The sequence below is a fragment of the Ranitomeya imitator genome, chromosome 2, assembly GCF_032444005.1.
Source record: "Ranitomeya imitator isolate aRanImi1 chromosome 2, aRanImi1.pri, whole genome shotgun sequence".
Taxonomy (NCBI): domain Eukaryota; kingdom Metazoa; phylum Chordata; class Amphibia; order Anura; family Dendrobatidae; genus Ranitomeya; species Ranitomeya imitator.
Window position 1 is genome coordinate 338,190,275 of NC_091283.1, and position 64,346 is coordinate 338,254,620.

General features: G+C 43.5%; 1 protein-coding gene across 2 annotated transcripts; it reads left to right on the forward strand.

Moving 5' to 3' along the window:
• The first annotated feature begins 20,996 nt into the window (after positions 1-20,996).
• On the forward strand, positions 20,997-55,056 carry LOC138663643 (oocyte zinc finger protein XlCOF22-like). Of its 2 annotated transcripts, none has more exons than XM_069749919.1 (7): positions 20,997-21,065; positions 22,444-22,593; positions 22,723-22,902; positions 22,985-23,108; positions 23,192-23,289; positions 23,489-23,579; positions 53,129-55,056. In XM_069749919.1, the coding sequence occupies exons 2-7, from the start codon at positions 22,516-22,518 to the stop codon at positions 54,565-54,567; spliced, it is 2,010 nt and encodes a 669-aa protein (XP_069606020.1). In that variant the 5' UTR covers positions 20,997-21,065; positions 22,444-22,515; the 3' UTR covers positions 54,568-55,056. The 2 variants fall into 2 exon arrangements, with proteins under 2 accessions (XP_069606020.1, XP_069606021.1); XM_069749920.1 differs by having other exon boundaries at positions 21,022-21,454.
• Positions 55,057-64,346: the final 9,290 nt, after the last annotated feature.

Below are 64,346 nucleotides of genomic sequence, written 5' to 3' on the forward strand. Positions count from 1 at the left end.
GTTAGGGATGGGGCTAAAGTTAGGGATAGGGTTTGGATTACATTTGCGGTTGGGATTAGGGTTAGGGGGTTATCAGGGTTAGGTGTGTGGTTAGGGTTATGGTTGGGATCAGGGTTAGGGGTGTGTTGTAGTAGGGGTGTGGTTGGGATTAGGGTTTGAGGTGTGTTGGGGTTAGGGGAATGGTTGGGATTAGGCGTGTGTTCGGGTTAGGGTGTGGTTAGGGTTATGGTTAGGGTTAGGAATAGGGTTAGGGGTGTGTTTGGGTTAGGGTTTCAGTTAGAATTGGGAGGTTTCCACTGTTTAGCCACATCAGGGGCTCCCCAAACACGACATGGCGTCTTATCTCAATTCCAGTCAATTTTGCATTGAAAAGTCAAATGGCGCTCCTTCACTTCCGAGCTCTGCCATGCACCCAAACAGTGATTTACCCCTACATATGGGATATCAGCGTACTCAGGACAGATTGGACAACAATGTTGGGGTCCAATTTCTGCTTTTACCCTTGGTAAAATACAAAACTGGGGGATAAAAAATAATTTGTGGAAAAAAAATATTTTTATATTCACGGCTCTGTGTTATAGACTGTAGTGAAACACTTGGAGGTTCAAAGTTCTCACAGCACATCTAGATAAGTTCCTTAGGGGGTCTTCTTTCCAAAATGGTGTCACTTGTGGGGGGTTTCAATGTTTTGGCACATCAGGGGCTCTCCAAAGGCGACATGCTGTCCTATCTCAATTCCAGTCAATTTTGCATTGAAAAGTCAAACGGCGCTCCTTCACTTCCGAGCTCTGCCATGCACCCAAACAGTGGTTTACCCCCACATATTGGATATCGGCGTACTCAGGACAAATTGGAAACAACTTGTGGGGTCCAATTTCTCCTGTTACCTGTTGTGAGTTCTGTTTTTGGGCTCCCTCTGGTGGTTACTGATGGTACTGGGTGACTTGTCTTTCCTGGGTCTCTGGGTTCCACCTGTTCCATCAGGATATGGGAGTTTCCTATTTAACCTGGCTTTGCTGGCATTTCCTCGCCGGTTATCAATGTATCCAGTGTGTCTTGTTACCTCTGCTCCCTGCTCCTAGAATCTTCTGGTCAAGCTAAGTTTGGATTTTCCTGTTTTGGTGTTTTGCTTTATTTGGTTTTTAGTCCAGCCTGCAGATATGTGATTATTGCTGCTGGTTGCTCTAGTGGGCTGAAATTGCTCCTCATGTACCATGAGTTGGCACATGAGTTCAAGTAATTTCAGGATGGTTTTTTGAAGGGTTTTTCGCTGACCGCGCAGTTCCCTTTTGTATCCTCTGCTATCTAGCTTTAGCGGGCCTCATTTTGCTGAAACTGTTTTCATACTGCGTATGTGTTTTCCTCTCATTTCACCGTCATTATATGTGGGGGGCTGCTATTTCTGTGGGGGATTTCTCTGGAGGCAAGAGAGGTCTGTGTTTCTTCTAATAGGGGAAGTTAGATCTTCGGCTGGAGCGAGACGTCTAGGATCATCGTAGGCACGTTCCCCGGCTACTTTTATTTGTGTGTTAGGTTCAGGGTCGCGGTCAGCTCAGGTTCCATCGCCCTAGAGCTTGTTTGTATCTGTGCTTGTCCTTTAGTGATCCCCTGCCATTGGGATCATGACAGTATAACCGGCCCACAAAGTGTTAATTGTATTGGCTGAAGTAGGAGGATAAGTAGTCTGAGGAAGTTTTTTTTTTTTTTTTTTTTTCCCCTCAGAGTTTGCTGCCTAGCCTTATTGCAGCCTGGCTACTTCCTCCTCCTCTTAATCTTTGAATGGCTCTGATCCCAGCTGTTTATCATGGACGTCCAGAGTTTGGCTTCCAGCCTGAATAATCTTGCCGCTAAGGTTCAAAATATACAGGATTTTGTTGTACATGCTCCTATGTCTGAACCTAGAATTCCTGTCCCAGAATTTTTTTCTGGAGATAGATCTCGTTTTCTGAATTTTAGGAACAATTGCAAGTTGTTTCTTTCTTTGAAATCTCGCTCCTCTGGAGACCCTGCTCAGCAAGTCAAGATTATTATATCTTTCCTGCGGGGTGACCCTCAGGATTGGGCATTTGCATTGGCACCAGGGGACCCTGCGTTGCTTAATGCGGATGCGTTTTTTCTGGCATTGGGTTTGCTCTATGAGGAACCTAACCAAGAGATTCAGGCTGAAAAAGCTTTGTTGGCCCTCTCTCAGGGGCAAGATGAAGCAGAAATTTATTGTCAAAAATTTCGGAAGTGGTCGGTGCTTACTCAGTGGAATGAGTGCGCCCTGGCTGCAAGGTTCAGAGATGGCCTTTCTGAGGCCATTAAAGATGTTATGGTTGGGTTCCCTGCGCCTACTGGTCTGAATGAGTCTATGACTATGGCTATTCAGATTGATCGGCGTTTACGGGAGCGCAAACCTGTGCACCATTTGGCGGTGTCGTCTGAACCGTCACCTGAGATAATGCAATGTGATAAAATTCAGTCCAGAAGTGAACGGCAAAATTATAGGCGGAAAAGAAAGGTTGTGCTTTTATTGTGGTGATTCAGCTCATGTTATATCAGCATGCTCTAAACGCACAAAAAAGGTTGATAAGTCTGTTGCCATTAGTACTTTACAGTCTAAGTTCATTCTGTCTGTGACTCTGATTTGTTCATTATCAGCCATTTCCGTCGATGCCTATGTGGATTCAGGCGCTGCCCTGAGTCTTATGGATTGGTCATTTGCCAATCGCTGTGGGTTTAGTCTGGAGCCTCTGGAAGTCCCTATTCCTTTGAAGGGAATTGACTCTACACCTTTGGCTATGAATAAACCTCAGTACTGGACACAAGTGACCATGCGTATGACTCCTGTTCATCAGGAGGTGATTCGCTTCCTGGTACTGTATAATTTGCATGATGTCCTAGTGCTTGGTCTGCCATGGTTACAAACTCATAATCCAGTCCTTGACTGGAAATCGATGTCTGTGTTAAGCTGGGGTTGTCAGGGGGTTCATGATGATGCACCTCCGATTTCTATCGCTTCATCTACTCCTTCTGAGATTCCTGTGTTTTTGTCTGACTATCGGGATGTTTTTGAGGAGCCTAAGCTCAGTTCGCTTCCTCCTCACAGGGATTGCGATTGTGCTATAAATTTAATTCCAGGCAGTAAATTTCCTAAAGGTCGTTTGTTCAATCTGTCAGTGCCAGAGCATACTGCTATGCGGGATTATGTTAAGGAGTCCTTGGAAAAGGGACATATCCGTCCATCTTTGTCCTCTTTGGGAGCAGGTTTTTTTTTCGTGGCCAAAAAAGATGGTTCCTTGAGGCCTTGTATAGATTATCGTCTTTTGAATAAGATTACCGTAAAATATCAGTATCCTTTGCCATTGTTGACTGATTTGTTTGCTCGCATTAAGGGGGCTAAATGGTTCACTAAGATTGATCTTCGGGGTGCGTATAATCTTATACGAATAAAGCAAGGTGATGAGTGGAAAACCGCATTTAATACGCCTGAGGGCCATTTTGAGTATTTGGTAATGCCTTTTGGACTTTCTAATGCTCCTTCAGTCTTCCAGTCCTTTATGCACGATATTTTCCGTGAATATCTGGATAAATTTATGATTGTGTATTTGGATGATATTTTGGTTTTTTCTGATGACTGGGAGTCTCATGTTCAGCAGGTCAGGAAGGTGTTTCAGGTCCTGCGGGCCAATTCCTTGTTTGTAAAAGGCTCAAAGTGTCTCTTTGGAGTCCAGAAGATTTCTTTCTTGGGGTATATTTTTTCCCCTTCTACTATTGAGATGGATCCCGTCAAGGTTCAGGCTATTTGTGACTGGACGCAGCCTACATCTCTTAAGAGTCTACAGAAGTTCTTGGGCTTTGCTAATTTCTATCGTCGTTTTATAACTAATTTTTCTAGTGTTGTTAAGCCTTTGACGGATTTGACTAAGAAGGGTGCTGATGTTGCTAATTGGTCTCCTGCGGCTGTGGAGGCCTTTCAGGATCTTCTGCTCCTGTGTTGCGTCAGCCAGATGTTTCGCTCCCTTTTCAGGTTGAGGTTGATGCTTCCGAGATTGGAGCGGGGGCGGTTTTGTCACAGAGAAGCTCCGATGGCTCAGTGATGAAGCCATGCGCGTTTTTTTCTAGAAAGTTTTCGCCGGCTGAGCGGAATTATGATGTTGGTAATCGGGAACTTTTGGCCATGAAGTGGGCATTTGAGGAGTGGCGTCATTGGCTAGAGGGTGCTAGACATCGTGTGGTGGTCTTGACTGATCACAAAAATTTGATTTACCTTGAGTCTGCCAGGCGTCTGAATCCTAGACAGGCTCGTTGGTCACTGTTTTTCTCTCGTTTCAATTTTGTGGTTTCATACCTGCCAGGTTCAAAGAATGTGAAGGCGGATGCTCTTTCTAGGAGTTTTGTGCCTGACTCCCTTGGAAATTCTGAGCCCTCTGGTATCCTTAGGGATGGGGTGATTTTGTCTGTTGTCTCCCCAGACTTGCGACGTGCTTTGCAGGAGTTTCAGGCGGGTAAACCTGATCGTTGTCCGCCTGAGAGACTGTTTGTTCCGGATAATTGGACCAGTAGAGTCATCTCCGAGGTCCATTCTTCTGCGTTGGCAGGTCATCCTGGAATATTTGGTACAAGAGACTTGGTGGCCAGGTCTTTTTGGTGGCCTTCCTTGTCGAGGGATGTGCGTTCTTTTGTGCAGTCTTGTGAGGTTTGTGCTCGGGCTAAGCCTTGCTGTTCTCGGGCCAGTGGATTGTTGTCACCTTTGCCTATCCCGAAGAGGCCTTGGACGCACATTTCCATGGACTTTATTTCGGATCTCCCTGTCTCTCAAAAAATGTCCGTCATCTGGGTTGTGTGTGATCGCTTTTCTAAAATGGTTCATCTGGTACCCTTGCCTAAGTTACCTTCCTCCTCTGAGTTGGTCCCTCTGTTTTTTCAGAATGTGGTTCGTTTGCATGGGATTCCTGAGAACATCGTTTCTGACAGGGGATCCCAGTTTGTGTCTAGATTTTGGCGGACGTTCTGTGCTAAGATGGGCATTGATTTGTCCTTTTCGTCTGCATTCCATCCTCAGACGAATGGCCAGACTGAACGAACTAATCAGACCTTGGAAACTTATTTAAGGTGTTTTGTTTCTGCTGATCAGGATGACTGGGTTACCTTTTTGCCGCTGGCCGAGTTTGCCCTTAATAATCGGGCTAGTTCTGCTACCTTGGTTTCTCCTTTCTTTTGTAATTCGGGGTTTCATCCTCGTTTTTCCTCTGGTCAGGTGGAACCTTCTGATTGTCCTGGAGTGGACATGGTGGTGGATAGGTTGCATCGGATTTGGAGTCATGTGGTGGACAATTTGAAGTTGTCCCAGGAGAAGGCTCAGCAGTTTGCTAATCGCCGTCGCCGCGTGGGTCCTCGACTTCTTGTTGGGGACTTGGTGTGGTTGTCTTCTCGTTTTGTTCCTATGAAGGTCTCTTCTCCTAAGTTCAAGCCTCGGTTCATCGGTCCCTATAGGATCTTGGAAATTCTTAACCCTGTGTCGTTTCGTTTGGATCTCCCGGCATCGTTTGCTATTCATAATGTATTCCATCGGTCGTTGTTGCGGAAGTATGAGGTACCTGTTGTTCCTTCGCTTGAGCCTCCTGCTCCAGTGCTGGTGGAGGGAGAATTGGAGTATGTTGTGGAGAAGATCTTGGATTCTCGTGTTTCCAGACGGAAACTCCAGTATTTGGTCAAGTGGAAGGGTTATGGTCAGGAGGATAATTCTTGGGTGGTTGCCTCGGATGTTCATGCTGATGATTTGGTTCGCGCTTTTCATAGGGCTCATCCTGGTCGCCCTGGTGGTTCTCGTGAGGGTCCGGTGACCCCTCCTCAAGGGGGGGGTACTGTTGTGAGTTCTGTTTTTGGGCTCCCTCTGGTGGTTACTGATGGTACTGGGTGACTTGTCTTTCCTGGGTCTCTGGGTTCCACCTGTTCCATCAGGATATGGGAGTTTCCTATTTAACCTGGCTTTGCTGGCATTTCCTCGCCGGTTATCAATGTATCCAGTGTGTCTTGTTACCTCTGCTCCCTGCTCCTAGAATCTTCTGGTCAAGCTAAGTTTGGATTTTCCTGTTTTGGTGTTTTGCTTTATTTGGTTTTTAGTCCAGCCTGCAGATATGTGATTATTGCTGCTGGTTGCTCTAGTGGGCTGAAATTGCTCCTCATGTACCATGAGTTGGCACATGAGTTCAAGTAATTTCAGGATGGTTTTTTGAAGGGTTTTTCGCTGACCGCGCAGTTCCCTTTTGTATCCTCTGCTATCTAGCTTTAGCGGGCCTCATTTTGCTGAAACTGTTTTCATACTGCGTATGTGCTTTCCTCTCATTTCACCGTCATTATATGTGGGGGGCTGCTATTTCTGTGGGGTATTTCTCTGGAGGCAAGAGAGGTCTGTGTTTCTTCTAATAGGGGAAGTTAGATCTTCGGCTGGAGCGAGACGTCTAGGATCATCGTAGACACGTTCCCCGGCTACTTTTATTTGTGTGTTAGGTTCAGGGTCGCGGTCAGCTCAGGTTCCATCGCCCTAGAGCTTGTTTGTATCTGTGCTTGTCCTTTAGTGATCCCCTGCCATTGGGATCATGACAGTTACCCTTGGGAAAATTCAAAACTGGGGGATAAAATATAATTTTTGTGTAATTTTTTTTTTTTTTTTATAATCACGGCTGTGCGTTATAAACTGTAGTGAAACACTTGGAGGTTCAAAGTTCTCACAACTACGATGGCATGGCTGGGGGTGTGACCGGATGCTGAATGTGACCGACGCCTAGTCGCTGAGGGTTCCAACCCACGAGGCTGTCAGCAGCTCATGCCGGCTTCATAGAGTTTCTCAGCCGCAAGGACCTTTTATTATAGCTGCTTCCCGTTTCTAAAGCTGCTTTGGGAAGTACTATAAGCTGCTTCTCCCTTCACAGAGCTGTACTGAACGCTAGTTGATCCTGTCAGAGGAATCTGAGTACTGTTTATCATCTACAATTACATGATGACCCAAGGGTAGAGTAAACAAACATCACCTCCTGGACTGCCGGACTTCTATCCAGGAGGCCAGACGGTACATGCGAGGGGAAAGGTAATCGCAGCAACTCCACCTAAAGAACCACACTCCCCACAGGGGAGAAATGGGAGAAGCATTGCACCATCCCAGCACAATGAGAGCAGCAGTCGCAGTAGCAGCAGCTCAGCCCCACTTACAAAAGGGGATATGAATGAGTTTATAGCTACAGTGCGGGCATCACTAAAAGAAGATTTGTATGAAATGCTAAATGAAATGAGGAAAGATGTGGATTCTCTGGGAGACAGAACAGCTCATATAGAGTCTAAAATGGGGGAATACACAACAACTATTAATGCCCTTGTGGACGAAAATGAGTCTCTAAAAAGTGAGCTGTCTAAGGTGCATGACAAATTAAATGATTTAGAAGACAAGTCCAGAAGGCAGAATATTAGAGTTCGAGGTATCTCGGAGGACATAATAGATAAACAGTTGGCCCCTTTTATGTTAAGATTTTTGGCTGTGGTACTACCTGACTCTTCGCCTACAGAACTGGTTATTGAAAGGGTTCACAGGATTCCAAGACCAAGACACCTGGACTCTACATATCCTAGAGACACTTTGGTCAGACTGTTGCGGTTTCCCACCAAGGAAGCATTTATACAACAAACAAGAAAGCCCCTTATACTTCCTACGGAATTTCAAGGGTTATAGGTGTATTCAGACTTATCTGCAGCAACATTGGCAAAGCGCAGAGAGTATGCACATGTATGCGCAGCCTTGAGAGACGCTAACATTAGATATAAATGGGGGTTTAATCCTGTGAAACTCCATATAATAGATGAAGGTAATATAGTGGCCGGCGGCTCACCTAAATCAGCTGAGGAGAAACTAGCGGTGTGGAAAATCACATGTGCCCCTGCTAGAGTGGAAAAAAGGAAGAAAGTAGTAAAAGACTGGAATAAAGTTTAAAGTCTAAAGTGGCGAGAATGTAGGCCTCGTGGCTGGTCCTCGCGACATTAACTGGAGACAAATTTTGTTTTCCAGACCCCAACAAGGCAGATGTTTTTTTTTTCTGCCCGCTGCCCGAGGTACAGGGCCTCCCCTATGGTACTTGTGATCAACCATAGGGCTTTGATTGTATGTCGTTTTTTTTTTTGTTTGTTTTTTTTTTTTTGGGTTTCCCTTTTTTTTTTGTTTGTTGTTTTTTTGCAGTTTGGGTCTGTAGTTTGTTTTATAGCGTTGGATATTACAGATATTAGTGTATTTCATAGGATTGGTTCAGAGGGGAAGGATGAGGAGGATTTTATAGCAGAAGATATATATATATGTTGTAATGAGTATAAAAATAATGTCATTAAATGTTAAAGGCATGAATTCCCCTAGTAAAAGGAGCATGATCTGGTCAGAGGTGTTAAAATCACAAGCAGAAATAATTTGTTTGCAGGAGACACATCTGCTTGAAATAGATAATAGGAGATTTCACCATGATCAGTTTCCATACATTTTTTTTTCTAATAATACGGTTAAAAAATGTGGGGTCTGTATTATAATGAAACATACAGTGGCATGTGAAGTGTTACAGACATATGTAGACTCAGAAGGGAGATTTTTGATTTTGTCCTGTACTTTAAATGGGATAATTCATACATTAGCGACTATATATGCTCCGAATAGGGGCCAAGGAAAATTTATTAGAAAGGTATTTAAAAAAATACAGGCAGTTGGAAAAGGAGGTAAAGTAGTCTTTGGGGATTTTAATCTTCCTCTGAGTAGAGAGATGGATAGTTCTCGAGGGGGTGAGCGGAGTCGAGGGGAGTTGAGATCACTAGCACTCGAATTTCATTATCATGATTATTGGAGATATGTTCAAGCATCAGAAAGAGATTATACTTTTTTCTCCTACCGACACCACACATACAGCAGAATAGATTATTTTCTGGTGGATGATAACATTTTATTAAGGAGTATGGAAGCAAAGATTGGTTTGATAACATGGTCGGCTCATGCTCCAATATATCTTAAGATCTCATTATCTCACCATCAAGCGCCAATATTTAGGTGGCGCATGAATGAGGAAATGCTCCTGAATGAAAGGGTATCTTCGATAATAGGTTCTGCAGTAAGGGAATATTTTGACCAAAATGATAATGGGGAGATCAATGATGAAACATTGTGGATGGCACATAAAGCGGTCATAAGGGGGGTGTTATTACAACAAGCTTCTATTCTGAAACAAGGAAAGGAGAAGGAGAAAAGAGAACTTCTGGGCAGATTGCAAACCTTAGAATCTATTAATAAGAAGGCGGTCACTCCTTCAATCACTGCTGAAATATTTTCAATTAGATTTAAATTACGAGATTCAATGCTGTCTGCGTATGCACATAACTTGCGTAAATTAAAAATGAAATGGCATTCTGCTGGGGATAAAGGGGGGGGGGTCCTCCTTGCTCGAAGAATAAAAAAAGAGAGATAAAAAATAGGATTGAATATATTGTGAAGTCAGATGGGTCTTATGTGAGAAACCCTATGGGAATAGCTGAAGAATTTGTTAAATATTATATAGAGCTGTATAATCTGGGGAGTGACCCGGGGATCCCACAACCCTCGATGCCGGGAATAAAAAATTATCTTGGATCTGTGAATCTCCCTAAGATCTCAGATGAGCAATTGAGCTATTTGAATGCTCCCTTTACAAGAGAAGAAATTATTTCGATCATAAAACAATCTAATAGGGCTAGCGCTCCTGGGCCGGATGGATTTTCTAACTATTATTACCAAATTTTTCAGGAGGAGTTGGTTCCTTTTATGTTGAGAATATTTTCGAGGTGGAGGGATGAGGGGTCAATCGAGAAAGTTAATTTGGAGGCTACTATTATTACTTTACCGAAACCCGGCAAAACACCCACAACCCCAGAAAATTTTAGACCTATAGCTCTCTTGAACACCGATATAAAAATTTTTACTAAAATGTTAGCCTCACGTTTAAATCAGATCATTCCAGATCTGGTCTCATCAGACCAGGTAGAGTTTGTGAGGGGTAGAGAGGCAAAAGATGGAATACGCCGAATGATAGACCTAGTTCGGATTGCGGAGCTGTCTGGCTTCCCCAGTGCATTCCTGTCATTGGACGCAGAGAAGGCCTTTGACAGGGTGCACTGGGGTTATGTCCGGGCAGTTCTGGAAAAATTTGGGTTGGGAGGATCAATTCTCGAAGCTATTTTAGCTATATATTCAGCCCCTTCGGCGAGAGTGTGGACAGCGGGCGCTCTGTCGGGACCTTTTTATATAACAAACGGGACGCGACAGGGCTGCCCCCTGTCCCCAATAATTTTTGTCCTATGTATGGAACCACTGGCGGAAAGGATTAGGATTTCGCCTTTAATTTCAGGGGTAATGGTAGGAAAGGAGGCTCATAAAATAAGTCTTTATGCGGATGATATTATTATTTCTTGTGTGAACATCAAACAGTCCTTATCGACAGTCTTAGAGGAGCTGAAGGAATTCAGTGAGATATCGTTCTATAAATTAAACCTGAATAAATCATCAATCCTTCCGGTGGCAATATCAATAGAGTCCATACAAGATATGAAGAAATTATTTTCATTCCAGTGGTTGAAAGAAGGAATTCCGTACTTAGGGATAATGTTGACAACTACAGATCAGATAATAAAAGTATATTTTACAAATTAAAATTTTACTAGAAGATATGCATAAAATCACTACTTCTTGGATAGCCCGTATTAATGCTTTTAAAATGATAGCCTTACCAAAGATCTTGTATTATTTCAGAACCCTTCCCCTAAATATACCAAAAAAATATATTTATGACCTACAATTATTAGTTAGTAAATATATATGGGCATATAAGAAACCACGCGTAGCAAAGGCGTTACTATATCTACCTATGGAAGAAGGGGGGATGGGAGTTCCGGATCTAATGGCATATCATAGAGCCTCAATATTAGTGGGTTTAAAAGAATGGTGGCAGATGACTGGAAACCACAGATGGATGCAGATAGAAAAATTCTACTCTAGACGGGGTTCCACACGTCTGGCGTTAGAGACAGAGTTAATTCAAATCGGACCCACCTCCCCCTTATTGCCAACAATGCAGGCGGCAATCCGGTTATGGAGACTGTTATTGCCCTCGCTGCTAGGGATACCATGTGAAACATTATCAATATATGCTATTGAGCCCCATATTCCATATTTAAACCTCCAACAATGGCGAGGGGCAGGTATACAAACTTTAGCAGATATAATGGAAAGCACTGGAGTTATCCCTTTTGATCAATTGGCTAATAAATATATTGGAATACGAAAATATTTTTATCAGTATTTAAAAATTAGGAATTTTTTAAATAAAATTGTAATAGCGAGACACTCCGGTATTACGGGAGAGGGAAAGATGGGAAAACTTATAATAACAGTAGGTCCAATTATAAAAGGAGTATCTGTGTTTTATAGAGCTTTAATTAATCCAGTGGAAGAGATTAAACTGCCCTATATGAAAAAATGGGAATTAGTATTAGGGGAGGTATTAGAATTGAAACTATGGGGAAATAGCATAAAGGAGGTTAAGAGAGTGTCAGCCTGTATAAATCACGTGGAACAATTAAAGAAAACTCAAATGAGATGGTATCTATGCCCAGAGAGAATTGCAAAATTTAATCCGCAATCCTCCCATTTATGTTGGCGAGGATGTGGACTAGTAGGCAACCAGAGACATATCTGGTACTTGTGCCCGAAGCTTTTATCCTTCTGGGGTGATGTGTTGAAATTGATTATGGAGATTACGGGGGTAATGGTACAAATTACTCCACCAATGGCGATTTTACACATCGGTTTGGAAATATTTCCTAAACAAATTAGAGGGTTGATATCACATATATTGATAGCGGCTCGGATACTGTTGGCTAGAAAATAGAAGGAGACCTCTCCTCCAACCCTAAAAGAGCTGACCGAAAAGCTGAATGTGAACTGTAAATATGAATTAAAGTTGTCTCAGTCTCGTACTAGGAGAAAAAAGGTAGCAAAGATTTGGCAAACCTGGACTGTGAGTAAATATTATCTGTCTTAACATAGTTGATAAGGAGAGGGGAGGGAAAAGAAGAAAGAAGGGAAAAGGGGAATTTTTTTTTCTCTCCTTTTGTGATGTAATTATAATTTGTAATGGAAATAATTTATGTTTTTGTTGTTATATGTCACTTTGTGAAAATAAAATAAATATTAAAAATGAAAAAAAACAAAAACAAAGTTTTTGCATGTGGTGAAAAAAACGCTGCGTTTTGACGCGTTTACATGCGTTTTTTCATGCGTTTGCGTTTTTTAAACGCATGCTGAGAAATGTGTGACAGCTGCCAATCATCAAAATAAAGTAAAAAACCCACTATAAACAGAAATAGTTAGGGTTAGGGGTAAGGTTAGGGGTAGGGATCATAACCCTAACCCTAAAGGGATCCTAACCCGAACCCTACCGCTAACCCTAACCCTACAGGGATCCTAACCCTAACCCTACCCCTACCTCTAACCCTAAGGGATCCTAACCCTACCCCTAACCCTAAAGGGATTAGGGTTAGGGGTAAGGGTAGGGGTAGGGTTAGGATCCCTTAGGGTTAGGGGTAGGGTTAGGGGTAGGGTTATGGTTAGGCTCCCTTAGGGTTAGGGGTAGGGTTAGGGGTTAGGTTAGGGTTAGGATCCCTTAGGGTTAGGGGTAGGGTTAGGATCCCTTAGGGTTAGGGGTAGGGTTAGGGTTAGGATCCTTTCATCACCTTTATGTTGGGGGGTGGCATATCAGTGTGTTTTCTGGTTTTTTAATATAAAAACGCATGCGTTTTTTACGCAAAAAAACGCATGCACAAAAAAACGCATGCGTCCCCATTGACTCCAATGTATTTTTTGACCCCAAAAAAACGCATGAAAACGCATGCGGTTTTTTTGGTCCAAAAAACGCCTCTCAAAAATACTACAAGTTGCATTTCTGAAAATGAACGCATGCAGTAAAAAACCGCATGCGTTGCAAAACGCGACCAAACGCGTACAAACAAAAACGCATGTGTTTTCAATATTAAATATAGGGAAAAAAAGCATGCGTTTTTTTGAAAAAAAACAAAAAACGCTGCAGACAAAAACGCAAGTGTGAAACCACCCTTACATGGAGTATACAAAATAAGAGGTTGGAGAAAGAAATTACATCACAATTCTTTTTTATCTTTTTTTAAATAATAGATCTTTATTTAGGTTACAAAAACGCATACAAATCCGCATGAAAAACCCGCATCAAATCTGCATCAAAAACGCGCTGATTTTTACCTGCGTTCAAGAGGAGCAGATTCTGTGCAGAAAATACTGCAGGCATATCTGCAATGTGTGCACATACCCTAAAGGTGTGGAGTAATGTGCCAACCACCACCACAACAGTGAACCAGCAGGATAGGTACCTGTGCCCCACAGCACCTATGCTGCAAGGCTGGAGACTTTTCAGAAAATATTCTGAAAAGTTCCCAGGCTCGAGTTCATATGAGGACATCCAGCAGAGGGCGCATTACCGCAACTCGAGGTAACTACAGGTCATTCACCTATATTCCATTCATTTGCTGGGTTTTTACAAGCAGGGGCGGCTGCATTAGCAGGCTTCTGCTTGTAAAATTAGTTAACCCTTTCAGATGGATTTACAGCGTGGGACGAGACGGATCGTTGGAAGGTATGGAATATTTTTGTTTGTTTTTTTACATTTGTTCCAGGTGACAAGGTGTTCAGGTTGATTACCAGTATAATAAAATATTACAACAACCTGTGTATTTATTTCATTAAAATACTTTGTAATAATGTGTGTTTATTTAACCATTTCATACTGTTGGATTAATAATGGATAGGTGTCATAATTGACGCCTCTCCATTATTAATCTGGCTTAATGTCACCTTACAATAGCAAGGTGACATTAACCCGTCATTACCCCATATCCCACCGCTACATAGGAATGGGAAGAGAGTGGCCAAGTGCCAGAATAGGCGCATCTTCCAGATGTGCCTTTTCTGGGGTGGCTGGGGGCAGATGTTTTCAGGCGGGGGGGGGGGGGGCAATACCCATGGACGCTCTCCAGGCTATTAGTATCTGCCCTAGGTCACTGGCTTTACCATTCGGGAGGAGAAAATTGTGCGGGAGCCCACGCCAATTTTTCCCTTGATTTAACCCTTTAACCCCTTCCCGACCCATGACGCCACGTAGGCGTCATGAAAGTCGGTGCCAATCCGACCCATGACGCCTATGTGGCGTCATGGAAAGATCGCGTCCCTGCAGATCGGGTGAAAGGGTTAACTCCCATTTCACCCGATCTGCAGGGACAGGGGGAGTGGTAGTTTAGGCCAGGGGGGGTGGCTTCACCCCCCCCCCCCCCGTGGCTACGATCGCTCTGATTGGCTGTTGAAAGTGAAACTGCCAATCAGAGCGATTTTGTAATATTTCACCTATTATAACTGGTGAAATATTACAATCCAGCCATGGCCGATGCTGCAATATCATCGGCCATGGCTGGAAACACTAATGTGCCCCCACCCCACCCCACCGATCGCCCCCCCAAGCCACCGATCTGTCCGGTACACTGCTCCGGCTCCCCTCCGCCCTGTGCTCCGCTCCCCCCGTGCTCTTGTCTGCTCCCCCCGTGCTCCAATCACCCTCCCCGTGCTCCAATCACCCTCCCTGCACTCCGTTCCACCCCCCGTGCTCCGTTCCACCCCCCGTGCTCCGTTCCACCCCCCGTGCTCCGTTCCACCCCTCCCGCACTCCGATCCACCCTCCCATGCTCCGATCCCCCCCCCGTGCTCCCCCCCACCCCATCATACTTACCGATCCTGCCGGGGTCCGTCCGTCTTCTCCCTGGGCGCCGCCATCTTCCAAAATGGCGGACGCATGCGCAGTGCACCCGCCGAATCTGCTGGCCGGCAGATTCGTTCCAAAGTGCATTTTGATCACTGAGATAGATTATATCTCAGTGATCAAAATAAAAAAAATAATAAATGACCCCCCCCTCCTTTGTCACCCCCATAGGTAGGGACAATAAAAAATAAAGAATTTTTTTTCCCACTAATGTTAGAATAGGGTTAGGGTTAGGGCTAGGGTTAGGGTTAGGGGTAGGGTTAGGGGTAGGGCTAGGGTTAGGGTTGGGGCTAGGGTTAGGGCTAGGGTTAGGGGTAGGGCTAGGGTTAGGGTTTCGGTATGTGCACACGTATTCTGGTCCTCTGTGGATTTTTCCGCTGCGGATTTGATAAATCCGCAGTGCTAAACCGCTGCGGATTTATGGTGGATTTACCGCAGTTTTCTGCGCATTTCACTGCGGTTTTACAACTGCGATTTTCTATTTGAGCAGTTGTAAAACCGCTGCGGAATCCGCACAAAGAAGTGACATGCTGCGGAATGTAAACCGCTGCGTTTCCGTGCAGTTTTTCCGCAGCATGTGTACAGCGATTTTTGTTTCCCATATGTTTACATTGAACTGTAAACTCATGGGAAACTGCTGCGGATCCGCAGCGTTTTCCACAGCGTGTGCACATACCTTTAGAATTAGGCCATGTGCACATGGTGCGGAATTGGCTGCGGATCCGCAGCGGATTGGCCGCTGCAGATTCGCAGCAGTGTTCCATCAGGTTTACAGTACCAAGTATACCTATGGAAAACCAAATCCGCTGTGCCCATGGTGCGGAAAATACAGCGCGGAAACGCTGCGTTGTATTTTCCGCAGCATGTCAATTCTTTGTGCGGATTCCGCAGCGTTTTACACCTGTTCATCAATAGGAATCCGCAGGTGAAATCCGCACAAAAAACACTGGAAATCCGCGGAAAATCCGCAGGTAAAACGCAGTGCCTTTTACCCGCGGATTTTTCAAAAATGATGCTGAAAAATCTCACACGAATCCGCAACGTGGGCACACAAGCCTTAGGGTTAAGGTTGGAATTAGGGTTGTGGTTAGGGGTGTGATTAGGGTTATGGCTACAGTTGGGATTAGAGTTAGGGGTGTGTTGGGGTTAGTGTTGGAGGTAGAATTGAGGGGTTACCACTGTTTAGGCACATCAGGGGTCTCCAAACGCAACATGGCGCCACCATTGATTCCAGCCAATCTTGTATTCAAAAAGTCAAATGGTGCTCCCTCAATTCCGAGCCCCGACGTGTGCCCAAACAGTGGTTTACCCCCACATATGGGATACCAGCATACTCAGGATAAACTGCGCAACAATTACTAGGGTCCAATTTCTCCTGTTACCCTTGTGAAAATAAAAAAATGCTTGCTAAAACATCATTTTTGAGGAAAGAAAAATGATTTTTTATTTTCACGGTTCTGCGTTGTAAACGTCTGTGAAGCACTTGGGGGTTCAAAGTGCTCACCACATATCTAGATAAGTTCCTTGGGGGGTCTAGTTTCTAAAATGGGGTCACTTGTGGGGGGTTTCTACTGTTTAGGCACACCAGGGGCTCTGCAAACGCAACGTGACGCCCGCAGACCATTCCATCAAAGTCTGCATTTCAAAAGTCACTACTTCCCTTCTGAGCCCCGACGTGTGCCCAAACAGTGGTTTACCTCCACACATGGGGTATCAGCGTACTCAGGAGAAACTGGACAACAACTATTGGGGTCCAATTTCTCCTGTAACCCTTGGGAAAATAAAAAATTCTGGGCTAAATAATTATTTTTGAGGAAAGAAAACGTATTTATTATTTTCAGGGCTCTGCATTATAAACTTCTATGAAGCACTTGGGGGTTCAAAGTGCTCACCACACATCTAGATAAGTTCCTTTCGGGGTCTAGTTTCCAAAATGGGGTCACTTGTGGGGGGTTTCTACTGTTTAGCCACATCAGGGGCTCTGCAAACGCAACGTGACGCCCGCAGAGCATTCCATCAAAGTCTGCATTTCAAAACGTCACTACTTCAATTCCGAGCCCCGGCATGTGCCCAAACAGTAGTTTACCCCCACATATGGGGTATCACCGTACTCAGGAGAAACTGGACAACAAATATTGGGGTCAAATTTCTCCTGTTACCCTTGGGAAAATTTAAAAAATTCTGGGCTAAATAATTATTTTTGAGGAAAGAAAACGTATTTATTATTTTCACGGCTCTGCATTATAAACTTCTGTGAAGCACTTGGGGGTTCAAAGTGCTCACCACACATCTAGATAAGTTCCTTTTGGGGTCTAGTTTCCAAAATGGGGTCACTTGTGGGGGGTTTCTACTGTTAAGCCACATCAGGGGCTCTGCAAACGCAACGTGACGCCCACAGAGCATTCCATCAAAGTCTGCATTTCAAAACGTCACTACTTCAATTCCGAGCCCCGGCATGTGCCCAAACAGTGGTTTACCTCCACATATGGGGTATCAGCGTACTCAGGAGAAACTGGACAACAACTTTTGGGGTCAAATTTCTCCTGTTACCGTTGGGAAAATAAAAAATTGCAGGCTAACAGATCATTTTTGAGAAAATAATTTTTTATTTTATTTTCATGGCTCTGCGTTATAAACTTCTGTGAAGCACTTGGAGGTTCAAAGTCCTCACCACACATGTAGATTAGTTCCTTTGGGGGTCTAGTTTCCAAAATTGGGTCATTTCTGGGGGATCTCCAATGTTTAGGCACACAGGGGCTCTCCAAACATGACATGGTGTCCGCTAATGATTGGAGCTAATTTTCCATTTAAAAAGCCAAATGGCGTGCCTTCCCTTCCGAGCCCTGCCGTGCGCCCAAACAGTGGTTTACCCCCACATATGGGGTAGCAGCGTACTCAGGACAAACTGGACAACAACATTTGGGGTCCAATTTCTCCTATTACCCTTGGCAAAATAGGAAATTCCAGGCTAAAAAATCATTTTTGAGGAAAGAAAAATTATTTTTTATTTTCATGGCTCTGCGTTATAAACTTCTGTGAAGCACCTGGGGGTTTAAAGTGCTCAATATGCATCTAGATAAGTTCCTTTTGGGGTCTAGTTTCCAAAATGGGGTCACTTGTGGGGGAGCTCCAATGTTTAGGCACACAGGGGCTCTCCAAACGCGACATGGTGTCCGCTAACAATTGGAGCTAATTTTCCATTCAAAAAGTCAAATGGCGCACCTTCCCTTCCGAGCCCTGCCGAGTGCCCAAACAGTGGTTTACCCCCACATATGAGGTATCGGCGTACTCGGGAGAAATTGCCCAACAAATTTTATGATCCATTTTATCCTATTGCCCATGTGAAAATGAAAAAATTGAAGCGAAAAGAATTTTTTGTGAAAAAAAAGTACTTTTTCATTTTTACAGATCAATTTGTGAAGCACCTGGGGGTTCAAAGTGCTCACTATGCATCTAGATAAGTTCCTTGGGGTGTCTAGTTTCCAAAATGGGCTCACTTGTGGGGGAGCTCCAATTTTTAGGCATACGGGGGCTCTCCAAACGTGACATGGTGTCCGCTAAAGAGTGGAGCCAATTTTTCATTCAAAAAGTCAAATGGCGCTCCTTCCCTTCCAAGCCCTGCCGTGCGCCCAAACAGTGGTTTACCCCCACATATGAGGTATCAGCGTACTCAGGACAAATTGGACAACAACGTTCATGGTTCAGTTTCTCCTTTTACCCTTGGGAAAATAAAAAAATTGTTGCTAAAAGATAATTTTTGTGACTAAAAAGTTAAATGTTCATTTTTTCCTTCCATGTTGCTTCTGCTGCTGTGAAGCACCTGAAGGGTTAATAAACTTCTTGAATGTGGTTTTGAGTACCTTGAGGGGTGCAGTTTTTAGAATGGTGTCACTTTTGGGTATTTTCAGCCATATAGACCCCTCAAACTGACTTCAAATGTGAGGTGGTCCCTAAAAAAAATGGTTTTGTAAATTTCGTTGTAAAAATGAGAAATCGCTGGTCAAATTTTAACCCTTATAACTTCCTAGCAAAAAAAAATTTTGTTTCCAAAATTGTGCTGATGTAAAGTATACATGTGGTAAATGTTATTTATTAACTATTTTGTGTCACATAACTCTCTGGTTTAACAGAATAAAAATTCAAAATGTGAAAATTGCGAAATTTTCAAAATTTTCGCCAAATTTCCATTTTTATCACAAATAAACGCAGAATTTATTGACCTAAATTTACCACTAACATGAAGCCCAATATGTCACGAAAAAACAATCTCAGAACTGCTAGGATCCGTTGAAGCGTTCCTGAGTTATTACCTCATAAAGGGACACTGGTCAGAATTGCAAAAAACGGCAAGGTCTTTAAGGTCAAAATAGGCTGGGTCATGAAGGGGTTAATTTAGCTAGAGCGCACAAATTTTGCACATACATACTACTAACATTAGTAGTGTGGAATATGCAAAAAAAGGGATATGAGATGGTTTACTGTATGTAAACCATGTCTCATATCATGTCGGGTTTGAGAAGGAGATAGCAAAAGCCGGCAATTGAATTACCGACTTTTAAGCTATCTAGCGCTGTATGATATATATATATATATATATATATATATATATTACGATTATTTGAGCCCATGGATCCATTTTATGTCCGTATGTCGGTTTTGCAAGCCTGCGAGAAAATCTCGCAGTACGGATGCCATACGGATTACATACGGAGGATGCCATGTGCAAAATACGCTGTCACACCCTGCCTACGGATGACATACGGATCACTATTTTGGGGACTTTTCTGCGTATTACGGCCGTAAATAACAGACCGTATTTTTATACGCCGAGTGTGATGCCGGCCTAAAGCGTACACAGAGGGGTCTGCGACCGAAGGTGGGGGTATATGGGCATATACAGCGTACACAGAGGGGTCTGCAACTGAAGCTGGGGGTATATTGGTGTATACAGCGTACAAAGAGGGGTCTGCGACCAAAGCTGGGGGTATACGGGTGTATACAGCCTACACAGAAGTGCCTGTGACTGAACCTGAGTGTATACATGTGTATACATGTGTATACGGTCTGCGACCGAACCTGGGGGTATGCGAATCTATACAACATACACAGAGAGGTCTGCGACCAAAGCTGGGGGTATATGGGTGTATACAGCGTACACAGGAGGGGCCTGTGACTGAACCTGAGGGTATACAGGCGGCTCAGCTCCGTACACCTCGTACACACCCGGCTCAGCTCCATACACCTCGTACACACCCGGCTCCTCTCCGTACACCTCGTACACACGCGGCTCAGCTCCGTACACCTCGTACACACGCGGCTCCGCTCCGTACACCTCGTACACACCTGGCTCCTCTCCGTACACCTCGTACACACACGTCTCTGCTCCATACATCTTGTACACACCTGGCTCTGCTCCGTACACCTCGTACACACGCGGCTCAGCTCCGTACACCTCGTACACACGCGGCTCAGCTCCGTACACCTCGTACACACGCGGCTCAGCTCCGTACATCTCGTACACACCCGGCTCAGCTCCGTACATCTCGTACACACCCGGCTCCGCTCCATACACCTTGTACACACCCGGCTCCTCTCCGTACAACTCGTACACACGCGGCTCAGCTCCGTACACCTCGTACACACGCGGCTCAGCTCCGTACACCTCGTACACACACGGCTCCGCTCCGTACATCTCGTACACACCCGGCTCCGCTCCATACACCTTGTACACACCCGGCTCCTCTCCGTACAACTCGTACACACACGGCTCCGCTCCGTACATCTCATACACACCCGGCTCCGCTCCATACACCTTGTACACACACGGCTCAGCTCCGTACATCTCGTACACACCCGGCTCAGCTCCGTACACCTCGTACACACACGGCTCCACTCTGTACACCTCGTCCACACACGGCTCCGCTCCGTACATCTCGTACACACAGGGCTCCGCTCCGTACACCTCGTACACACATGGCTCTGCGACATCCACAATGTAAACCCCTCCTGAGCCCACACATAAACTTCCCCTCATCCAGCACCATGAAAACCAGCACAGCAGAGTCCTGCATACACTGAGGCCCCTGATCATGTGACCCCTGACTCCTCCCCTCCTGTGACCTCATCACAGGTCCTGTGCAGTGTACACAGTGCAGCCAATCTATATATGTGGAGTGGGCTCTGTGAGTGGAGGTAGGTGCTGGGGAGTCTCCATTACTGAGTGTGGGGGATGTTCACCCCTTCAGTACAAGGCCGGCTCCAGGCCTTCATGGGCTCGGGGCCAAAGAGTGTCAGTGGCCCCTGTAACACATACCACAATTCATGATGCACAGATACGGCAGAGAACTATAGATATAGTACAATGACAACGATTTCACTTCTTACATTACATGATTGATATCAATAGCTCAGTAGCTGAACAGAATAGTCCTCCATACAGTATCATGGGCACCATATATTACTGCAAACATTAAAGAAATGAAATCCTCCCTTCTTCTCGCTGGCTGCAGGTCGCCGTCTACCGGCTCTCTGCGCTGTGACTGTTCAGAGCAGAAGACGCCGCAGCAAACGATCGGGGAGAGGTAAGTATTGCAAGTACTGGGGCCCTCAGCAAGCAGGATGGGGGGCACTCACGAGCACAGACACCAGGCCCCTTAGTGCGTCAGTGTCCCCAATAGTGAGTGAACGCCGGCCCTGACCAGTACAGAGACTCTTTGGGGGTTTTTGTTGCCACTTTATATGAATCATGGTTATGTTCCTTTTACATTGATACAAGCCAAATATGGAAGACGGGAACCAAGGAAAAGTGTATCACTCTCCTAGTACAGGGCCCCCACACAAATGTGAAAATGCTAAAACAAACCCCCCCCCCATCATATCCGGAGAAAAGAAACACTGTACATGGAGATATTGGCATCGGATATCTCCTGTCTTGTTGTTCAGTATTTTACATCAGTATTTGTAAGCCAAAACCAGGAGTGGAACAAATAGAGGAAAAGTATAATAGAAACATATGCACCACTTCTGTATTTATCACCCACTCCTGGTTTTGGCTTACAAATACTGATGTAAAATACTGACCAAATACTGCTAGTCTCTGAAACTTCTGTGTGTGAATCAGACCTGAGATCTAACGTGATAGAAGATTACAGTGCGGGGAAGACGGGAAACCTTCATATAGACGGCCGGTGGTGATGGAGTCAGTGATATATATTTCTAGAGCCGTAGTAGAAGATGAAGATGTCGTCCTCATCATGAAGTAGTTATTTCTCCTGTCACGTGTAATGAATATCTCCTGCAGTATTGCTAATGCCGATTCCAGTGTCGGTAAATGAGACGAGAATTAGCGTTATGGAAGATGAGTCTATGAGAAACGTATTCAGCTGCCGACTCCGAGGAAGAAACTGCTTGTTGTCTTTGACCTAAAATATATAGGTTTTATTAGTAGATGTAAAGAAGAAAACTAAATAATGTAAAATAATAAATCTCCTATGTTTCTCTTATTATCTCCAGTAATTGTATTATTACACAGGATTTTTATGATGTTACATCGGCTCATCTTCTCATTCAGGTCTCTACAATATCGGATCCTCTCAGAGAAGATCTTCTATACAAGAGAATTTTCCTGATTTACCCATCAAAGATGGATATGGACAGAGACAAGATGGCGGAGAGGATATTACACCTCACCCTAGAGATCCTCTTCCGGCTTACTGGAGAGGTGAGAGATTCTGATGACGTCACATTACATCATTCTTATCTATGGGAATAACAGATGGACAGAACTGGAGAGGTGAGGACTCTGGAAATGTCTGTAGTGAGATTTATTAATGTGTCTCTCCATAACCAGGATTACACAGTAGTGAAGAAGACCTCTAGTGAGCGCTGTCAGGACCCTGTGTCTGAGGGATGGGGAAGACTCCTGAGCCCAATCACGGGTCCTCTACCTCACCCCCTGATAAATGAGGACATCAATGACCAGAAGATCCTAGAACTCACCTACAAGATGATTGAGCTGCTGACTGGAGAGGTGACACTGCTGTGAATGCTGGGACATTATACAGCAATGCTATGAAGGGATCGGGGGATGACGGTATCATTGTATGTGTCAGGTTCCTATAAGGTGTCAGGATGTCGCTGTCTATTTCTCCATGGAGGAGTGGGAGTATTTACACGGACACAAAGATCTGTACAAGGACATCATGATGGAGGTTCCCCAGCCCCTCACATCACCAGGTAATAGACAGGACTAAATACACACGGCCTATAATTATCTGTATGTAAAGAATGAATTCAGTCCCTGTATGTGTTTTCTCCAGATCTATCCAGTAAGAGGACAACACCAGAGAGATGTTCCCGTCCTCTTCTTCCACCGGACTGTAAACAAGAAGATCCCAATATTCCTCAGGATCATCAGGTAGATGGAGAGAAGGTGTCATGAAATCTCCCCTACAATGTGTAGACGGCTGTGAAGGTCTTGTGCTCAGTCTTGTTTTATCCACCAGTATTATATGTTTTATACTTGTGTAATGAGAACGGTGGAGATGGCAGGATTAGAGCTGATCATAGATGTGACTTCTCCATCTGTCTGTGACTTTTAACAATATTTGTTTCAGGGTGAAGATCTGACCCATATTAATACTACAGAGACATATGTGAGGGGTGATGAGCGGTATAAAGAGGAGATTCCTACATATGACTACCCAGGTGAGTAGTGACCACTAAATGCAGAGAAGTCACATATTCTTCTCAATCACCGGCTGTGGCTGCTTTATCGGTGGTGTAGTCCGGCCATATCACAATCGTGCGATCACCATTTTGCAACTGGAGCACATCATTTTCTTTCACCCAAAACTGATCAAATGATTTTGGACAATGAAAGCCCTTTTCTGTAGAGCATACAGCCTGCAGGACCCTCCTACGTAAATTAGGAATCACTGACTCTTACCTGCCAAAATCTGTAAACTACAAAGTCAAATGACAGCGTATGTAAAATGTGCTGACAAGTTAGGAAATCTTTTGAAATAAACTTTTATGATCGGCCTCTAAGATAGAGATGAGAGAATATCTTCGAAAAACGATCGCCAAACATAAATCCAGCACAAATATGGCACATTCGGATTCGTGATCGGGACCAAAAGCAAATTTTAATAAAATCGGAAAAAAATCGGTAACATTTGTTAAAAAGTGCGGGAAAATATTTGTGTTGCCACTAAAGTATCTTGAACACTTTGACCAGGATAGTGGTGATGAATGATGAGTGTGGGGCACGTGTTTGACGTGTATGCTCATTGCGACAAGCCAATTTGACAAATATGCTCATTGCGACAAGCCAATCAGGGCGCAGGAAGCATCCACAATGTCCTGACACAATGTCTTGTGTAATTGACTACTGAAAGCACATGTCACTCTCTCTATAAATAGCGGACATCTTGTTTTAGCACCATTTTGCCACTATAACACCGCTGAGAAGTTGCTCCTGATGCTGGGCTCGGGTGCTCATGGATTTTAGCTAGATAGCTAGACAGTTGTTTCTAAGCCAGATAGTTTAAATAGCTAGTGTCCTGTGTGGCTGTGAAAGTGACCTTGCAGCAGATTTTTTTCTTGTGCTATTTCTGAGGTCCACAGACAAAGACAGCAGGGCACTTTTAATAGAAGTGTGTTGTGCACTGCTTCTATTGTGCTCCATGCACGAGTAGACCTTTCTAAATCTTATTTTTTCAGTTGCTAAACGTGATACAGCACGTGATATTCCTTGTTATTTAGTGGCGATGAAATTGTTCTGTGATTTGACTTGTAGCACAGTAAAAAAAAAAAAATTGGGGCAGTTTATAACGTGATTCAGCACGCCATATCTCGCCTTGTCATTTAGTGGTGGTGAAATTCATCTTTCTGCACAGCTGTTGCAGAGTAAAAAAAACTATTATTTTCTGTTGTTAAACGTGATTCAGCACATCATATTCCACCTTGTCATTTAGTGATGGTGAAATTCAGCTGTGTGCAAAGATAGTAACATATTTAGTAAGGCCGAAAAAAGACATATGTCCATCCAGTTCAGCCTATATTCCATCATAATAAATCCCCAGATCTACGTCCTTCTACAGAACCTAATAATTGTATGATACAATATTGTTCTGCTCCAGGAAGACATCCAGGCCTCTCATGCAGAGTAAAAGAAAAATATTGTTTTCTGTGCCAAATGTGACACAGCAGTCTAGATCTGAGTTTGAAATTGTTTTGAGCATATATTCTATTGTATACATGCCTCTTCCACAGTAAAAAAAAATATTTTCTTCTGTTAGTAATGTCATACAGCAGGCCAGATGTCAGTTTGACATTTTTGGGTGCTGATTTTGTTCCCCGTACTGGGGTACACATGAAATCAAAATTGGTTTTCTCACTATCCTAAAGCAGGCTACATTTCCTCTTCTTTCTTTGGTGCGCATATTGCTCTGCATACAGGGGTACACATGATAAAATATAAATTTGTTCTGTTAATACCATACTCCAAAAATTTGGCCTCATCAATCTATGTTTTTCTGTTACTACCATGCTACATAAAGCAGGCCACAATTTATCTTTTAATTATTGTGGGCTGGTATTGTGCTCCAGCCAGGAATCCACATTTCACAATATAAACTCTTTGTGCTAATAGCGTGGTCCTTAAACTATGCCACATTTAAAAATTGTACAGGGCTTGGAACAGTGTTTCTTGCTTAGGGCTCTTCTCCATTTGCGAGAAACACGTCCGTGTCTCGCATGTGAAAACCAAGCTCTGGCGCCGGCACTTGGGAGCGGAGCATGCAGCTCCATGTGTTGCTATGCAGCCGCACGCTCCGCTCTGGAGTGCCGGCGCCAGAGCTTGGTTTTCACATGCGAGACACGGACGTTTTTCTCGCAAATGGAAAAGAGCCCTTAGAGTTTGATCAGTAACTGGTGGATGAGCGACAGGTGTAGGCATGGTGCTCTGAGAGCTGTGCCAAATTCAGGCAACACAAATGAAGGAGACCCAACTTGGATACCAAACAGTTCCAAAAATTATGGACAGATAGAACTAAAAACTAAACAACCCTGAAACAGCTGTCTGTGGATGGATACCATGCTTAGCATAGGTGGTTTTCCTTTATTGGATGTTTTCCTTTATTGGATGCTGCCCTTCCCGTGGTTGTTCCTTCCCGTGGAAAGGCCTGGCTATTTATTGCTTGCGTTGAGAAACACATGATGGTGTCTTCGCAGCTTACTTTACATGCATTTGCATATTTCCCATAAGGGATGGGGCAGTGTTCTGGATCACTGCATTGAGAAACACGTGATGGTGTCTCCGCGGTGTTGGATGTTTTGGTCTCCACGAGGTCAATCATCTGTGCCTTTATGGACTTTCTACTAGGCACTGCTCCTAATAGCCAGTTTCCTACTCCACACTGATGGGCAAAAACCCCGAAACAGTTGTCTGTGGATGGATACCATGCTTGGCATAGGTGGTTTTCCTTTATTGGATGTTTTCCTTTATTGGATGTTGCCCTTCCCGTGGTTGTTCCTTCCCGGGGAAAGGCCTGGCTGTTTATTGCTTGCGTTGAGAAACGCGTGATGGTGTCTTCGCAGCTTACTTTACATGCATTTGCATATTTCCCATAAGGGATGGGGGCAGTGTTCTGGATCACTGCGTTGAGAAACACGTGATGGTGTCTCCGCGGTGTTGGATGTTTTGGTCTCCATGAGGTCAATCATCTGTGCCTTTACAGATAGAATTTGATGCTACTTTTAGTTCTATTTACCGTATTTTGTGGTTTATAAGACGCACACCAAATTTTGAGGAGAAAAATAGGAAAAAAAACTTTTTTAATAAAATGATGCTGCTTCTTACAATCCATGCATCTTATTGCTTACTGTGGGTGGTGGCTACGGTGAAGTGGAGTACCATGGTCGCTGCCGGCGAAGGCAGGAGTGGGGCGATACTACGGACTCCAGACTAGTAGAAAGGGGTGTTCAGATGTGCAACGCTGTGGGTGTTCGGTGGTGCGGGGGGCTCTGCTGAGATTTTGTGAAAGCCTGGAGCTCCCTTACTTTCATGGTTTACTTTGCGGTGGACTCTGGGAAAATTGCCGCCTGGGGCAGCGCATGCGCAGATGGAGATCTTAGTGCTGATATCACATCTCCCGAGATCTTGGTGCCGAGATCTCCATTTCTGCATGCGCTGCACCCGGCAGGCATTTTCCCAGAGTCCACCGCAATTTAAACCATGAAAGTGCGGGGATCCCGGGTTTTCACAAAATGTCAGCGGAGCCCCCACACCACCGAACACCCGCAGTGACACACCTCCAAACACCCCCTCATCCCAGCTTACAGCCTGCTGTAACGTGCCATTCTTGCCTTTTCCAGCAGCGGCCCTGGGACCCTGCTCCACCGCAGCCGGAAAGGTATATTCTAATTATAAGATGCACCCCCATTTTCCCAAAAACTTTTTTTTGGCAAAAAAGTGCATCTTATAATCCAGAAAATACCTTGTTTTTTTTTTTACTCACTTATATAGCGCCAGTAATTCCACAGCGCTTTACAGACATTAATGGCATTGTCCCCATTGGGTCTCACAATCTAAATTTCCTATCAGTATGTCTTTGGAGTGTGGAAAGAGAAATTAGTACTCGGAGGAAACCCTCGCAAACACGGCTAGAACATACAAACTTCTTGCAGATGCTGTCCTTGATGGGGTTGAAACACGACTCCAGCACTGCAAGGTTGCTAGTATTTTTGCATTGATGAGTCAATGTTCCCAGGATTGGAAGCCTACCACTGTGATACGCACTGTGTGCCTCACTGCTAAATGTGCAGAAGGGTGCAGAGGTCCTTCAACTGTGCCAATCCGCAAGTGTGAATTACACCGTGTCCGTACTGCGTTGTGCCAGGCTATGCAAAATGTCATACTGCACCAGGTCTTGGAGCTGATACCACAGTCGCTGCAACATGTGCAGAATTGAATTCCACTGTGTTGTCTCATCGCATATCAATTGGTTAACCGGTAAGCCAAAAGATCTTTATACCATCTTAAGTGGAATGGTGTAAGTGAGCACTCAGTGACAGTGGTTTCTGCAGCAGCGCATCCAGATAAGGACAATGGCGGAGGAATTGCGGTACCATCAAGTTCAGCATGCGAGCCATGCAAGGCACGTGTGTGAGGTTGCCGTGGCGTAGGGCCGCCACCAGGTTTGCACCATTATCGCACATGGACTTCCCTGGCTCCAGGTTCAGTGGAAAAATCCATTGCTCAGCACAGATAGCTGTCCACAACTCTTGATTGTATAACTGCAATCTCCAAGTCATATTCATTTAAAAACTGCCTGATTGCAGTGAGCCCTGGACGCACAGTACGGAGTTGGGGGGGAATTCTATTTGCAGTGTTGAAACGTGTCTCATTAAGGGAGGGGTTGAGGGCACAGGTGGAGTCCCTAGAGGAGGTGGAGCAGGCAGAAGCACTGGAGGAATTGTTAGAGGGCCTCCCTCTCGCTCAACTTTCCCCTCTCCAGTCCATCCTTAAAGGGAATCTGTCACCTCAAATTGGTGGGATATGTAAATGCCTTTTTTCCGGTCCGATGGGCGGCATTTCGTTTTCATTTCTCCACCCCATCCGTCCCTGTTGTCCGCAATATGTTCGAGAATTAGAGTACTTGTCCTCCATAGTTCGCGCGTGCGAAATGCAATCTTCGCTCGTTCACGGGCAGTATGCCTTGCCCAACTGCGGGCAAAGCTAAAAAGCATTACTGCGCATGCATCCACGCACTATATCCCAGAACACAGCGAAATACTTCCGGAACATAGTGCGCGGGCGCATGCGCAGTAATGCTTTTTGGCTTTGCCCGCAGTTGGGCAAAGCATACTGCGCGTGCGCGAGCGAAGATTGCATTGCGCACGCGCGTACTATGGAGGACAAGTACTCTAATTCTCGAACATATTGCGGACAACAGGGAAGGATGGGGTAGAGAAATGAAGACGAAACGCCGCCCATCGAACCGAAAAAAAGGCATTTACATATCACACCGATTTGAGGTGACAGGTTCCCTTTAATGCAGCAGCCAGGGTCATCTATGGCAAATCGCTACTTGGACGCTTACGCTCTGTGCTCTTACATTATAGGATATAGGATCCAATTTAAACTACTTGTTCTCACCCACAAAGCTCTCCACAGAGTGGCACCGCCCTACATCTACTCCCTCATTTCTGTTTTTCAGCCTACCTGCTTGATACGCTCAGTAAGCGACTTTCAACTAACATCCACCCTAATCCGTACCTTACACTCCCATCTCCAAGATTTCTCACGAGTTGCACTATTCCCCTGGAATGTTCTACCCCAAGAAATTAAGACTAACCACAACTTACACAGTTTTAGGCTCTCCCTAAAAACACATCTGTTTAGGGTGGCCTATCATGTTCCCTAATTGAAGTCCTTATATATAGAGTCCATTCTCTATTTATCTTATAATAATCATCCATCAAACGCCATGGCTTCCAAACTAACTACAAATATTGGCTAGTGACCAGCTCATGCAGCCTTTATCTACCCCCCATTTCCTCAAGATGGCTGGACCATCTTTGTAAATAAGCACCTGTACTTTGTCACCCCCACCTTATTGCAGATTGTGAGCTCTTACGGGCAGGGTCGTCATTATCTTTGCTGTCGCGATATAAATAAAGATTATTATTTTTATTATTATTAGATGCAGAAGTTTATCCTGCAGGCCCATGGGATTGCTTGACTTGGTGTCACCACTCTCTAATGTTTTAGTTCTCCATCCCCTGGTGTGTAATAGTTTAGTTCTCCAACCCTAGCTGTTTAATAGTTTAGTTCTCAATCTTATGGTATGTAATGCTTTAGTTAGCCAACTTTAGGTATTTAGTAGTGTATTTTAGTTTTCCTTCTTATTGTGTGTAGTGGTTTAGTTTTCCATCCCTAAGCGCCGTGCAAGACTTAGGGATTCAAAGACTTGTGGAGCAGCCCCTTCCCTGACTGCTCACACAGCCACCAGAGTTACTCAGTGCCCAGTCAGCAAGATGTAATGCCTCTGTCCATGCTTTCTCATCCAGGTGTCAGTGTTGAAATGCACCCTGGCAGACATAGAATTTTTCAGGGAACGGGTGATGTTGTCTGCGGTATGGTGGTGTAGCCAGGCACATATTTCTTATAGAACTAATGGTGACTAGGCAACTGGTACTGGGGGACTGCGAAGGCCAGCAGCTTTCGGAAACTGTCTGTGGCCATGCAATAATCACTGAGATCACACACTGTGAGTCATGTGGAAACAAGAGCTATGATCTTTATAGCGAATAGCTCAGCTGGCCCCTGTCGTCCAGACAATTACATGAATGGGTGACAATCAACCGAGGAGGCAATAGGCTGTTCACAATAATTAGTTCTCAGAAAACGAATAGTGCACGTACGGCTTATCCATCTCCGGATTACAACACATGGAATATGTGTATGTTTTGCCGTACGATCACTGCTCGCTCCACGATAACCAGACACTTCTCGCTGCCACGACCAATCCTGATCTTTAAAAAATAAATAAATGCAAGTCCATTGGACGCCATTCTTCTTTGTAGGTTCACACCATCAGGGTCTTCCATCCTCTCTCACTCAGACAGTCATATACTGTCCCGAAGGCTCACCCACCCACTTCCTTGACCACTTTTCTGACTTGCTGCCACAATTCAGGTCCTCAGAATTGTCAACCCTTATCCTGGGAGACTTCAACAGCCCCACCTGCCCAAGTGCATCCCAGCTTCTATCTATCCACTTCTCGTGACCTCTCACAACTTTCAACCGCTGGGACACACAAAGATGGTAACACCCATGATCTGGTCTTTGTCTGGCTCAAGTCAATCTCCTACCTAGATATCTCACCTCTTTCCCTTTCTCCCCCATGAAATTAGGAGTATGACCACAACTTAAACATTTTTAGGCGCTCCCTAAAAACATGTCTGTTTTGGGTGGCCTATCACGTTCCCTAATCAAAGTCCTTTTTATATTTATATTGCCTATTTTCTACTTCTCTGAACATAATTCGCCATCAAACTCAACCGTACCCAAAAGCCTCATGCAGCCTTCATCTACCCCCCATTTCCTCAAGATGGTTGGACCATCATTGTAAATATTCGCTTGTACTTTTTGTCACCCACACCTCATTGTAGATTGTAAGCTCTGAAGAGCAGGATCGTCATTATTTTTGGTTTAATTGTTTGATTATTGTAAACTTTGTAACTTTTGACTGTTTAATATGAACTGCTAACTTGTAAAGCTCTGTGTACAGTGGGGCAAAAAAGTATTTAGTCAGTCAGCAATAGTGCAAGTTCCACCACTTAAAAAGATGAGAGGCGTCTGTAATTTACATCATAGGTAGACCTCAACTATGGGAGACAAACTGAGAAAAAAAAATCCAGAAAATCACATTGTCTGTTTTTTTAACATTTTTTTTGCATATTATGGTGGAAAATAAGTATTTGGTCAGAAACAAACAATCAAGATTTCTGGCTCTCACAGACCTGTAACTTCTTCTTTAAGAGTCTCCTCTTTCCTCCACTCATTACCTGTAGTAATGGCACCTGTTTAAACTTGTTATCAGTATAAAAAGACACCTGTGCACACCCTCAAACAGTCTGACTCCAAACTCCACTATGGTGAAGACCAAAGAGCTGTCAAAGGACACCAGAAACAAAATTGTAGCCCTGCACCAGGCTGGGAAGACTGAATCTGCAATAGCCAACCAGCTTGGAGTGAAGAAATCAACAGTGGGAGCAATAATTAGAAAATGGAAGACATACAAGACCACTGATAATCTCCCTCGATCTGGGGCTCCACGCAAAATCCCACCCCGTGGGGTCAGAATGATCACAAGAACAGTGAGCAAAAATCCCAGAACCACGCGGGGGGAACTAGTGAATGAACTGCAGAGAGCTGGGACCAATGTAACAAGGCCTACCATAAGTAACACACTACGCCACCATGGACTTAGATCCTGCAGTGCCAGACGTGTCCCACTGCTTAAGCCAGTACATGTCCGGGCCCGTCTGAAGTTTGCTAGAGAGCATTTGGATGATCCAGAGGAGTTTTGAGAGAATGTCCTATGGTCTGATGAAACCAAACTGGAACTGTTTGGTAGAAACACAACTTGTCGTGTTTGGAGGAAAAAGAATACTGAGTTGCATCCATCAAACACCATACCTACTGTAAAGCATGGTGGTGGAAACATCATGCTTTGGGGCTGTTTCTCTGCAAAGGGGCCAGGACGACTGATCTGGGTACATGAAAGAATGAATGGGGCCATGTATCGTGAGATTTTGAGTGCAAACCTCCTTCCATCAGCAAGGGCATTGAAGATGAAACGTGGCTGGGTCTTTCAACATGACAATGATCCAAAGCACACCGCCAGGGCAACGAAGGAGTGGCTTCGTAAGAAGCATTTCAAGGTCCTGGAGTGGCCTAGCCAGTCTCCAGATCTCAACCCTATAGAAAGCCTTTGGAGGGAGTTGAAAGTCCGTGTTGCCAAGCGAAAAGCCAAAAACATCACTGCTCTAGAGGAGATCTGCATGGAGGAATGGGCCAACATACCAACAACAGTGTGTGGCAACCTTATGAAGACTTACAGAAAACGTTTGACCTCTGTCATTGCCAACAAAGGATATATTACAAAGTATTGAGATGAAATTTTGTTTCTGACCAAATACTTATTTTCCACCATAATATGCAAATAAAATGTTAAAAAAAACAGACAATGTGATTTTCTGGATTTTTTTTTCTCAGTTTGTCTCCCATAGTTGAGGTCTACCTATGATGTAAATTACAGACGCCTCTCATCTTTTTAAGTGGTGGAACTTGCACTATTGCTGACTGACTAAATACTTTTTTGCCCCACTGTATACTGTGTGTGTGTGTGTGTGTGTATGTGTGTGTATATATATACAGTTATGGACAAAAGTATTGACACCCCTGCAATTCTGTCAGATAATACTCATTTTCTTCCTGAAAATGATTGCAAACACAAATTATTTGGTATTATTATCTTCATTTAATTTGTCTTAAATGAAAAAAAACACAAAAAGTATTGTCCTAAACCAAATTGGATATAATTCCACACCAAACATAAAAAGGGGGTGGACAAAAGTATTGGCACTGTTCGAAAAATCATGTGATGCTTCTCTAATTTGTGTAATTAACAGCACCTGTAACTTACCTGTGGCACCTGACAGGTGTTGGCAATAACTAAATCACACTTGCAGCCAGTTGACATGGATTAAAGTTGACTCAACCTCTGTCCTGTGTCCTTGTGTGTACCACATTGAGCATGGAGAAAAGAAAGAAGACCAAAGAACTGTCTGAGGACTTGAGAAACCAAATTGTGAGGAAGCATGAGCAATCTCAAGGCTACAAGTCCATCTCCAAAGACCTGAATGTTCCTGTGTCTACCGTGCGCAGTGTCATCAAGAACTTTAAAGCCCATGGCACTGCGGCTAACCTCCCTAGATGTGGACGGAAAAGAAAAATTGACAAGAGATTTCAATGCAAGATTGTGCGAATGTTGTGTAAAGAACCTCGACTAACATCCAAACAAGTTCAAGCTGCCCTGCAGTTCAAGGGTACAACAGTGTCAACCCGTATTATCTGTCGGCATCTGAATGAAAAGGGACTGTTGTTATGACCTGGTGGTTAAGAGGCCACACTGAAATGACCTGGTGGCTAAAACGCAACATGGAACAAGCTCTGAGAAGGTGGTATCTCTACTGACCGCAGTCCCTAATCCTAACAACACAACTAGAAATAGCCGTGGGATGTTCCTGACACTCCCTAGACACCTCGTCACAGCCTCAGATATAACTACCCCTAAAGAAGGAAATAGAAAGCTATCTTGCCTCAGAGAAACCCCCAAAAGGAAAGATAGCCCCCCACAAATATTGACTGTGAAAGGAGAGGGAAATGACGAACACAGAAATGAAATTAGAATTCAGCAAAGGGGAGGCCAATACTAAACTAGATAGACAGAGAGCAAAGGAAACTGTGCGGTCAGTATAAAAGACTGCATGGATTTTGTAGAGTTTACAAAAATGAACTCCACACCGACTCACGGTGTGGAGGGGCAAATCTGCTTTCCCAGAGCTTCCAGCTAGCCTAAAAAAGACATAGTGACAAGCTGGACAAAAGAGACAAATGCAAAGCAATAGAGTCCAAACAAATGGACAAACAAACTAGCAAAACTTATCTTTTGCAGACAAGGACTGGCCATATGAGAAATCCAAGGGAAGAATCAAATCCAACCAAGAACATTGACAGCAGGCAAGGACTAAAGCCCAGAGCAGGTTTAAATAACAAACCCAGGCAAGGCGATTAGTGAAGGCAGCTGTTCCAGCTACCTAACGGAGCAGCAGTTCCACTCGAAACCACCAGAGGGAGCCCAAGGGCAGAACTCGCAAACATACCATTAGCAACCACAGGAGGGAGCTCCAGAACGGAACTCACAACAGACTATATGGTAGGACACCCAGGAAGACCCCACTTCTTACCCCGAGACATAAAAAAGCCAGGCTGGAGTTTGCCAAAACTTACCTGAAAAAGCCTAAAACGTTTTGGAAGAATCTTCTCTGGTCAGATGAGACAAAAGTAGAGCTTTATGGGCAAAGGCATCAACATAGAGTTTACAGGAGAAAAAAGAGGCATTCAAAGAAAAGAACATGGTCCCTACAGTCAAACATGGCAGAGGTTCCCTGATGTTTTGGGGTTGCTTTGCTGCCTCTGGCACTGGACTGCTTGACCATGTGCATGGCATTATGAAGTCTGAAGACTACCAACAAATTTTGCAGCATAATGTAGGGCCCAGTGTGAGAAAGCTGGGTCTCCCTCAGAGGTCATGGATCTTCCAGCAGGACAATGACCCAAAACACACTTCAAAAAGCACTAGAAAATGGTTTGAGAGAAAGCACTGGAGACTTCTAAGGTGGCCAGCAATTAGTCCAGACCTGAATCCCATAGATCACCTGTGGAGAGATCTAAAAATGGCAGTTTGGAGAAGGCACCCTTCAAATATCAGGGACCTGGAGCAGTTTGCCAAAGAAGAATGGTCTAAAATTCCAGCAGAGCATTGTAAGAAACTCATTGATGGTTACCAGAAGCGGTTGGTCGCAGTTATTTTGGCTAAAGGTTGTGCAACCAAGTATTAGGCTGAGGGTGCCAATACTTTTGTCTGGCCCATTTTTGGAGTTTTGTGTGAAATGACCAATGTTTAGCTTTTTGCTTCATTCTCTTTTGTGTTTTTTCATTTAAGACAAATTAAATGAAGATAATAATACCAAATAATTTGTGTTTCCAAACATTTTCAGGAAGAAAATGAGTATTATCTGACAGAATTGCAGGGGTGTCAATACTTTTGGCCATGACTGTGTGTTCTTATTATTAGTAAATCGAAGATGGTGAAGTTAAAGCTCTTAGCTTTGACATGTGTAGGCGGAAACAATCTTTTATGTGAGCACAACTGCACAAACAAGGACTGGCTGCTGTGCTGACATAGGGTGTAGTAGGAACACGACAAGCTGCTGGACTGTGAGAAAGGTGCAAGCAGAGATGTTACGGTAGATTGAGAAAGATGTGGTGTGCTTGGTATCTATGTCAAAAACAGCAGGCATGTCCACTTCCATATCGGCTGATGGGCTCTCACTAACCCTGACTGTAGCGGGTAAACAAATGGAGGTTCTGCGGCCGGAGACCTGAGTGACAATACTTGCCACGGTGAGGGAGGAGGAAGAATCAAAAGATGCGGTTGATGGGATGGACGGTGGTTGGCGAGGCCCACTAGTCTGCATTTTAGCACAGTGAGATTCCCAGATTGACGCATGTTGATCACGCATGTGCCATTTCATGCATGAAGTAGTCAAATTATTGCATTATTTTAACTCCTGTCATTTTTAACAAAGTTGGCAGATAACGTGCTTTGTGTCATTTTTGACGGTCTGAAAAAAAGACCCATTCTAAGCAACTGCAGACCCGCGAACGCTGCTGGCCACTGACATATTTGGGGTAGAGGATGCATTGCTTGTCATAGTTGCATAACTCTGTGTCTGCAGGAAGCCGCAACATAACCTCCTCGCTTTCCCTGGCAAATGCAATTCTGGGATGTATTAACAGATACATACAGTCTAGATCACGGGAAGTCATTATTGCCCTGTACTCCTCTTTGATCAGACCTCATCTGGAATACTGTGTCCAGTTTTGGGCACCACATTTAAAAAAAAACATCAACAAACTGGAGCAAGTTCAGAGAAGAGTGACCAGAATGGTGACCGGTCTTCAGAACATGCCCAAAGAGGAGCAATTACAGGATTTGGGAATGTTTGGCTTGCAAAAAAAAAGACTGAGAGGAGACTTAATAGCTGTCTACAAATATCTCAAGGGCTGTCACATTATAGAATGATCATCTTTATTCTCATTTGCACAAGGAAAGACTAGAAGTAATGGGATGAAACTGAATGGGAGGAGACACAGATTACACATTAGAAAAAACTTTTAGACCGACTGATCAATGAGTGGAACAGGTTGCCATGAGAGGTGGTGAGTTCTCTTTCAATGGAAGTCTTCAAACAGAGGCTGGACAGACATCTGTCTGGGATGATTTAGTGAATCCTGCTTTGAGCAGGGGGTTGGACCAGATAAACCAGGAGGTCCCTTCCAACTCTTCTTTTCATTGATTCCTCCTCCTCTGCTGAGCTACTCAGCTGCATGCCTTTGGGTTTACACCAAGTGGGATCTACTACCTCATCATCATTCTCTCTCTGTTCTCCCACTCCTTGCCCTGAGAGACACACTCCTCCTCTTCATGCCCTGACAACACAGTACAGTCCGCATTCGCCTCAAGTGTCTGAGTCTCCCTTGGATTACTTTCTCCTTCCCCCTCCCACCATCATTAAGGTCACAACTCTTTTAATTCATCTAAAACATTTCAAAACATAGAACAAAGTAAAGAGGTTATAATACGCATTCGCAGAACACCTGTTTTAAAGCACTCCTCTGCCCTCCATATTATCTGCAGCATTGTCTGGCCAAAGAGCCAGAATGGCTAAACTCAACTCTTTCATAAGTGAAAAGAATACAAGCAGTAAAGAAGTATGCAATTATCCCAACCCCCAACTCTCTCAGTCGTCTCTTGACACCAGTAAACTGCATTCTCTGTTTCTGGACTGCAGCGGAGTAGTCCGTATAAATGGCAATTCTCTGTCCTCCAACCGTGAGATCTTCCATTTATCTGGCCTTTCTTAGAATAATGTCTCTGTCTCTATAGTTTAATATCTTGGCCAACATGGTACGGGGATTAGCTCCGGGGGAGGGGGCTGCGGTGGAACCCTGTGAGCTTTTTCAACTGCAAAAACTTTCGTCAGAACCTCAACCCCAATCTTTTCCCTCAGACAGTTATCAATATATTCAGTAGGATTTGTCCCCTCATATTTTTATTTAGTGTGACACCATTCTAAAAACTACACCCCTCAAGGTGCTCAAAACCACATTCAAGAAGTTTATTAACCCTTCAGGCGTTTCACAGGAATTTTTGGAATGTTTAAATAAAAATGAACATTTAACTTTTTTTTCACAAAAAATTTACGTCAGCTCCAATTTGTTTTATTTTACCAAGGGTTACAGGAGAAAATGGACCCCAAATGTTGTTGTACAATTTTGTCCTGAGTACGCCGATACCCCATATGTGGAGGTAACCCACTGTTTGGGCGCATGACAGAGCTCGGAAGCGAAGGAGCGCCATTTGACTTTTCAATGCAAAATTGACTGGAATTGAGATGGGACGCCATGTTGCGTTTGGAGAGCCACTGATGTGCCTAAACATTGAAACCCCCCACAAGTGACACCATTTTGGAAAGTAGGCCCCCTAAGGAACTTATCTAGAGGTGTGGTGAGCACTTTGACCCACCAAGTGCTTTACAGAAGTTTATAATGCAGAACCGTAAAAATAAAAAATCATTTTTTTTCGCCCCCAATTTTTTATTTACCCAATGGTAAGAGAAGAAATTGGACCACAAAAGTTGTTGTACAATTTGTCCTGAGTACGCTGATACCCGATATGTGGGAGTAAACCACTGTTTGGGCGCATGGGAGAGCTCGGAAGGGAAGGAGCGCCGTTTGACTTTTTCAATGCAAAATTGACAGGAATTGAGATGGGACGCCATGTTGCGTTTGGAGAGCCACTGATGTGCCTAAACATTGAAACCCCCCACAAGTGACAACATTTTGGAAAATTCAGATCGCGTTGCTGCGGGGGGCTCAGGGAAGCCCGCAGGGAGCCCCCTCCCTGCGCGATGCTTCCCTATACCGCCGGCACACCGCGATCATGTTAGATCGCGGTGTGCCGGGCGTTAATGTGCCGGGGGCGGTCCGTGACCGCTCCTGGCACATAGCGCCGGATGTCAGCTGCAATAGGCAGCTGACACCCGGCCGCGATCGGCCACGCTCCACCCGTGAGCGCGGCCGATCGCCCTGGACGTACTATTCCGTCCTTGGGAATTTAGGCCCACCCCACATGGACGGAATAGTACGTCCAATGGCAGAAAGGGGGTAAAGCAGACAGCGACGTATGCACAGAATTAGAGCAATAATGGCAGCGGGAGCTCTCTCCTAGGCGACCGCTCACATGGCCACCTAGGACACGCCCCCCTGAACGCTATTGTAGTTAATGGGAGGCAAAAACAAACACATACACAACAAGTTAAAACGGGCCTAAAAGCTGCCAAAACACATCAAATGATGGGCAGACACAAGGAAAGTGGCCTCAATTCACCCACAATGCAAATTTTAAAATGGCACAGCAGAAATAAGCCATACATGAGGTATCAGCCTCTGGGCCAGCATTTACAGCTTTGAATTGAACTTCAATTTAAGATGAGGTGGGTGAAGCATCGGTGCAGGCCTGCTGTTCTGGGAGCTCTGATACCACATGCAACAGCTTAACCTGCCTTTATGCTCAGCCACAATCAGGTGACACAAATATCAGTTTCGTAGACTGCTATTGTGAGAAAAATGTAAGGATAGTAACACGGGTAGTTGACTGAAAGTAAGTGGAGGCCTGCCGGTCTCGGAGGCCTACTGCAACAGGCAACACACATGAAGGAGACCCAGCCAGGAGTCTACACATTTCCAAAAATTAGTGTCAGACACTACCAAAGTGGCATCAATTTCAGCAGAGTAGAATTAGTATAATGGGGAACAGACACCTCTTCCACTACAGCCAAACCAACAGATTGAGACTGTAACGAGTAAGGTTGTGGAACCACTGTGCCATAGCCCTCGGAAAGCCTGGAGGGGCGTAACTAGGTGGCCTACCAAAACCGACCTTAGATAAGCAGCAGGGGAACACCTGCAATCCAAGGAGGGACAAGGAGCTGGTATCAGGTGCTACTTCAGGGCTGACCTACAGAGGGTGGCAGCTGACCCCTTAGAGCAGGTAGGTTGGTACAGCGCGAAGGAGGGATGAAGAATTCAGGCAGGCACTGTAGGGACACTGGAACCACTGGTGCAGATGAGACCAGCTGAGGAACAGAAAAGCACTGGCAGGTGCAGGATGGACCGTGTGTTACACAGATGGACACTGGCAGGTTCTTACTGGTCCAGGTGTTATACAGATGGGCACTGGCAGGTGCGGACTGGAATGGGTGTTACAAAGATGTGTTCCGGCAGGTGCAGTCTGGACTGGTTGTTACACAGATGGGCACTGGCAGGTACAGGCTGGACAGGGTGTGAGACAGATGGGCGCTGGCACATGCAACCTGGACTGGCAGTTACACAGATGAGCACAGGCAGGTACAGTCTGGACCGGCTGAGGAACAGGAGAGCACTGGCAGGTACGGAATGGACCAGGTGCTACACAAATGTGCGCTGGCAGGTCCAGGTGTCACACAAAGAGTCACTTGCAGGTGTGATCTAGACTGGCAGTTAAATACATGAGCACTGCCAGGTGCGAGCTGGATGGGGTGTTACACAGAAGGGCACTGGCAAGCGCGAGCTGGACCGGGAGTTAAACATGAGCGATGGCAGGTGCGGGCTGCACCGGGAGAGGAACAGGAGAGCACTGGCAGGTGCGGGCAAGACCAGCTGTTAGACAGAGGAGCACTGGCAAGTGCAGGCTGGACCAGCTGATGGACAGAAGAGCACAGACTGGTATAAGCAGATGGGTACAGGGTAAACAAGCAGATGGGCTGACCTGGGGAACCTGACAACTATCAAGCATGCAAGTCAAACTAACAACATTGCTCAGACACCTTCATATTGGAGGAGGAGCCTTAAATAGAAGGTGTCGCCCAGCTATTGGCTGGGGATATCTTAGGGCAATGCGTATTGTCACTTTAAGAGGAAAGGAGCACACGCATGCCCTAAGCATACTGCCTGGGCCTACAACTGAACCTTGGGGGATACTGGCACATAGGGGGTGAGATGAGGAGGTGGTGTGTTAGTGGGAGACACTGAATTTCCTGTCTGTTAGGTACAAGGACATCCAAGAACGGGCCAAATCTGTAAGCCAAGACATCAGAAAATCTGTAGTAAAATGGAATGGCCAACTGTGTCACATGCCAGGTCCAGGAGAAGGAATAACTAGCGTTGTTTTGATTTTGGGGTTAGTACATTGTGGGTGACTATAGTCAGTGGAATGGTGTGGTTAGAAGCCATATTGTAAGTGGTCAAAAATAGAGTAAAAAGAGAAGTAGGAGGACAATTCAAAATGGAGGTGTTCCAGTAGTTTGTAGGTATAGGGGAGAAGTGAGATGGGGCGATAGCTAGACACAGAGGATGGGTCAAGGGATGGCTTTTTGAGGATGGGTGTGATCGAGGTATTTTTAAACCATGAGGGGAAGACACCAGTTGTTAGTAACAGGTTGAAGAGATGGGTTAGGCTTGAGATGACTGTGGTAAAGTTTGGAATGAGGTGAGACTTTATTGGGTCAAGTTCACAGGTGGTGAGACGTGATTGGAGAGTAAAGAGTAAAGTTGATCTTCAATGATGGTGAAGTTGGTTTTGGAGGAGGAGAGTGTCTCTAATAGGCAGAGGAGCCCCACTCTCGATGAGAGGAAAAAGCTTTAGTTGGGGGTAGGGTAGGGGTGGGGGGAGGGGTCTTAGACAGCTCAGGCCAAGGAATAAGGTTACTCTGAAAGTTGTTGAGAGGTATGATGAGGGACCGTATTAAAATATTGAGTTGGAATATAAGAGGCCTAGCGTATAAAACCAGGCGGGCAGCGGTTTTACAGTATTCTCATGATCAAAGGGCCTCATTTATATGTCTGCTTGAAACACATTTAGTGCGTGATGTCTTGTCTAGGCGCTGGATACAGAAAGCGTATCACTCTACTTTCTCTACATACTCAAAGGGAGTATGAGTACTGATTCCTGTGGGGGTGCGATTTGAGGAGATGAAGGTGTATGTAGATGTGGATGGTCAATATATGGTGGTGAAATGTAAATTGCTTGGGGTATTGCTATGTGTAGTAAGAAAATTAGAGAAGTGTTGGAGCTGGTGGGGCGAGGAGACCCGATGCCACTTCAAATTATTGGAGACCTCAATAATATATGTGAGGACTTCTGGGATAGGAACAAAAACTTACAGAATAGGTCTGAAGGTCATACTACTGTGTTTTGTACATATGTTCAGGAAATTGGCATGATTGATCTGTAGAGGGTACAACACGTTGGGGAGAGGGGGTATTCCCGCTATTCACCGGCCCATGATACCTTATCTAGAATAGATATGGCTCTTCGAAGTGAAATGTTAGATACAATGGTGGGAGACGTGAGATACCTCTCACAGGCAGTTTTGGATCATAATCCGATTGAGGTGGAGCTGCGGCCAATGGGGACATGGGCTGGGTGCAGGGGAGCGTGGAAAATTCACCCTAACTGGTTGCGCAGTATTGATATAGGCAACATACAGCGGGAGATGGAGTTTTTTAAGTTTAATGATGGGAGTGTGGATATTCCCACTATTTGGGAGACTATGAAAGTGTATCTGAGGGGATTGCCGTTTAGAGATATTAGTAGATGTAAGCAGCGGGCAAAACAGGTGGAGAAAACGGCATGTGAGAGGCTGAGAGTAGCGGAGGATGAAATGATTGCTCTTGGTACCCCTGAGGCTGGGAAATGGTTAAAAGAAGCTCAAAATAAAATGGATCAAATTCTTTTGGAGAGGGCGGAGAGAAAGAGTTTCAGTGACTAGCTTTTTATCAGGAGGGGGAGGCGGTGGGTCATATGCTGCTCAGAGGAGTACATCATGTGTGCATTCATTGGTTTCAGCAAATGGCGCGAAGGTGCTGGAGACTTCTGAGATCTTGGAGGTCTTTACGGACTTCTATGTGGATTTGTACTCCTTGCGGGTGGATGCATCATTGGGAGACACTGGGGCATTTTTAAGGGGACTTGAGTTGCCTAAGCTGAGTGAGGATGACAGGGAGAGTTTGGAGGCACCTATGATGGATGAGGAATTGAGTCAGATATTAAGGTCAATGGCAAGGGGTAAGGCGCCAGGAGCAGATGGACTACCAGCCGAAACTTACAAAGATATGGAGGAAGTGTTGATGCCCAGATTAAGAGTGGTCTTGGAGGAGGATAAGAGTAGGGGAATCCTGCCAGCCTCCATGAGAGAAGCCATAATAGTGGTAATCCCGAAGGAGGATAAAGACTTACTATACCCTGAGTCATACCGCCCAATTTCTTTGCTTACAACGGATGTCAAGCTTCTGGCCGGGGTGTTGGGAACCAGACTGTCAGGTGTTATCTCTAAGTTGATACATCCGGATGAGTCCGGCTTTGTGCTTGACAGGTCTACGGCAATTAACTTAAGGCTTTTTATGAATGTACAGCTAGGTGCTGATAACTGTGGCCAGAGAGTTATTGCATCCTTAGACGCCCATATGGCTTTCGACAGTGTAGAATGGGGGTATTTGTGGCAGTTGTTACACTGTTTGGGTTTTGGTCCACAATTTGTGTCTTGGGTCAAACTGCTGTATGCCTAACCATTGGCTAGAGTTAGGGTGAATGGAGAGTTTTCTCGTACGATTAAAGGTACCGTCACACATAACGATTTCGTTAACGATATCGTTGCTTTTTGTGACGTAGCAACGATATCATTAACGAAATCGTTATGCGTGACAGCGACCAATGATCAGGCCCCTGCTGGGAGATCGTTGGTCGTTGCGAATGATCAGGACCTTTTTTTGGTCGCTGATCACCCGCTGTCATCGCTGAATCTGCGTGTGTGACGCCGATCCAGCGATGTGTTCACTGGTAACCAGGGTAAATATCGGGTTACTAAGCGCAGGGTCGCGCTTAGTAACCCGATGTTTACCCTGGTTACCATTGTAAATGTAAAAAAACAAAAAATACATACTCACATTCCGATGTCTGTCACGTCCCCCGGCGTCAGCTTCTCGTACTGACTGTGTCAGCGCCGGCCGGCCATAAAGCAGAGCACAGCGGTGACGTCACCGCTCTGCTTTACGGCTGGCGCTTACACAGTGCAGGGAAGCTGACGCCGGGGGACGTGACAGACATCGGAATGTATGTGTTTTTTTTTTTTTACATTTACAATGATAACCAGGGTAAACATCGGGTTACTAAGCGCAGCCCTGCGCTTAGTAACACGATGTTTACCCTGGTTACCCGGGGACTTCCGCATCGTTGGTCGCTGGAGAGCTGTCTGTGTGACAGCTCTCCAGCGACCACACAACGACTTACCAACGATCACGGCCAGGTCGTATCGCTGGTTGTGATCGTTGGTAAATCGTTTAGTGTAACGGTACCTTAAGTTACATAGAGGGACGAGACAGGGGTGTCCACTCTCCCCTCTTCTGTTTGCTTTGGCTGTCGAGCCGTTGGCCGCCAAGATTAGGCAGTCTGCTGAAGTATCTGGGTTTAAGTATGGGTCAATTGAAGAAAAGATAGGATTATACTCGGATGATATACTGCTGTTCTTGAGCGATCCACATGTCTCATTGGAAAATGCTATTCGGCTTATTGAAAGGTTTGGAGCATTGTCGGGTTGAGGATAAATTGGAATAAATCAACTCTGTTTTATTAAAATTATTCTCATGCCTAAGATAATGTATGTTCTCCATAACTCACCTATTTGGATACCAGGTGGGAAATTTCATCTGATTAACTACTTATTTAGGAGTTTGGTGTGGGGGAAGCAGCATCCGCGTATTAGGTTGGAGACACTTCAGAGACCTAAGGATGAAGGAGGTTTCGCTTTGCCTATCCCTGAAATATACTTCCTGGCGGCTCAGCTCCAGAACGTAAAGGGCTGGGAACGTGAGGCGTCTTCCAGCGTGGTACAACAGCTGACAGAAAGGGGGACGACAGGATGTCCTGCAGTACAGTGCTTGGAAGATGGGTCTCTGGGGGCACTTGGGAAAATCTATCCATTGCTATTCTTGATACATAAATTATGGGGAAGATTTAGACAAATTCGTGGAGTCACCTGCCTTACCAGGTTCTCCCCGCTGTGGTTTAATAACAATTTACCGGAGTTTATGGCAATAGGATGTTTACCAGAATGGCAGGCCAGGGGGATATGATATGTCTATCAGGTTCTAGAGCGGCGAGAGCTGAAATCCTTTTCCCAGCTACAATCGGAGTTTGGTATTAGGGCTTCTGGGGGATATCAATATCCACAGGTGAGACATGCGTTTAGTGCCCAGAAAAGGGGGGACTTTTAAAATTCAAGGCGATTTAGTGTTGAAGTATGTGTGTGGAGAGGGGGCAACGAGAGGGGTTATTTCCACCATTTACAGAGACTTACTACATACTCATTTATTGGGTTTCCCGATTGGCGCTAGGACTAAATGGGAAAGAGAATTGGACCATTTAGAGGATGAAACGTGGGAATCTGTGTTAGATACCAAAACTGTCACTGAATGAACCGTACCGACTGTCTCAGCTTTATATCCTACATAGAGTGTATAGATGTCCAGATGTTTTGTATAAGGCCTAATTGCGATCTGATTGGGAGTGCCCTAGGTGCAAGAATGACAATGCTGGAATGTTTCACATGCTCTGTGCGTGTCCAAGGTTGGCTGCTTTCTGGTTGGTGATTATCAGCGGAATAGAGGAGGCTTATAGATGTGTGGTCCCAAGGGAACCAGTGGTGTGTTTGTTGGGATATGTAGAGGAGATAAGAGTAGATAACAATTTGAAGATAGCAATTGCTAGACTATTGTACATGGCTGAAAGATCATAGCAAGAAAGTGGATAAAAGAGTATACCTCTTCGAGAGGAGAATACCTTCAATAAGTGAAACATGTTATTACCCTAGAAAAAGGAGTTTACAAGAAAAAAGGGGAAGTGGAGTTTTATGATAAACTGTGGATGCCTTGGCTGGAATTGGGGTAGGGGAGGGATGAGGGAAGAACTTTCTGGGAAGTTTTTTCCTGTTGGGATGTTTGTTTATAAGGAGTCAGTAGGAGTCATCACATAATTCTTAAGTATATGCCAGTATAACATATGCTAAGGGAAGAGCATGAGCTGTCTAAATGGGGAGAAAGGGAGGGGGGGTTGGTAATGTTGGGATATATTGGGAGGGGGGGGGGGGAAATCTTTTCAAAATCCCTGTATTGTTGTAAAATGTTTATTGTGATTTCATACTTAATAAAAATCTATTTGAGTAAAAAGAAAAACTACAATAGCGTTCGGCGAATATTCAACGAAAAAAATCGGAGAGTGTTAATAAATAAATACTCTGATTATCCCAGAGAGGTTTCTCCACTAGTTACTAATTTTTACTGGAAAAGACTGTTGAGTTTCATCGTTTCAGTAGATGTCTTATTGTCTTTAGCCACAGTTTTTGACTACAGTAGTTAGTGTCCAAAATCCTCTGATTTAACCACTTCTTGAAGTTTTGTGTTCCTATTCAGGCCCCATTTTTCAAATTCGACACGTGTCACTTTATGTGGTGATAACTTTGGAATTCTTCATAAAGAATAATAGGAAACAAATGGATCTTTCAAATTATTTTCCAACTTCTCTTGAATGCGACAACACCCTGTATATGGTTTTACAGTACTGTCAGCGCACATGGCAGGGTTCAGAAGGAAATCCACATTCAGCTATTTTTTTTAAACTTTTTTTTATTGAAAAATACCACAGAATAAACAGCATATATTAACAGGCTATGGATCAGATTATGTTATCAGTGCTAACAGATATTAATACAGGACACCATTACAAATATTACGTCATATTTTGAATAGTATCTTTTTCTGTATCATATTACAATATATTAATGCATAACTATATATTTTACACAAGTAGAACACTGCACTCAACCATTTATTAGGACAATAAACAAGTTAATGATTTAGAGGCTAGAAATGGCGATACACTAATTGGTTCTTTTGTATCAGTAATCTTATCTCATGCTGTTGAAAACCTGAAACCTATCAGGGTACATAATGTGAAATTGAGGAAGCTTAAACTGTCATGGTATAGGATATGGTTCATGTCCTGCTCTCTCAGGGTTAATATTGCTGGCCTCTCTTTGGATCTGGGAGGGGTATTTATACACACTCCAGACTAGGATTCCCTGTCAGCTATACTTTCGTTTAGTCTGTGTTTCTGACCCCTTGAGTGTGTGCTCGGTTTGCATTTGATTGTTTTTCTCTCCGTGCTGTACTCTGCTTGTTTGTTCTGTTGGCTTTCTGACCTTTGGCTCCCTTTCTGACTATCCCTTGTCTCACCCCTCGGTTACCTCGTTATTTCCTGGTTTTGATCTTGGCACGTTTAGCTACTCTCCAATGTATATCGTCTCCTCTGCACCCCGGCGCCTGGTGCCGCCCTTTACCACCTCCTACCCTGTCACTTGGTTCAGGTCCTGTTTGCTACCCGGTGAGTTCCCCACCACTCTGCTCTCAGCTCTCTTGCTGCGGCGCGCAGTTCTCCCCGCAGCAGTAATACCTAGGAGTCGTGACAAAAACATTGAGAGATAGGTGCGTCAGAGGTGAATCACACCACTTCTCCCAGATTCTATGGAGTTTTTGGTGACATTCTCTATTCCTATACTCTATATTCTCATACGGTATTATATTTACAATTTTGTTTTAAGGTGTCATTCACTCCATCCTGGCAAGGAAAAGAATCTAATAAATAAGAATTCTATCATACTGTGGCCTCATCCAAAATTCCCAACACACCGTTTCGGCACACAATCAATCGGTGCCCCAATTATTCTTGAAAATGTAGAAACCACTTCACTCCAATATCTAATCACTGCACAGTTCCAGATAAGATGCCAAAATCCCCTATTCCCCACATTTAGGACAACCATCAGAGGATACTCTATAAAACCTATATAGTTTGAATGGGGTTAGGCTAGATTGATGCAAAATATATAATTGTATTCATTTATTATTGTCAGTCGGTGATACCATTGTGTGGGCTTCTAAATTGTCACTCCATTGTTCTTCAGTTAATGAGGTTATCAATTGTCGCAATTTGTCTTCCACAGGAAGTTGAGTGGATGCAATTTTTTAATTAAGCACAAAAGTATGTAGTGTGGAAATTACACCTGTAGGGCCCTGAGTAGTAAGTACACCTCTTGGTGGGTATATCTCGATAACTTCATTCTGGGATGTGGGAACTGGTGCGTAATAGCATGTCTCATTTGCAGATATCTATAAAAATCCCTATCCCATATTTTGTATGTATTTGTCCAAATGATAACTGTACTTCATTTTCAAATACCTTGTCCAATGTTGTTATTCCATATTGCTTCCAAGATATACGATCTTGTAATATCTTAAGATGTGCCAACTCGGAGTTGTCCCATAACTGAGTCTCACCCACTGTTTACTTTCTTTCCAGATCTGTATCGCAAGTTTATGCACAAATAGTAATCCCTGTGGTGGTGTATAGGATCCCTCTAATATTGCCCATTTTGAAATCCTATTTAAAAGTTGCAAGATTTGAGCCTACACATTAGACGGCTTATCATCCCTCAACAAACTTTTTAAATAACACAGCTGGCCAGCTAGATAATCTAATATATAAAGCTGAACGTGTGTGTGTATGTATGTATGTATGTATGTATGTATGTCCGGGATTGGCATCTGCACCGTCACAGCTACAGCCACAAAATTTTGCACAGTCACACGTCTGGACCCCGAGAGCATCATAGGCTATGTTGTGAGGCAAAATTTTTAACCCCGCGCGTTCCAATTCACCAAACAATTTTGCCCCTAGCTACATAATGGGGAAAAAGTGAAAGGAAAAGTGTTGGAGAGCTGCCAGATGTGAACAAGGGGGACTTAAAGAATGAGAGCGATGGCGCCAAAGAGTATATACCGTACAGTTGCTAAGGTGGGGCCCCGACATGGGATACCACACATGGGGATATGAACACACACATAAAATGCGCCACACACTACCACATGCTTGAACACATATACCACCCTAAGCACACATTTCACCACACATACATCAACCTCGCCACATAAAAGTCGAAAAACAAAAAAGTCGCCACTCAAAACTCACCACGCGCAAAATTCGCCACATGCAAAACTCGCCACATGCAAAACTAGGCTCACGCAAAACTCGCCACACGTGCAAAACTCACCTCATGGAAAACTCGCCACATGCAAAACTTGCACACGAGGAAAAATTGCCACATGCACAAAAGTTGTAACACATGCAAAAGTTGCCTCACACAAAACTTGCACATACTCAAAATGCACCACACATGAATCTCGCCACGCGCAAAACTCGCCATACGCAAAACTTGCTGCACACAACTTGCTTCACTAACCTGTCACATGCAACTTGACACAAAAAGTTGCTACACGCATGTCGCCACACAAAACTCATCTCACAAAAGTCGCTACATGCATGTCGCCACATACAATTCAACACACACAACTTGACACATGAAACTCACCATAAAACACACACAAGTCTGGTATTATCCTTCAAAAATAAAAATCTGATTAATAAGCAGACAAACTACAAGAGCAACAAATGTACCATATAGGAAATACGGCAGCTGTCAGTCACATGACCTGTCTATTATGTGTATGTGTGAGCTAATATATACTGCCTGGGGGAGGGCTTCCTGTTGGCTGGGGATTTATCAGGCTGCCAATAGCAACCAATCACAGCTCAGCTTCTATTTTGCTACAGTTAATTAATCTGAGCTATGATTGGTTAATATAGGCAACAAAGGACATTCTCAGTATAGCAAAGCTTATGTGAGGTAATAGCATGTCAGTTAGGCCGGCGTCACACTCAGCGTATGAAAATACGGTCCGTTATTTACGGCCGTAATACGCAGAAAAGTCCCCAAAATAGTGATCCGTATGTCATCCGTAGGCAGGGTGTGTCAGCGTATTTTGCGCATGGCATCCTCCGTATGTAATCCGTATGGCATCCGTACTGCGAGATTTTCTCGCAGGCTTGCAATACAGACATACAATGGATCCATGGACTCAAATAATCGTAAAAACATATATACTGTCTATAATATATATATATATATATATATATATATATATATATATATATCAGTGAGATACATAATATATATATATATACATATATTATGTGTCTCACTGACACATATATATATATATATATATATATATATATACATACATATATCATACAGCGCTAGATAGCTTAAAAGCCGGTAATTCAATTGTCGGCTTTTCCTATCTCCTTCACAAACCCGATATGATATGAGACATGGTTTACATATAGTAAATTTTTTTTTTTTTTACTTTGTCCCGGGGGGACATGATTATATAGGGTCAGATCACTGATCTGACACTTTGCTGTGCACTGTGTCAGATCAGCGATCTCAAAGGCCCAGCAGGGAGGCTTCCCGGCGCCTGCTCTGAGCAGTCGCTTGGAAGCCACATTCCTGCAGGATCCGAAAGGCCCCCCGCGGCCATTTTGGATCCAGACCTACAGGGAGGAGGAGGTAGGAGACCTCGTTGCTCCGAGGGTCTCAGGGAAGCACGCAGGGAGCCCCTCCCTGCGCGATGCTTCCCTGTGCCGCCGGAACACTGCGATCATCTTTGATCGCAGTGTGTCGGGGGTTAATGTGCCAGGAGCGGTCCGTGACCGCTCCTGGCACTTAGTGCTGGATGTCAGCTGCGATAGCTGACACCCGACCCCAATCGGCCATGCTCCCCCCGTGAGCGCGGCTGATCGGTGATGACGTACTATCCTGTCGGTGGTCATAACACCTTGACGGTATAGTACGTCAGATGTCAGAAAGGGGTTAATTAGCTTTTAGTAAAATTTATACCAATATATTTAAATTTGACTACTTGTAAACCATATTCCAAAGGTCCAGATATATTCTTAGTAAGCAGCATAACTGAAGATTTGTCCCAGTTTATTTTAAGACCTGATTGATTGAATTGATTGCTCTTGGAAGGGATTGTTCCACTCTCAACAAGAAAATAACTAAATAATCCAACCTCATCCAATCTGGCATTTGCTCTGATTCCTTCTACCATAGGGTCTTGCCTTGATTTTAAGTCCCGCAAACACAAGTTAAATAAAAAATGAACAATTTTATTGAAGCAGAAAATTAAAAAGCTTAAAAATGGAGATGTAAACAGACCATGCAGAAAATGAAAAAAGCAAACATAGGGCAAATAAATAGGTTGTGTCCAAAGTTATGCATACAGTGCAACACCTTGCAGAATAGGCTCAAATTCATATGCAAGCAAATGCATTAAGTAGTAATGTAGAAAATAGGATTATCATAAATAAAGTGCAAGGTGCAAATAACTTATGTGCAAAGAAGGACCCAAAGTATCTGTACGGTCGTGGGGTTTGTCTCTGGTAACTCCTAGAAAAAAAATGTGTAATTACTGAAGGGGAGCTTACTCACCTCCTTTCCAAATCACACCTCACTACCTGTGTAGTTGACCCCATCTCTTCCCACCTGCTCCCCAAGCTCACTAATATGCTCATTCCAGCCCTAACCCATCTCTTCAACCTATCACTATCTTCTGTTACCTTCCCTCTGCCTTGAAACATGCTACCATGTCACCCATCCTCAAAAAAACAAATCTTTACCTAACTGCGATGCCCAGCTATCGCCCCATATCACTTCTCCCGTTTGCTTCAAAACTCCTTGAGCAACATGTCCACGCTCAACTTTCCTCCCACCTCTAATCTAGCTCTCTCCTTGACAACCTCCAATCTGGCTTCCGCCCCCACGACTCCACCGAAACTGCCCTGACCAAAATTACTAATGACTTACTCACAGCCAAAGCTAACAGACAGTTCCCCATCCTCCTCCCTCTCGACCTGTCCTCTGCCTTCGACACAGTTGACCACTGCCTACTGCTACAGATTCCCTCTTCCCTTGGCATCAAAGACCTTGCCCTGTCCTGGATTGCCTCATACATTTCTGACTGCACATTTAGCGCTTCCCACTCCCACACTACCTCCTCATCTCGCCCTCTCTCTGTTGGTGTCCCTCAAGGCTCTGTCCTGGGGCCCCTACTTTTTTCTATCTATACCCTTGGCCTAGGACAACTTATAAAGTCCCATGGCTTCCAGTACCACCTATATGCTGATGACATTCAGATCTACCTCTCTGGCCCAGATGTCACCTCTCTGCTGTCCAAAATCCCGGAGTGTCTATCAGCCATATCCTCTTTCTTCAACTCTCGCTTCCTAAAACTCAATGTAGACAAAACTGAACTCATCATCTTTCCTCCATCTCGCGCATCTTCCCTACCCGATCTATGTATTATGGTAAATGGCATCACGCTCTCTTTCGCAACTGAAATCCGCTGCCTCTGAGTAACTCGACTCTGCCCTGTCCTTCAAACTGCAGGTCCAAACTCTTGCCACCTCCAACTCAAAAATATTGCCAGAATCCATCCCTTCCTCAGCCATCAATCTACTAAAACTCTTGTGCATGCCTTCATCTCCCGCCTCTATTATTGCAACACCCTCCTCTGCGGCCTCCCCGCTAACTCTCTTGCACCACTCCAGTCTGTCCTCAACTCTGCTGCCCGGCTAATCTACCTCTGTCCTCGCTACTCCCCTGTTTCTTTCCTCTGCAAATCCCTCCACTGGCTCCCAATTCCCCAACAAATCCAGTTCAAACCACTAACACTGACCTACAAAGCCATCCACAACTTGTCCCCTCCCTATATCTCTGAAGTAATCTCCCAATATCTTCCCTCACGTAATCTTCTATCCTCCCAAGACCTCCTACTCTCCTCCAAACTTATTCATTCCTCACACAACCGCCTCCAAGATTTCTCCTGAATGTCCCCCATTCTCAGGAATTTCACGCCTCAACACATCCGATTATCCACCACCCTCAGATTCTTCAGACAGAACCTGAAAACCCATCTCTTTAGGAAAGCCTGCAATAACCATCCTGTCGCCTCACCACCACCAGAGCTGCTGCACCCCCGACCTTCTGTCTCTTCCCCATTATCCCGTAGAATGTAAGTCCGCAAGGACAGGGTCCTCTCCCCTTTGTACAAGTCTGTCATTGTAAATTATTTTACTGTAAACGATATCTAGAATTCTGTTTGTAACAACTACTGTATCTCATGTACAGCACACTGGAATTAATGGTGCTATATAAATAAATAAATAATAATAATATAATAGGTAGATAAAATGACAGAAAATAAGTGATTTGATTCATAGGAGAGTCCAGAGACAAAAGTACACATAGCACAAGGTCAAATAGGTAATTATCAGCAATTATAGACAATATCGTGTAAGAATATGAGGATAAATCCAGGCCAAGAAAAATATCACATACAAATACCCAGGGTCCAGAGGGCTCCAGTGTATCCCCTTAAAGGCATACACTGGATAAGGCATACTCGATACACTGGAGCCCTCTGGACCATAAATAATGTGAAGACCCTTTGTTTTTCCACAGACAGATGACGAACATGAGTTGGGGATTATTTTTGGCTCGATGAGTAAAGTTTTTATTGGTATTATTATTGCCTACTTAACATTGTTCGGTGACTTTCTATTCCATATTTGGGAGGCAGAATGAATAAACAGTTGAGCACTTCGCTCTACTGGCTCATCCTATGATGTTTTCTATTAGAGTGTGATCTATCATTGTCTTGGTGAATAATTCAATATTTTTATATAACTTGCCATTTTCATGGATAGTAAGTATAAATGTTAAAAAATGTAAAATTCGTGGACATTTTATTCAAAAATAGTTATTGGTTTTATTCTTGGCAGATTACTGTATGAGGAGATTAGAAGGACAGCTGACATCTTCAATTTTTAAATCAGATGATCTTGAGATCCCACAAGATACAATTGAAGTGAATGCCATTACTCCAGATATACCATCATCCCTTCACAGCAAAGATTTGTCATCTGATCCTTTGAAACAGGTCCTGTCTTCTGATTCCTTACCAACTACTAGGGAGAATCAATGTCACAAAATAAGCAGTAAAAAACGAATAGCTCCTAAAGTAAAAAAAACAGAATATGGAAATAGTTTTCCCCTCAAAATGTCTTTTCCAAATAGATCAAGTCGTATCAACCATAAAAAAATTCAAACAGAAGAGAATATATTTTCTTGTTCCAAGTGTGGGAAATGTTTTAATAAGAAAGCAAATTTGGTTAAGCACCAGAGAAGTCACACAGGGAAGCTGCCTCTTTCATGTTCAGAATGTGGAAAATGTTTTAACTGGAAATCACATTTGGTTAGTCACCAGAGAAGTCACACAGGGGAGAAGCCATTTTCATGTTCAGAATGTGGAAAATGGTTTAACCGGAAATCAACTTTGGTTAGTCACCAGAGAACTCACACAGGGGAGAAGCCTTTTTCATGTTCAGAATGTGGGAAATGCTTTAACCAGAAATTTGCTGTTGTGCTACACCAGAGAACCCACACAGGGGAGAAGCCTTTTTCATGTTTAGAATGTGGGAAATGTTTTAAAAGAAAAACCAATCTTGTTTCTCACCAGAGAATTCACACTGGGGAGAAGCCTTTTTTATGTTCAGAATGTGGAAAATATTTTAACCAGAAATCAGATCTTGTTGGTCATCAGAGAATTCACACCGGTGCAAAGCCTTTTTCATGTTCAGAATGTGGAAAATGTTTTAACCGGAAATCACCTTTGGTTAGTCACAAGAGAAGTCATACAGGGAAGAAGCCTTTTTCATGTTCAGAATGTGGAAAATGGTTTAGCCGGAAATCAACTTTGGTTAGTCACCAGAGAACTCATACAGGGGAGAAGCCTTTTTCATGTTCAGAATGTGGGAAATGTTTTAACCTGAAATCTGATGTTGTGCTACACCAGAGAACCCACACAGGGGAGAAGCCTTTTTCATGTTTAGAATGTGGGAAATGTTTTAAAAGAAAATCAGATCTTGTTACTCACAAGAGAATTCACACTGGGGAGAAGCCTTTTTTATGTTCAGAATGTGGAAAATGTTTTAACCAGAAATCAGATCTTGTTGGTCATCAGAGAATTCACACCGGTGCAAAGCCTTTTTCATGTTCAGAATGTGGAAAATGTATGGCGCTAAAATCAAATTTTTTAAAGCACCAAAGAATTCACACAAGGGAGAAGACTTTTTCGTGTTCAGAATGTGGAAAATGTTTTACGAAGAAATCAACTCTTGTTACACATCAGATAACTCATGCACAGGTGAAGCCGTTTTAATGGAAAATGTTTTGTGAAGAAATCATCTCTTCTTAGTCACCAGATCAGTCACACAGGGGAGAAGCCCTTTCTATATTTTTAATGGTGGAAATGTTTTACTTGGAAAAACACACTTTGAGCAAGAAAAAAATCTTGCTAATAAGTGAGTGCATCTTATAGACTGGAGGCAGGTTCCTGTGACAGAAGAGAACAATAACACAGTGCCCTTCTTGATCTCTGAGAGAACTGCTCTCTCCTCCAGACCCACACTTATGTAATTGATTGGTGCAGAGCAGGAGGGGAAGGTACTTTGACCTGTACAGAGGCTGCAAGTCCTGAGTGACCAGCTAAAGAACCTTCCACCCGCATAGCTCAAGGCCCTTTCAGATCATGTAACACTGTTTTACATATTTTCAAAAGTTGTCAGGTTCAGTTATGAACGAGCCATTTCTTAATGATTTTGGTCTCCTGAGTTCAAATTTGACAATAAAAATGTTTAGTTCTCTCATGCTTCTAGGATATCAAAGAGTTTTTCTTTTACTGTTACAAATAATTAATGCATAAAACATTTACTTTAGTAAATATAAAGATGCAGACTATTTTGTGTGAGGAGCTGGCCACTTACTATAGAGTATTGGATTGGACCAATGCACGTAGAGCGGAATCCACTGCTATAAGTGATGCAGACTTTTTCCAGCACGGAGCACCAATTATGTAAATCTTATTGTGTTTTATTAGACATTTGCTTGTCAGTTCAGCCTCAGAAATCAATGTTTCCATTCAGTGACAGTGAGCAGAGGAAGACTTCGTAGTTTTAACATAAGGCCAGAAAAGAGATTGCTACAGGTAACTGTAAAACAATCATTCTATTAATCTCATCATTATCTTAGGGGCCTCAAGCCATTGTTCTCCTAGCCAATAAACCCTTTGTGTTGCTAGGGATAGCAGACCCAGGATAGCCATCACCCCTGGGGGTCTCACATGCAATCCCATGTGATGGGTTTTTGGAATGGCTTTCATTCTTTGAGCTATAACCAATGTTTATAGAGGAGCGTACACTTCTGCCAATTTAGTGAGCTGATCCCATAGAGAGAGGAAAGGAAGCCACAAGTATTGTCAAGGAATTGGTGGAGTGACATCAATGGGGAAATCAACCCCATTCTGTCAAAAGACAGCGTGAGCGCTCAACTTTGATTGTCGGCATGAAGTTTACCTCCCGTCACTGGTATCAGCTGATAGGACTACTGCTCCCAGCAGCCCATGCGTGCTGCCGCTAATAACAGCGAGAACAGGAGAAGCTGATGGCAGTTTTCATCAGCTGGCTCCTGCGCTATAAAGAAATAATAAAAAAAAAACTGCATGGCAAAAACTTACAGCTGGGGGCTGCAACCCTCAGCTGTCAGCTTCAGCAAGGCTTGTTATCAAGAATAGAGGGGTTCCCAAGCCGTATTTTTAATTATTTAAATAAATTTTTAAAAGTAGTGTCGGGTCCCCCCATTTTTTGACAACCAGCCTTGCTAAAGCTGACAGCTGGAGGCTGGTATTCTCAGGCCATTTTGACTATTAAAATAAAAAAGTTATGGCTCTGGGAAGAAGGGGAGCAAAGAATGAAAATGCAAAACCAAAAATACCTCTGGTCGTTAAGGGGTTAACCCCACTTGCTACTGCTACAGGGTGAGTGGGAAGAGCCGGGCAAAGTGCCAGAATTGGTGCAGCTAATAATGTGCCTTTTCTGGGTGGCTGCATCCTGCTATTTTTAGGCTAGGGGGGCCAATATCCATGGCTCCTTACCAGCCTGAGAATACCAGCCCCCAGCTGTCACTGTTAGCAAGGCTGGTTGTCAAAAATAGGGGCGACGCCACACCGTTTCTTAAAATTTTTTTAAATAATTTAATTTAAATAATTAAAAAATACGGTGTTGGGACCCCTCTGTTCTTGATAGCCAGCCTTGCTGACAGCTGAGGGTTGCAGGGGAACCCTCGCCCAATTTTTGTTATTTTTTATTTATTTACAGCGCAGGAGCCAGCTGATGATAACTCCCATCAGCCGCTACTGCCTTCGCTGTTATTAGCGGCAGCAGGTGTCGGATGATAGGAGCAGTAGTCCTATCAGCTGACACCAGTGACCGGAGGTAAACTTTATATCACAGCTGAGGGTCACGTTGTATTTTGACAGATGGGGACCGCGGCTTGCTGACCGGTGGGTATGAATTCACCACTGATCAGAAACGGTGTTTGCCAAGGTGTCATGCATATGACAGCGCAACAAACACCAGGTGTTCGGGCAGCCAAACCCGAACAGTAACACAGACTTCCTGGTGAAGTCCGTGTTCCATGTCCGTGCCCGAACAGTAGATACGGACGCTGAACTTTACTGTTCGGGTTCGCCCATTGCACCGTTTCATATGAAGTTGAAGTGCAAGTAATCTGTCGCAGTAATCCCATGACAACTCTTTTTTGCTTGTCTCTTGTACTCCTGCATCTCTTACAATTGACCAACAGTAATCTGCAAGCATTGATGGATATCTTTTCTCCATAGCCAAAATATCTTGTTGAAATCTCTCACCGTGCTCGTTGCTCACTGCTCCGTAGTTTGGTGGAAAAACTTCTGTATGCGAATGTAAGAAATGCATCTTTAACCTTTTCCTGACATTGGACACATCCATATGTCATGGTCGTCTGGTACTTACCGACCTTTGACTTATGGATACATCATGGTGATCTCCCATTCACCAGGGGCTTTGTGCAAGTTGCCACTGGGTATCAGCTGATTCTGACAGCCGGCACTCAGAGCAGGCATTAAGAAAGGGGACTACGTCAGCTCACCCATAGCCGAGTGCAGAGCAGGGAGAATCCAGCAGTGCAGCAGGAATATCAATCGATAGCCGAAGATTAAAAATAAGACTACAGTATGATAGTTACAGCTCTGACATGGGGAGATGATAGGCAGATTAATTTTGGACCCTCAGGTCTTTAATCATTGTATTACCTGTACACCGACACTATATACAGAGTGGCTTTGTACAATGTCACTGTTGATCACTGTATTACCTGTACTCTGTATACTATGTAAAGGGCTCCTGTGTATACTGTCATTGGTGATCACTGTATTACCTGTACACTGACACTGTATACAGTGCTCCTGTGTATAATGTCACTGGTGATCACTGTGATACCTATACTCTATACACTATATACAGAGCTCCTGTGTATAATGTCACTGGTGATCCATGTATTACCTGTACACTGACACTATATACAGATCTCCTGTGAATAATGTCACCAGTGATCACTATTCCCTGTACACTGACTCTATATACAGAGCTTCTGTGTATAATGTTACTGGTGATTACTGTATTACCTGTACACTGATACTACATATAGAGCTCCTGTGTATAATATCACTGGTGATCACTGTATTACGTATGCACTATATACAGAACTCCTGTGTATAATTTCACTGGTGATCACTGTATTATGTATACACTCACACTATATACAGAACTCCTGTGTATAATGTCACCCGTGATCACTGTATTACCTGTACACTGATACTGTATACAGTGCTCCTGTGTATAATGTCCCTGTTGATCACTGTATTACCTGTACACTGTATACCATTTATAGGGCTCCTGTGTATAATGTCACCGGTGATCACTGTATTACCTCTACACTGACCATTTATACAGAGCTCCTATGTATAATATCACAGGTGATCACTGTGATACCTATACACTATACTGTATACAGAGCTCCTGTGTATAATGACACTGGTGATCACTGTATTATCTGTACACTGACACTATATACAGAGATCCTGTGTATAATGTTTTTGGTGATCCCTGTATTACCTATACACTGACACTATATACAGAGCTCCTATGTATAGTGTTACTGATGGTCACTGTATTACCTTTACACTGACACAATATAGAGCCCTCCCGTGTATGCTGACACTAGTGATCACTGTATTATCTGTACACTGACATTACATACAGAGCTCCTGTGTATAATGTCACTTTTTTCATCAGTATTTACACAAGAAAATCCCATGGCAGACAATATGATCAGTGATAACAAAAATTCCCCATTAAATGTCACCTGCTTAACTTCTATTGAAGTAATATATCGCAAGAGTAACATGGTATGTGTAATGTATGAGAGGCCTCATGGTATGCAACAAATAAAACCAAAAAATTGTGTTTATGGGAAATAATACAAATCAGTTAAATATAATGTTAAGATAATATTTCATTATATCTACTCAACATATATTTCTATATTTCTTTAGTAGTTATTATTTCTTGATGTAGTTAATAGTAGATAAGTGTAATCAAATATCAAAATGGTTTACCAAAAAAATATACATTTAGGATCATTTTTTCCAAATGATAATTTTATAGTATTCAGTGTTATTTTTAATGTTTACATAGATGGGTACACATCTACAAATATATAGTATAAAGCAAGTATAGAATTTATACTTTATATATACTTTACTTTATAATTATTTTTAATTTTGGTTTTGATTAATGAATTATTTCATAAAATAATATTTTTTCATATTAAGGGGGAAATGTGTTTTGATCCTGATTATTTCATCACATTTCATCAATACCTCTTCTTCACACATTTTAATAAAAAATAAATATTAATAAGGTACTATTGGGTATATTAAGATTAAGTATTATAAAGAATAATTTCTTTACACTAAATAAAGGTACCGTATATACTCGAGTATAAGCCGACCCGAGTATAAGCCGACCCCCCTAATTTTGCCACAAAAAACTGGGAAAACTTATTGACTCGAGTATAAGCCTAGGGTGGAAATGCAGCATTTACCGGTGAATTTCAAAAATAAAAATAGATCATTATTGCCCCATAGCTGTGCCATATAGTGATCTGCACCGTTCATATTTCCCCATAGCTCTGCCATATAGTGCTCTGCACCGTTCATATTGCCCCATATCTGCCCCATATAGTGCTCTACACCGTTCATATTTCCCCATATCTGCCCCATATAGTGCTCTGCACTGTTCATATTGCCCCATATCTGCCCCATATAGTGCTCTGCACTGTTCATATTGCCCCATATAGTGCTCTGCACTGTTCATATTGCTCCATATCTGCCCCATATAGTGCTCTGCACCGTTCATATTGCCCCATATCTTCCCCATATAGTGCTCTGCACTGTTCATATTGCCCCATATCTGCCCCATATAGTGCTCTGCACTGTTCATATTGCTCCATATCTGCCCCATATAGTGCTCTGCACCGTTCATACTGCCCCATAGATGCTCGGTATAAATCTGTGCCACCGCTGCTGCTGCTGCAATAAAAAAAAACAAACAAACACATACTCACCTTTCTTGCTTGCAGCTCCCAGCGTCCGGTCCCGGCGTCTCCCCGCTCTGACTGATCAGGCAGAGGGCGCCGCGCACACTATATGCGTCATCGCGCCCTCTGACCTGAACAGTCAGAGCGCAGCTAGACGCCGGGAAGATGGAGCGGCGCCCGGCGGCTGGAACGCGGACAGGTGAATATTACATACTTACCTGGTCCCGACGTCCGGCTCCCCCTGCCGTCCCACGGTCTTCTGTGCCGCAGCCTCTTCCTCTATCAGCGGTCACCGTCACCGCTGATTAGAGAAATGAATAGGCGGCTCCACCCCTATGGGAGGTGGAGCCGCTTATTCATTTCTCTAATGAGCGGTCCCACGTGACCGCTGAAGAGGGGAAGAAGCTGCAGCACAGAAGACCGTGGGAGGGCAGGGGGAGCGCCAGGATCGCTGGGACTAGGTAAGTATACCTCAGCGCCCTCTCCCCCTCACCCGCCGACCCCACCGCTACCGTGACTCGAGTATAAGCCGAGAGGGGCACTTTCAGCCCAAAAATTTGGGCTGAAAATCTCGGCTTATACTCGAGTATATACGGTATTACATGCAAAGTTGCATAATTTAAATATTTTGGTAATCCAAGGTTATGACAAATGTGAAAACATCCAGTTAATGGAAATATTAAGGGTATGTGTTACTGAGAGTATAACTACTCTGCATTTGTCATCAACATATAAAGGCTTTGTTTTTATTCTAATTTTTATTTTTCATTTTTCATTTTTATTCTTTATTTTTTTTTTCATCTCAAGAAGAAAATCAATATTTAATGAAGTCATGTTTAGTACAAGAGTATTGCATCATTAAATATAGCGATAATATGGTTCCATTATAAGGGAAAAACGTTTCAATTCTGAGTTAAATACAACAATTAATTCATTCATCTATTCTTATTTTGGTTTATGGCTATACATTCTTAAATATTATTGGTCTAATAAATATATTCTATTAATAAAATTGAAGTAATAAAGATGGAAACACTTGCTAAATAAAAAAAACACTGTCATCTATCGTTTGAAAAGGTAATTATACCGAGAACATTTTTATGTCATATCACATGAAGAATATGGTTAATAATGTATTATCATTTATTATTGTTTTATTATTCCAAACATGAATTCCATATTAATATTCTGATAATTATATGGATATTACTGATTGCTATGCTGCTCTGTGATATTATAGGTTAGGAAAAATACCAGATTTGGTATAGAACAGGGAATGAAGACTTCAAGCAAGATGCTGGAATTACATTAATAAAGACTTTTCATATTTCTAAATTCAATTAATTCTTAAAAGTTGCAAGAAGAAAAAGCCGCTATCCAGAAGTCCCAAAATGCAACAATGATATATGATTTCTGAGTAATAATAGACTGTTTCAATTACAATTCAGTTTACTACTGATTACGACGATTTCAGTATCCATCACTGACAACCACGATTGCAGTATCTAAACTGACAACCACGACTGCAGAGGACAATGACCCTATGATGCTAAGATGAACTGTGTTATCACATTTTTATCACGTTCCAGTGTTTCCCTATCACCTATAAAGCTTCGATGAAAGCTGGTGAACCATAAGGTAATTGTTAGGAAGCTACAACCCTGACATATGTCCTGTGCATTAGGACTAAGGACTGGTTATTGTTAGAATCTGTTTTGTTTTTGACCATCCGCCATCTTGTGGTGGTTTTCTGGCTACTGGTCTTTTTTCCCCTGGTGCTGGGTTGCCTTAGGTCAGGTGATTGTATCAGAAAAACCACAAAAGATGACCCAGGTCTTGTATCAATTAGTAGAAACAACAATTACAAATGAAGACCTAAAAACAATAATCTTTAATATTAATGATTAAAATATCAAAATAGAAACCACAAATAAAATGAACAATGGCAGGGAACCTGATCGTAGGGTCAAATAATCCTATTCCCATGAATATATATATATAAATATAATATAAGCTTATTAGAAAAATGGACTAGGGAAGATTGAAGTGCGTTTCCCTAATGAAGTCCCTTCCTTGCAGCGGAGGTTGGCACCCTGGGATACGAAATGGCACCCCCCGCTTAACGTAGGCTGACCCTAAGAAACCCTAAAATGGTATCCCTACCAAAAAAGTCACCACCATACACACCACAAAAAAAATGAAAAAAAATTGCTGTTGCTGCTACATAGTGTCAGTCTGTATAGCGTTATTGAGCCCTAATAGGCTCTATAAATTATAATGTAATAGCTATAAGTGATGTCTAAATCCAGAGAGGTCAATGGTACAGATCAATGTATATAACTATCTGCAAATCATTATACCATTATTACTTTTTTTGTGTTCACCAGGATACAACAGTACATTAGAAAAGAAAAGTGATTGGTATATCTACTGGCCACAGATTGTCTGTGATATTAAAAAGGACTGATGTGAAAAAGATATTTCAACTTTAATGTACAGAGCCACATGTGCAGTACTGTAGGTGTCCTCTGCTAGTCAAATTTATAGACAAACGGCATCATCGCCAGAAAATAATCATATACTATCACGATCCAATAGATCTATGTACAGACATAATGGCATCATCGCCAGAAATACAGTGGGGCAAAAAAGTATTTAGTCAGTCAGCAATAGTGCAAGTTCCACCACTTAAAAAGATGAGAGGCGTCTGTAATTTACATCATAGGTAGACCTCAACTATGGGAGACAAACTGATAAAAAAAAATCCAGAAAATCACATTGTCTGTTTTTTTAACATTTTATTTGCATATTATGGTGGAAAATAAGTATTTGGTCAGAAACAAAATTTCATCTCAATACTTTGTAATATATTCTTTGTTGGCAATGACAGAGGTCAAACGTTTTCTGTAAGTCTTCACAAGGTTGCCACACACTGTTGTTGGTATGTTGGCCCATTCCTCCATGCAGATCTCCTCTAGAGCAGTGATGTTTTTGGCTTTTCGCTTGGCAACACGGACTTTCAACTCCCTCCAAAGGTTTTCTACAGGGTTGAGATCTGGAGACTGGCTAGGCCACTCCAGGACCTTGAAATGCTTCTTACGAAGCCACTCCTTCGTTGCCCTGGCGGTGTGCTTTGGATCATTGTCTTGTTGAAAGACCCAGCCACGTTTCATCTTCAATGCCCTTGCTGATGGAAGGAGGTTTGCACTCAAAATCTCACAATACATGGCCCCATTCATTCTTTCATGTACCCGGATCAGTCGTCCTGGCCCCTTTGCAGAGAAACAGCCCCAAAGCATGATGTTTCCACCACCATGCTTTACAGTAGGTATGGTGTTTGATGGATGCAACTCAGTATTCTTTTTCCTCCAAACACGACAAGTTGTGTTTCTACCAAACAGTTCCAGTTTGGTTTCATCAGACCATAGGACATTCTCCCAAAACTCCTCTGGATCATCCAAATGCTCTCTAGCAAACTTCAGACGGGCCCGGACATGTACTGGCTTAAACAGTGGGACACGTCTGGCACTGCAGGATCTGAGTCCATGGTGGCGTAGTGTGTTACTTATGGTAGGCCTTGTTACATTGGTCCGAGCTCTCTGCAGTTCATTCACTAGGTCCCCCGCGTGGTTCTTGGATTTTTGCTCACCGTTCTTGTGATCATTCTGACCCCACGGGGTGGGATTTTGCGTGGAGCCCCAGATCGAGGGAGATTATCAGTGGTCTTGTATGTCTTCCATTTTCTAATTATTGCTCCCACTGTTGATTTCTTCACTCCAAGCTGGTTGGCTATTGCAGATTCAGTCTTCCCAGCCTGGTGCAGGGCTACAATTTTGTTTCTGGTGTCCTTTGACAGCTCTTTGGTCTTCACCATAGTGGAGTTTGGAGTCAGACTGTTTGAGGGTGTGCACAGGTGTCTTTTTATACTGATAACAAGTTTAAACAGGTGCCATTACTACAGGTAATGAGTGGAGGAAAGAGGAGACTCTTAAAGAAGAAGTTACAGGTCTGTGAGAGCCAGAAATCTTGATTGTTTGTTTCTGACCAAATACTTATTTTCCACCATAATATGCAAATAAAATGATAAAAAAACAGACAATGTGATTTTCTGGATTTTTTTTTCTCAGTTTGTCTCCCATAGTTGAGGTCTACCTATAATGTAAATTACAGACGCCTCTCATCTTTTTAAGTGGTGGAACTTGCACTATTGCTGACTGACTAAATACTTTTTTGCCCCACTGTATATAGGCATCAACGCCAGAAGTATATAGGCATCATCGCCTGAAAGAAATCACTGATCAGATAGTTTCCAATATATAAATATGGCATCATCGCCAGAGATAAAGTCAGCATAGGATCATCATAATAGACAAATGGTGATATACCTGGTTAGAATGGTAAAGCAGAAAAATAATAAAATGCAGCCAAACTCACAGCACCGATGTGTAATAAAAAAACAATTAT

Excerpts from the sequence above, each read along its gene's own strand:
- LOC138663643 (XM_069749919.1), top strand. The coding sequence starts at position 22,516 with ATGGATATGGACAGAGACAAGATGGCGGAGAGGATATTACACCTCACC. Across the intron at positions 23,290-23,488 it reads ATATTCCTCAGGATCATCAG|GGTGAAGATCTGACCCATAT; the intron begins GTAGATGGAGAG and ends TATTTGTTTCAG. Across the intron at positions 23,580-53,128 it reads TCCTACATATGACTACCCAG|ATTACTGTATGAGGAGATTA; the intron begins GTGAGTAGTGAC and ends TATTCTTGGCAG.